This window comes from Zingiber officinale, chromosome 6A (genome assembly GCF_018446385.1).
Source record: "Zingiber officinale cultivar Zhangliang chromosome 6A, Zo_v1.1, whole genome shotgun sequence".
NCBI lineage: Eukaryota > Viridiplantae > Streptophyta > Magnoliopsida > Zingiberales > Zingiberaceae > Zingiber > Zingiber officinale.
Window position 1 is genome coordinate 6,938,720 of NC_055997.1, and position 72,089 is coordinate 7,010,808.

Sequence of the window (72,089 nt, forward strand, 5' to 3'; positions counted from 1 at the left end):
TTCAGGAGTTGCTAGATAAGGGTTTATCCGCCCTAGTGTTTCTCCTTGGGGTGCTCCAGTGCTCTTTGTTAAGAAGAAAGATGGATCCTTGAGACTCTGCATTGATTATAAGCAGTTAAACTCTGTAACTATCAAGAACAAGTATCCTCTACCTAGAATAGATGATTTGTTTGATCAGCTTAAAGGTACCTGTGTGTACTCAAGAATTAATTTAAGATCAGGATATCACCAGTTATGAGTTAGGGATACAGATATTCAAAAGACTGCCTTTCGTACTCGGTATGGACATTATGAGTTTTTGGTAATGCCGTTTGGGCTTACCAATGCTCCTGCAGCTTCTATGGATCTAATGAACCGGGTATTCTTAGAATATTTAGACCAGTTTGCTATTTTCTTTATTGATGACATTCTGGTATATTCGCGATCAGAAGAGGAGCATGAACAACATCTCAGAATAGTTCTAGAAACTTTACAGAAGGAACGCTTATATGCTAAGTTCAGTAAATGTGCTTTTTGGCTTACTTCCGTGGGATTTCTAGGGCATGTAATCTCTAGCAAAGGGATTTCAGTAGACCCCCAGAAGATTGAAGCAGTTGACCGATGGGAACAACCAAAGTCAGTACAGGAGATTCGTAGCTTTCTCGGATTAGCTTAGTACTATCGGAGATTTGTGGAAGGATTTTCCAATATTGCTGCACCTTTGACTCGGTTGACTAGAAAAGGAGTCAAGTTTACTTGGTCTGAGGCTTGTGAAGCAAGCTTCCAAGAGCTCAAGCAGAGGTTGGTGAGTGCTCTAGTCTTAGTTATTCCCTCTGGAGATGATGGATTCATTCTTTACACGGATGCATCTATTCAAGGATTAGGGGCAGTTTTGATGCAGTATGATAGAGTAGTAGCTTATGCTTCTCGTCAGCTGAAAGATCATGAGAAAAATTATCCCGTACATGATTTTGAATTAGCATCCATCATTTTTGCCCTTAAGATTTGGAGACATTATCTTTATGGTATTACTTTTGAGATATTCACTTATCACAAGAGTCTGAAATATCTTTTCACTCAGAAAGAGTTAAACCTTCGACAGAGAAGGTGGATGGAGTTTCTGAAAGACTATGACTGCACTATCAACTACCATCCTGGAAAAACTAATGTAGTTACAGATGTATTGAGCAGGAAGTCTAGAGGAGTATTGGCAACTCACAGGGTGGCAGTTATAGATCTAGTCAGACAGTTTTCAGAGTTAGATTTGTCTGAAGTAGGGCAAACACAGCGTGGTATACTGGTCTCCTTGATCGCACAGTCCCCATTGGTGAAGCGGATTAAGGAAAGTCAAATGAAAGACCAGTATCTCAGATCTATAGCTAGTGACTTGGAGTTAGGCCCCAAGCCAGAATTCACACGTGATATGGATGGATCTCTTCGGTTCCGAAGCAGATTATGTGTCCCAGAGGTACATCCTGTTAAGGAGGATCTCCTTCAAGAAGCCCACCGATCGAGATTTGTAGTTCATCCTGGTGGTACACGGATGTATTGAGACTTGAAGCGATCATATTGGTGGAAAGGTATGAAAAGAGATATTTCAAACTTTGTAGCTCGGTGTCTAGTTTGCCAACAAATTAAGGAAGAACACCAGAGACCGGTCGGGTTACTTCAGAAGATTGTAGTGTCGAAATGGAAGTGGGAGCATGTCACTATGGATTTTGTCACAGGGTTACCAAGGACCCAGAGGAGACATGATTCAATCTGGGTGATTGTCGATCAGTTAACTAAATCCGCACATTTCTTACCGATTCGTAAGACAGAATCTCTAAATCATCTAGCAGAGTTATATTGCAAAGAGATTACTAAACTCCATGGTATTCCCCTCAGTATTATTTCTGATAGAGATCGACGCTTTACTTCGAGATTTTGGCAAAGTTTTCAAAAGGCGTTGGGTACCGAGCTGCATTTTAGCACCGCTTTTTATCCTCAGACTGATGGACAGTCGGAGCGCACTATCCAGACTCTAGAGGATCTATTGCGTGCTTGTGTACTGGATTTTGGGGGTAGTTAGGAGGACCATCTACATTTGGTAGAATTTGCTTATAATAACAGTTACCACTCTGCTATTCAAATGGCACCATTTGAGGCACTCTATGGCAGAGCATGTAGATCTCCTATCTTATGGGACGAGGTCGATGAACGTCAACTCTTGGGGCCTCAGAGTGTTCAGCATGATGCTAAGCTAGTACGAACTATTAGACAAAGACTGTTGACTACTCAGAGTCGCCAAAAGAGTTACGCAGATAAAAGACGAAGAATGTTAGAATTCACAGTAGGTGATCATGTATTTCTTCGTGCTTCACCCCTAAAAGGAGTTAAGAGATTTGGGTTAAAAGGGAAGTTAGCACCCAGATTTATCGGACCTTTCCAGATTCTTGAGCGGATTGGTGCTGTTGCATATCGACTGGTGTTACCCCCAGCTTTAGCAGGAGTACATAATGTCTTTCATGTTTCTATGCTGCGGAAGTATGTTCCGGATCTGACACATGTCTTGAAGGATCTTGTAGTTCCCCTACAGTCTGATGTGACATACGAAGAATTCCCTGTTCGTATACTGGATCGCAAGGAACATCGATTGTGGAACAAATGCCTCCGTCTCGTAAAGGTTGGGTGGCAACACCACTCTGATCAAGAAGCAACTTGGGAGCGTGAGAAGGATATACGTATCGGATATCCTCATTTATTTACCTTAGGTATCAATGCGTCTCAATTACTTAAATTTGGGGACAAAATTTCTTTTAGTGGGGGAGAATGTTAAGTGTGAAAAAAAAAAAACACCCATGCCCACCCACGTGCACATGCCCTCCCCCACACCTCCTTTTTTCCTTTTCCCTTTTCTCTTCCCCACCGAAGCCTCAAACCCCCTCTCTTCTTCGTTTCTCTTCTTCTTCTTCAGCGGCGATGAACGACCGAGCTCTCCCCCTTCTCCTTCTCAAGCACCACAACCCCTGTTTCCTCTTGCCGCACCTCTTCTCCACCTCAGCAAGGGTAGAGAGCACTGTTTTCTCCTTTGCTTCCTCTTCTCTGCTTCTCGGCAGCACCGTCGGAGCTCCTCGGAGTGTGTCGGAGCCCGCCGGACCACCAGAAAAGAGGGCAAAACAAGGCTCTAGTTGCTGCCCTCTTTTCTAGCCAACCACAGTAACCATCGGAGCTAGCTGTGGCCTTCGCCGAAGCTCGCCGAGATCACCGGTGAAAAGGGGGAAAAGGTTTTTCCTTGCCTCTTCACTATCCCAGTAGCCTTCCTTGTTTTCAACTATCCCTAACTGCTCTAGTTCCCTTTTGTTTCCTCCAACAGCAGCACTAGTTGCTGTCCTTTTCTTGGCAGCACCGCCAGAGTTTGCCGGAGCTAGCTGAGGCGGCCAGCGACGAAGGGAAAACAAAACCCTAATTGTTGCCCTCAATTCCAGCAGCCACAACAATCTTTAGAAGGTTTACTTTGTGCCTTGTATTAATCAATGTGTACTTAGGAGAGCTATCTAGATTAAAATAGAGGTTTCATTTAGGAATACGAAGTGGTACGAGATAGCGCTCCGAGTCGTAAATTAAAAATTTAGATGTTGATGTCATGGTTCTTATTAGATAGTATTTTGACTATTTGAGTTATGTTGTATTATGTTTGTAGACACGAGCTCGAGTGGAGCGCGGTGACCTGCCGACACTCGAAGATTTTTGCTATACATAGTGTAGGTACATTTCTCTTTGACTCATATATCTATCCTTGTGCATGAATAAAGTAATAATGAAATTATATATATTATATTTTCAAAAGGGAATTAAAATGATACTTAAATAGTGAAATGGGTATTAACTAATTAAATCATTGGAGGGTAAATAATTGATATTATTTCTTGTTCACATGTGGGTTTATACTGGGATTTATATGGGAAGGGTTGTTTTTAAATTTAAAGAAATATTTTGAATTACTCTTCTGTTGATACTTTGTCTTTTTGACTTGCTTGATCTTTCATACTTCATGCTTTTGATACTCTATCTGTTGATACTTGTAGCTTTTTATCTGTGGACCCTATAATGATAAATTAATAGATTTGATACGAAAATATTACTTTGATTGACCATTCAATATGAAAAGAGAATAATCATGATAAATGGATGAATATAATCATAAAGGTGAAATAATAAAGATAGTAAATGAAGAATTAAAAAGTGAAGACTATGAGCCTAGCTTTATACAGAGCTCTATATTAGAGTACTGGACCGCCCACATGTTATTGTGGTAGCGCGGCGGCCGCGGTCCAGAGTACCTGACCGTACACCCGAAGCGTGTTGGCGTGATGTAACCCTCGATCAGTGTTTATTATGTCTTCCACCGGTGAGGGCTGATAGCCCGTACGTCAGATGACGTATGCGACATTCTTATACTCTGAGGAGGCTTTTAGCCTATCCATATGATATTACACTTTGATGATATTGGCTTCAGTGATTCACTTTTTAGTTAATCTATCAAATTTAGACTATGGATATACATGTTGATATTACTATGATAATTTATATACCGATTGATTAAATAATAAAATTGAAGAATTGATTTTAATTGATGATGACAAATGATGATAAGGTGAAGATCTTAAACTCTAATATAAAAATTTTACCTGATTATAGATAATGAGAAGATGATTATACATATATATGTATAAATGTAGAACTTTAAGGATAACCTAAAGTTGTAACAAAAATATTGTGAATTACTTTACTTCTTTGATTTCTTAAACAAGATTAAATAATTCATGCACATCTTTCTTGAGTATTCACTTAGCCATTTGACTAACTTTCTACATTCCTTGGTCTCTAGTTTTGCAGACACAGGGATCCTTTTGATATTATAGCTGATTTTGGACTTTCATAGAGTTGCTCAGAGATCTCGACGTGCTGATTTTCTGGTTTGTTTTACTTTTGTTTCGTTGTATTTACATTTTGGAATTTTGTTACAGATGTCGTTTATCTGTATAGTAATTGTAGTCTACGAAAACTATGACATAGATATAAAGTTGATATATTTCGTGGTTATGTTATTTTTATTTTATGTATGTTCCAGCCGTGTGGGCTGATGAATACGTTGTTTATGTATATATATTGTGATGTATGTATGTATGCTTCATATTGTCACCGGTACAGGGGAGATGTTGTCGAATTTTTGTCTGGCAGAGACTCCTCTGGGGACGTGACAGATAGCTCAGTTAAACAAGAAAATTAAAGGCACTGAATTTAAAACCTCATTATCAAGTCAATCAACTCATCTGCACCACACACAGCAAGTATATAATCAGATTCAAGACCTGAATCTTCAGCTAAAGCAGCACGCAAACGGCGGCTCTCAGGGTCAGGGTAAATATAAGGAAATTTTAGTGTTCCCAAAGCATCAGATACCTATTAATTATCAGAAAGAAGTTGGTTATGGAAAGGATGCTTGTTTCAGTTATCCTTTTTTCAAACAATTTATACAAGTCTAATGAACAATATCCTTAGGCGATACACATTGCATGTTTCCATTGAAATACTGTTTTCTGGTTTTCTGGAGTGCTTGTCTTTTTCATACAAACAGAATGGATATGTGGCTTATTTATGACAACTTGTATTCAGCACTAAGTAAGATATGCTTGTAACAGATGATATGGCAAGATACACTTGCATTCAACCATCCTGTCCTTCCAACAATAGATATACGGCGAGATCATTTTCTGTTATCGTGTTTTTTCAAACAATTGATATAAGCTTAGTGAAGACATACTAACATGACATGTAATACGTGTTTCTTCTATCATATTGTTCTCTTGAATGCTTGTCTTTTACATAGAAACAAGATGGATATGTCATCTGTGGCCTCTTTTATTATTTATACATTATTTCAATTTTGGTTTGTGTGAAAATTTATATATCAAATCTCTGTTTGGTTCAGTTTTTACATTCTTAATTGAGTCTTTTAATACTTGTAGAATTGAATTTTATTAAAAATTTACTAATTTCAATTTTTAAGTAGTATGGTACTTCACAAATTAAATAGATTTCATATAAAGAAAGACCTAGAAATGTACCTTCTTTGCACTTACTTGGAAAGGAGTCATCATGTGCTAGCTAAAAATTGGACACAACATGTTTCTAGGACAGAAACAAGTACAAGAAAACTCAAAGAAGGTTATTGTTATTTGATTCTAGGCACTCAACCTAATCAAAGTGAAAATCAGACTTGGCTCTGGAGGTGGATCGACCATATGGATTTTCATTAGCATCTAGCTTGACTATGTCCTCTGGCTTTCTCCCCAAGTGTGTAGATAATACCTGCAAATTAACTCATACAATGTCAACAATAATGACAACTGAAATGATCATCATTCCAGTAGTTATAGAGTGCACATCATCCCTAAAACGCGTAAGTTGGTGAGCGCACTTTACCTTAAAGAAAGAACTTGACTACGCATGTAAAACTGCTTATAGCGTATGGTGATTAAAATTATCCAACAACTATGACAGCCTATCATAAGGAAGTGCACCTACCATCTAATAACAATACTGATGATCCAGAGTTCAGCCTGACATTGGCCCCTTCATCACTTTCATTGTGGAATCTGACTACACAAGATCTGTACTGGGCGTGCCCATGAAGTGAATTTGCTATATATTATATCATTGTGTGCCTATATATATAGGCTAATTTTGGTTGGATATAATCTGTCTTTCTAATATAATCATGATTATATTATAATATTGATTATTTTGTTTAGTATTGTTTTAAAGTAAAATTGTAATGTAATGTAATTTAGATTATAAAAGGTAATAAAGTTTTGTAATCTAAATTACAAGGCTAACACCATATAATTCTATTATATTACGAGATTACCGTTTAATTAAAATTTAAATGTTAAATATATCTTTAGTCCATTTTCAGCATCAATCGATCATGGACGTTGCTTCTGCCACTGGCCGTCGTCTCCGAGTGCCAAGGGTCGACCGCCACCTCTGGGTGCCACCGTCGGCCGTTGCCGGCTGCCGCCACCCGCAGCCACCGCTTGCCGCCACCTCCTTGCATCGTCGGTCACCACCGCTAACCACCACCTCTAGATGCTACCATTAGCCATCGTCGCCAATAACCATCTCCAAGCACCGTCGGCCGCTGCTGCTGCAAGCCACATACCACTACCACCGGCCGACATCGCCGGTTGTCGACGTCGCTACTGCCACTACCACCACCTCCGGGCATCGTCAGTCACCGCTGCCGCTATCGGCTATCACCTCTAGTAGGAATCACAGAATATTTTTATCATTTTATAATAATACGAATTACATTCCTTATAAAAAAAATATTAGAAACCAAACAATTAAATATTACATATATTATATTATCAAATATAATAATATAATTAAGATTACATTAAATAACATTATAAATTTGATTAAATTACATTACACCATTATATAATGTCTAACCAAATGCAGCATAGTGTTTCTTTCCGTCACAATATCATTCCATTTATGGATATTTCAACGTAACAGTCAATAAAACGGTTGGAATTAAAGTAGTCGATTGATACAACCGAGTGTGCCACTCATTTATCAGGTAATTTATGTGTTTGCAGACTAGAACGTCTATGAAGTTTACTAAGACGCATGGTAAAACATTTTACTCCTACCAAATTTGTGACGCTGGGGTGTTGGATTGTTGGTTGTGAGCATTTATAAGTTTATCTGATGATCATGTAATTTGATCTTTCTTGCTGTTGACCTTTCAAATAAGACACCTAATCATAAAATACTGAGCTTTTGAACCTTCACCATAAACATTTTCTAATTTATCAGTCAATGAAAAATTTTTATATGATCAGATTAATCAGCCTAAAATTATTTATTTATTTTTCATGAATCACCCGAGCTTTCATCCGCAAAGAGAGATGACGGAGGAGGATGCCCCATGATTTTAAGGTGCCTGTTTCATCGGTTATAGTCCGAGCATTAGACCATTCCACACGTTGCATGTGCAGTCACTTTCCTTTGCAGAGTTCAACAGTCCACAAGAGCTGCAATCTGCAGATGTGCTTGTTCACGAAGAGAGCGTATGGTTTTCCTGAGCTCCTCGATCGTTTCATCAGTTATGGTCCAAACAAAACAAGATGACTTCACACATTGCGTGCGTAATCACTTTCCGAAGAGAGAAGCAAATTCCAGGACAAGCACGCAGGTCAATTCCCCATATAAAGCAATGGGCGCCTGCGAGTCCCCAGTCTGGGCGAAAGAGGATAAAAGAAAGAGACCAGGGAAAAAATGGGCGGCGCTTTTGATATGTGCAGCAAAGAGACTGGGGTCTTGTGACCATATATAATGAGAAGCTTTGATTGGAGAGAGAGGAAAGCAGCAGGCAACCCATGTGGTCGCATGGATAGGTAGAGGAGAAAGCAAATAGAGTGAAGGGAAGAGTAACAGGGAGTTGCAGAGGAGGCGACGATTGGCAAGGAGCGAAGCACCGGTAAAGATCTCATCTTTTTGGCTTTCCGCGGGTGTTGGAGTCTGCGAAGAGTCGTTGGGAGAGAGAGAGAGAGAGATGAAGGAAGGGGGCGGAGATGGGTTCGTTAGGGCGGACCAGATCGATCTCAAAAGCTTGGACGAGCAACTGGAGCGGCACCTGAGCCGGGCATGGACGATGGAGAAGGGGAAGGAGGAGGAGGAGAGGAGGGAGAGGCAGCGAGAGGAGTGGGAGATTGATACATCCAAGCTGGCGATCAAGGGAGTCATCGCCAGGGGCACCTTCGGCACCGTACACCGCGGGGTCTACGACGGCCAGGACGTCGCCGGTGAGGCCTAAACTAAAATTCTATAAGATTCTGACTCATGACTACTCCTCTTAATTAGGGTCTTTGTTTGAGGTATCCTAGCTTTTCTCGACCACGCCAACTGTTTGAGAAATTGCTTCTGTGCCTTCTTTTCCTTGAATTTCTAGTGAATTCAGCTTCTGTATGAGTAGGTAAGCTGTAGTTTCGATGGATTCGATCCCTTATCCAATTGCTGGAAAACCATTTGAACTAGATCATCATCTTCATAGTATATCTTTGTTTAGTCAAACATGTTCTTGTATAAACAAGTAATCTCCAGTGGATTCTGCATGTCCATTGTTGAAATGTCTTTAGTATCTTGATTGCACTTGCATTAGTGGTGCCATTAAATTTCTGGTTATCTATGGCCTTTGTAGTTAGTGATTCAGTTGGTTTCGTATACAAAAGAATCTTGTTCATTGCCTGTGAGTTCACTTGTAGGTGGGTGTGCTTCCCGTGACATCTGTTGGGATTTTTTGCTTCCTACTTGTACTTTCATGTGAATCTACCTAAAAAAATAAGGAGGTGTTGGTCTTGTGGAGGAAGATCAGAAAGCAACAATGAGATTTTTACTGTCACCTACTCGCTTAAGCTGTACAGCCATAAGCCATAAAACTTAAATAACCTTGATCAAATCCTTCTCAGTTCCCTTGCTGTGATTTAGCTTTGACTCTGTGTTTTTCATTTTGCTCTCGTGTTCGGTAAAAATAGCATACACACTCAATGTGGTATGTACAGATCAATTGGTAGTCACAGCTAATCGATCATTCCTTTTTATTTGCAGTAAAGTTGCTTGAATGGGGAGAAGAAGGAAATAGAACAGAATCTGAAATTGCTGCACTTCGGGCAGCATTCTCTCAGGAAGTCGCAGTTTGGCATAAACTTGATAATCCAAATGTCACTAAGGTACATATGGATATGCTATTATAAAGCTAAGATAAACCACTTTCTATTTCTATATCTTTTTTTAGAATATTCTCATAGTCACTGTTCATATGAATAATAATTTTCTTGTGCTGCTGTTGTGTTAAATATGTTGTAAATTTGGTGGCTGATGGGTTGAAATGATAACCTATCGACTTGTAGCAACCAGAAGGGCTTGTAGCTTTTTCAAAATGGTTCCCTAAGGTTTTATTAATGTCAAATGCCCCCATAACATTTTCATTAGTGTCAAAGTACTGTGCTATGGTGCTGAAATAACAATTTCACCCTTCTAAGTTACCTCCCAAATTGTTCACCTCTAAATGGACACAGGACGTTTAGATAGTAAGATGGAAATGTTAGGGAGCATTTTGATATTAATGAAACCTTGGGGGTATTTTGAAAAAGTTATTAAACATTATATGATACGAAAGCTCTCCTATGAACTCCATGAGTTCTTTTCTTCTTCAAAAATTTTAAAAATACTTTTGGAGAACTTTTTTATTTCAAAATAAAATTCCACAATCCTTCACCATGTCAAAAAGACAATTTGAAAGAGAAAAAAAATGCACTCGTCTTTTCTGCTCATGTCTTTTTTTTTGTTGACATTTGCAATTAACTTGAACTTACATGTTGTAGTTCATTGGAGCAACCATTGGAGCAACAAACTTAAACATACAAACAGAGAACGGCCATCTTGGCATGCCCAGCAATGTTTGCTGTGTCGTCGTTGAATACCTTCCTGGCGGTACACTCAAATCATTTCTTATAAAACACCATAGAAGAAAGCTCACTTTCAAGGTAGTGATCCAGATAGCTTTGGATCTTGCGAGAGGGTGAGCACTGATCTTTGAATTCTTCTATCTGAAAGCTCTTAGTTAATGCCATTTTGTTCACATTTGTACTTCTTACTGATTTCCTGCCTCTGCTAGTTGATCAAAGAGATGTATACACGCTACTTACTCTCTTTCAATTTACATTTGTTTTTGTAGATTAAGTTATCTTCATTCCAAAAAGATTGTGCACAGAGATGTCAAGACAGAAAATATGATTCTAGATAGGACGGGAACAGTAAAAATAGCCGACTTCGGTGTAGCACGTATTGAGGCTCAAAATCCCAATGATATGACTGGTGAGACAGGGACCCTCGGTTATATGGCACCAGAGGTATGGCATACTATTTGGGCATTTAAAGTTAGTTGATTTTTCTCATAAACTTCAGCAACTCCAACTGTTACAGAATTCTTGAAATGAATGCTTCTGGTTTATTCACATGCCAACTATCTTTACCATCTTCTGCTTGTGATTGAATGGCAAAAGAATGGTCTTGTAAGTCTCTCTAGTGATTGTAACTAACAGATAATACATCTACATGAACTTGGTATTGCAAATCTATGTCACCGGGCATATCAAAATTGTAAGTGTTAGTGCAAGTTTTGATGTTTGTTTGTCAAAGTTAGGCAAGGGTGAGAAGTCTACCGAATGACTAGTTCTAATTGGAGGTTAGACAAAGGAAAGAGGAGGTAACCCTAGGTAGTGAAAAGTCTTAGAGGATTTGTGTACTTGAGTTTTCAAAAAGTTTTTAAAAGGCGAAAAGAAAAGTTTTAAAAATGAGATTCACCCTCTTGTCTGTTTCGATCCTACAGTAAGCACCCTCGAAAACTTGATAAATTATTCTGCCTTCAACTGCCATCAGTTCCTTTCTTTTTTGATTTCTTTATGCTTCAATTTCTCACCCTTTCAATATAATTATTCTTTCTTGATAAACTATTCTTTCTTGAAAAAAAAATTCCTGCTTAACCAGTCATGCAAATACATAAATGGAAAAAGAATATATTGAACTTCTCACTGAGATGATAAGGTGCATAACAAGATTTAGTATGAGTATACATATAAGCTTCTACATTTTTCATACCCTTTCAAATATAATCCTGATGGCTATATATTTAGTTGACATTAGGAGGAGAAATCCTCATATATCATAGTCCTATCCTCATATATCATAACACTTCTACAATTTCACTTTCTTGCTTTGATTGTGAAATTGTAGTGACAATGGCACTAACAAATTCACAGGTGCTCAAGGGCGGCCCGTACAATCGAAAATGTGATGTCTACAGCTTTGGTGTCTGCCTGTGGGAGATTTACTGTTGCGATATGCCCTATCCTGACCTTAGCTTTTCTGAGATCACGTCTGCAGTCATGCGGCAGGTATGCACATTTCTTCATGTTGAATAGCTAAAATGACAACCAGAATTGCAGACACAAATTTCTAACTTTCTTCAAAGTGCAGAACTTGAGGCCAGACATTCCGCGCTGCTGCCCGAGCACTCTGGCAAATGTGATGAAACTCTGCTGGGATGCGAACTTTGTCAGACGGCCAGAGATGAATGAGGTGGTGAAGATGCTGGAAGCAATTGATGCCTCCAAGGGCGGGGGGATGATCCCTCCTGATCAACAACAAGGTTGTTTCGGGTGGTTCCGGAGGCACCATGGCCCTTGAGAAGTTAAATCATCTCGATCTAACGAGGGAAGATTGTTGCTCGAAGGGTGAATGAGGTTTAGAGAAAACGAGCAGGCGAATCAATCGCAGCGGGAAGATGCGGCGCTGGGCTATTTATGGCAATGCATCTAGATTGTGTTCTATGTAGTGTCTATTTTTGATGATGATGTAAAGATATTCATCTCCCCGTGCAACCCTTTCTCTCCCCCCTTGAAGTTTATGAAATGATTTATTTACCATTACGAGTTTTAGTTTCGGACATTTGGCTACAAAAATGTGGCGTGATGATAAAACATAACACTCAAAAGAATATTTAAAAATCAAAATTCAAATCTCCATAAATTGGTCAATTGACACAAACTAAATTGATCTAAGAAAAAATGGGTCTCAAACACAAAATTAGAAGAGCAGGAAACACACTGATCAAGCTTGGCATCCCGATTGACACTGCAGCTACAAAATGTGTATAAAGATATATACAATTCTGTGTTCACAAGCTACAAAGCATACAGTGAAGCAAACGAAATAGTGCAAAATTGATAGTAGAATCTGCATCTCTGGATGATAAAGACCCTCATTTCACCAATATTAGAGCTCGTTCAATGGCATGTTTAAGGCCTATTATAGAGAGAGATTTTCTACTTTAATTTGAGGTCCGATCAGTATTCTGTTTAACTTCACACTCTGCAAAGCGAACTTCTGGCAGGTTCAGCAATGTCACTAGTACATTGAGTTGGAAAGGGATCAAATCATTGCAGACAAACATCTTCAGGTGACTCATGGCAACATGCTGATTCTGCTTTATCGTTCTCAGTCATAGCAGAGCCAAATACTTCAAGAACCAGACCTTGAATCTGTTTCCTCAATCCAGAAGCTTCCTCGGATTTGAACCACTTGCTACCAAACTGAACGATGACAGAGGATAATGAAATTAGAACAGTATGTAGTACCAGCTACAAAACACTAGAAGATGTCTTGCGCACCATAGAGAGATATTTCCTTCTAAATCTTTCAGGTGTGTCTTCAATAAACTTCTTCATGAAGTAGAGCACAAAAAGACCACAGTCATATTCATTTTTCTGCTGGGGTACCTGGTACCAGGAAGATGATAAAGAATTTGCCCATGGTAATTGGTGCAGCCATCATATTATTGATGTATAACTTAATTCAAATGATCAGCTGGCCTAACCTACTCACGGTATCTGAGAGGACCTTCAGTAATATCTATTTGCAACAAACTTACACAAAAGAATATATGTAATTCAGCACGAGGGAAGGTGTTATATATATGGTGTGTGTATGATGAATCATAATCATATGCAACAATGGAACTGGAGACACTCAAGGAGGTTATTTTCAATATCACATGCATGTCCCATAAGTCTATCTATGCTACTTGATGAACCCAAGAGAATTTTCATCAATCATGGAGAAATATGGCATAAATTGTAAAGGATCTTTGAACGAAAAAAAAGGAGAATAAATGATTTGAAAATGTTCACATAAACTTACTGTTATTGTTTTGTAGTCAATTCTGCACGAAAAGTTTTTCCGTATCTTATCTGTAAAAGGAAGATCTTGGAGAGGAGAGTTTTGATTCATGTAACTCCATTCCTCTTTCAAATATCTGCAGCCAAATTAGATTTGTTGTGAATATGTAAGAATGATTTATATATTTAACAACAGATGTAAACTGATTTTCTGACGCAACTCTATTTTCGACACCAGGAAACTTAGCATAATATCATTCTGAAGCTCTAAAATACTTCAATTTGGCGCATGTAGTTTAGGCACAACCAACAAAATGAATAATGAGTCAGGAATACTTGGTCCACTAACATTTGCAAGAGCAAAATAGGTAAATAATTACTGCAAATGACGGCTTGCAGGTTGAAAAAAGTTTTTTTTTAAACAAAAGAGAGTGAAAAAAAAGCGCATGGAGGTTAGAGGCATCGTAGGTCGCCCATGGCACAGCCTATCTTGTCTCCTATCATGCCTGACATGACCCATTAAGGGCCATATTGTGTCGAGCCTGGCCCCAACATGAGTCCATGTTGAGCGGAGGACTTGTGGGCACGAGCCAACAAAGGACTAAAACAAGTCATGCTCCATCCTATACAAGACCAACACAACCCACAAATCTTATCCACCCCCACCAAATTTATATAATTTATACAATAAAAAATATAATATCAAATAATTGTAATAATATTTAATAAAAAAATATTATTTTAGTAAATATTTATTTTAATTTTTCTAATTTGTTTATCAATTTCATTTTTTTCCAAAAATATTTTTAAATTATAGATTTTAAAAATAGGGCATTAGAGCTCAGGCTGATTCCAGTCAAGCAAATCAGGCTTGCCACGATTGTGCCTAACTTCATCTCAAATTAGGTTGTGCCCTAGCACAGCCAGATGAGTTGAGGTTGTGCTGGGTCTTAGTTGTGTTTGTCACAAGTATAGTCCATTAACTCCCCTATTGGAGCTTTAGAGAAGTTGACATTTGAATTATGCATAACTATTATTAGAAACCCTTGCGCAAAATTGTCGCAGCCAATTTGAATATATGATTATTGAGAATGTTCCTCTAAATACTGACAAATTGAAAAGTTATATGAATGCAACTTAAATAAAGAAAATGGTTGACATTAATTGAGTAAATAACTTGAATTATGCATACATCATGTGCCATTAAATATATAACTTTATGTTAGGCACTTATTGATCAAATTGATTAACTTAAGCAATCAATCAATCTATATATATATAAATCCTATATCACCAAACATAATGAACTAATTAACCTGAACCATCTTAGGTCCATATAAAATGTTGAACTACAAACTGTAGCTTGTCTATTTGGCAAGAACCTAATTGAGTAACTCAACAATAACTTGGATAAAATTTGGAATTCAAAGGTAGGGCGTTGATTTACCTTGCAGAAATGCCTCAAGAAGAGGCTTTTAAAATAGTATGATTTGTCCATTCAAAATCAGAATAAAGCCAAATTGTGATTGAACAATGTTTGTCAAAACTCAAAACCAAAAATAATACAACTTACAAAAGCATATTACCTAGGATCCCTTTCTATGTTGGTGAACAACTGTTTTATCGATCATCATTATCATCAAGCAGGTTACCCACAACTATTTGGAGTTGGTTACATGATATCATCCACCATTCAGCTAATGAGCTCTTTGCAAGGCTACATCACTAAGAATATTCAAATTAATTAAATTATCTTTTATCACATTAACAAATGATTAATATTTTCTATTATCCACTCTAATAAATTAAACTCATCTACCTGTACAATTTATTGGTCATCTTGAATATGTCAATATCATCTAAAAGGCATTTTCTCTCATCATCTATTGAAGCTATACCTAACTATTCTTGAATATTATCATTTTATTCCTTCTAGTAACTTTCCAAATCCATTTTGCAGCCTTATATATGCTACACTAACTTTTTGTATGTATTACTTCCAAATATTTCTTTTATTAGTTTTTTCCCTTAATTTCTCCATATTTATTTGTTTATTAGCTAAAAACCATATTGCTTAAACTGGCAATTACTTGGATTGGACTTGGGATTTTAACAAAAAAAAGGACAGTCCGATGCACGAAACTCCCGCTATACGGAGTCCCGGGGAAGGATCCATTGTACACAGTCTTACCTTGCTTTTACAAGAGGTTGTTTCCAAGATTCGAACCCGTGACCTTTTTGTCACAAAGCAACAACTTTACTATTGCGTCAATGCTCCCCTTCGACTTGGGATTTTAACAAGCTAAAATTTATTTACCCTCATTAATCTTTTGTAGAAATAAGCATGCAATGGGGGATTATTGCATAAGCCTACATGACCGAATAAGAGGATTATGAGGAGACTTTCTAAAACAATGGATTCGTCTATCCAAATAAAAATAAATTTGAGTAAAGATACTTCACAAAAATTAAATACACATACTAAAGCTAAAAAGCATAAGACCCGCACCCTTAAATTTTTTCACAGTTGTGCCACCATGCTGGTCATAGTAGTTCTGACCAGCAATTACTTGAGAATCTCAAGCAATAGAAACTTCAGGTTAGTTTGTGCAAAGACAAAAACTTTAAATCATTTTCACCAAATATTTGGTCCGGACTTTAGGCAATTTCCAAGCAATGTGGGGACACCTCATGGTCCAGTCATGTCAGTTTTGGACCCACCTTTAGGCAAATTTTATTAAAACCAAAAGAAACAAGGCAATTTGAACAGTTCGACTGCGAATCAGACCCCTCTGGCCTAAGTTTTAGTCCATAGACAATTCAAAGCTAGTCAAACCAAGTTGAGAGTTATCTGAAAGAGTGAAAGCCAAATCATGGATGAGTTAGACAAATAAACCTGTATTTTCATTTTTTTTATTACTTTCTAAAAAAATCAAATCATTTTGGTTGGACCTGTCAACCAATGGAACAGAATAGTCAACAGCCACTGCCTTACTGGTCCAGTTTAGAAGAAATTATTGTAAGGGAAATTACCTAGAAGGGCCAAAATAATGGTTTTACCATCCCAAACTCCAAACAGCTATTTAGAAACTGATGTGGCATGGCATGTTTGAGTGATTTGGCAAAAAAAAAACAAAAACAGTTGGCATGGTCGTTAACTCTCATTTCTTGTTGTTTGACCCTTTTTCCATTTATTTTGGTCAGTTTGGTCCAAAACGACAATTGAAGTCACTGATTTGATAAGCAGGTGTCATGATTTAGAAAACTGAAATTGACAATTTTAACAAGAGACCATTAACTAGGATATGGTGGAACATTATAATAAGAGAGTAAAACTAACCCCATCTGTTGTTTTTAGCCAAAAGCCAAATCAGATCACACCAGCATGCTGAATAAGCACTCTAATAGTTATTTCCCACAGCAATGTAGGACAGGTCAAATATGTTCAGTGCAAAAGACTGTTGACGCGGTCCACGTGGCGTCAAGAAGTCAATGTAGCAAATAAGGTGGTAGTCAAAGTTAGGGTCGAGGAGAGGAGATACACCGCTCGGGTGATGATCAAGCTAATCGAGAGTGGGCAATTCATTCACCAAGAAAATCCTTATCGCTTCTAAGTCTTACTGAGCGGGTTTAGAGAGTACAGTCACCGCTCAGCGCTCGGGTACCCTTTCTTAGTTTTGAGAAATCGTGTCATAACTCGGCATCCTATTGCTCGAGCGGGTTTAGAGAGTACAGTCACCGCTCAGCGCTCGGGTACCCTTTCTTAGTTTTGAGAAATCGTGTCATAACTCGGCATCCTATTGCTCAGGAGGCAAATTATCGAGTCATCGATTGATAGAATTACTGCATTAACTCAATATGTTATTATGGCCTACATTAAATGTCCAACGCCGCTTATATTCAGTGTTCATTACAAGCTCATAGATACGTGAAAAAAGGGAACAGGCAGAAGAAGCAAATTAATAGTCATGTGCATTTACTATGTCCTCATCAATCATAGCCTCATTAAAAACTTAGAAGGAGATAAAAGATGTCTTGTAATTAATGAGCCAATAATTGGTTCATTACTTTCTTGTAACAAATGCAGCCTCATTAATGAGATGGTGAAAGGTTTGAGGGAAAAGTGTATAAAAGGATAATAAGAAGAAAGGAAGGGATGATATTTTTGGCTAATGATCATTTTCTCTTCTCTAACTAGATTAACTTAAGCATTGCTCAGTCGCATCAACTCTCTTGCCAACACACCGGCAAATCCTCCTGGAGAACCTCGGAGCAGTGGAACCGCCTCACTTATCTCGTCCTATATCGAGGCCAACCGAGCGCTCGGGATTACATCTGATTAGGCAGCAAGGAGGGGCTCGATCAACAGAATCATCCGCTGGGCATTTAATGCTTTCCAAGTAGTCGTTTCCACCTACTACCAGAAGATCAAGTTTCCAATTGACAACCGGGTAGGTGAAATAAGAGGCGATCAACTAGCATCCCGGAAATGCTATGTAGATGTTGTTGGGACCTCGACATCCGCTAGAAGGGGGATGAATAGCGTCTCACCGAAAACGTTGTTTCCTACACTCGTTAGTACGCATAGTAGAATACAAAAACAAATACTAACAAGAGAAAGACAAACCCAATGGCACATTGATTTAACGTGGTTCGGAGATAAAGCTCCTACTCCATGACTGTCCGTAAAGTAGACGATCCCGATCCGACGGTGGATGACTCCTCGAAAAACCTCCGACTAGCTCACGTAGCTCCTTGTGAGTGGAGAAACCTCACCACAACTCACACAAGCATGCTTGGGATGCTAGGGCACTTGAAAGACTATTAATAGGAATTAACCACCTTTATTTCGTCAACCTTGCCCAAGCACCCCAAGCTTTATTAAATAGAGCTCGGAAGGAAAACACCAAGCTAATTTCCCACCAACAGTCGACTGGTAAAAACACCAATCGACTGGTCCTAAGTGGAATTTCACCGTTATAAATCAACGACTCGATACCAGTCAACTGATGAAAGTATCAGTCAACTACTCCATATGAGTTGAGTGAACAGTGACATTCTGTTTGCTACTAGTCGACTGATGAAAACACCAGTCGACTGCTATAGTGATTGTTGCAGTAAAACCCTAAACCTAGGATTTTACCTGAGTACAATCTCTCATGCACTCGTCCTTGCCCGCACAACCTAGACCTAGTCTTCTAGCCTCCTCCATCAACCTCGCGTCCCTCGGATGCCTCCCCATCCATTCACGCCTTGCCTTCTGAAGCTTCCATCGATCTTGTCATTGTTATCAGGTCTTCCTTTGCCAAGAGACCACGCCTCGAGGACTTCATCCATTGCTAAGTCACACTTAGGGGTGTAATCGAGTCGAGCCGAGACGAACTCTTGAATATTTGAGCTTGACTCGTTTATAATCGAGCCGAGCTTGAGCTTTATTTAACGAATATATTCATGGCTCACGAGCTTATTCGAGCTTTTATCAAGCCTAAACGAGCTTAATAAATATAAATCATAAATTTAAATATTCATTAAAAACTAAATTATATATTTAGAGAAAATTATAATATTATTATTAAAATTTATAATTTTATTCTAATAAATAAATTTAATATATTTGTCTATATTTTTCATAAGTAGAGTGTAAAATCTATAAATTCAATATCAAAACTATTATTTTTTTAATTTAAAAGTTGTTTAATGAGCTTAACGAACGTATTCACGAGCTAACAAGTCGAATATTACGAAGCTTGAGCTTGGTTTGTTTATTTTAACGAGCCTCATTAAACGAGCTCAAACGAGCTTTTATCGAATCGAGCTTCGAATAGCTCGCGAGCGGCTTGGTTCATTTACTCCCGTAGTCACACTTGAACTTATGTTGCCAAGACTACATGCTTGGACTTACACTGCCAAGACTCACCCTTGGACATTCCTCCTTTGCCAAGATCACACTTGGACTCTCCTTGTTGTACTTATATCTTGCACACTCACAATGCATATCAAATACAACAATAAATCTAACTTAAACTTTGCCCAAATATCATAACCTAGGGTACCTAGATTGCTTTAATAGATGTTATTCAGCTCGAGTAACGAAAAGCTAGAACCATGAAGACTTTACAAATAGCTCAAGAGTTTCCATTACCTTGACCAGATAAAGAAGAAAAGCCACACCGCCCTAAAGAAAAAGAACAAGAAGAGATTTGTGTACATCCCAAGCGGGAGGAAGGGATTACAAGAATATCTGCCGATCTGGAGCTAGGATTGAAGCAGCAACTAATATGCTGTTTGAAGCAAAATTATGATGTCTTCGCCTAGTCACCAAAAGAGGTCAAAGGCATTTCTCTGGATCTAATAATGCACAAGTTAAATATATTACCAGATTTCCGACCAGTCAAACAGAGAATGAGGTATTTCAGTGGAGAACAAAATCAAATTATCGGAGCAGAGATTGATTAACTACTGGAAGCAGGATATGTAAGAGAGGTGCAATTCCCGACCTGGCTCACAAATATAGTATTACTCTCAAAGTCGGGCGGTAAGTGGCGAGTCTGTATTGATTTTCGGGATCTTAATAAAGTGTGCCCGAAAGGTTGTTATCCTCTCTCGCATAGACCAGATGGTAGATTCAACCTGCGAGTATATTTGTATGTTGGATGTCTTTCAGGGATATCATCAAGTCTCGTTGGATCCAAATGATCAAGAAAAAGTAAGTTTCATCACTGCTGACGAAACATTTTGTTATGCTATGTCGTTCGGTCTCAAAAATACAGGAGTCACTTATCAGATGATGATGGATCGGATATTTAAACACCAGATCAGGCAAAATCTTAAAGTTTGCGTGGACGACATACTTATTAAGACAATTCATGGCCAAGACTTGATCTCTGATATTCAAGAGACTTGTAACACTCTAAGGCAGCATGAACTTAAACTAAATCCAAAGAAGTATGTCTTCAGAGTGAAGAGCGGACGTTTTCTGGGATATATGGTGACCGAGTGAGGTATCAAGACCAACCTAGACAAAGTAGAGGCTTTGCAACATATGACTCCTCCCCGAAACCTTCAAGAGACTCAAAGGTTGTTGGGCCAAATAACCGCTCTATCAAGGTTCATTTCCCGAATGGCTGATCGAAGTCTGCCCTTCTTCAAAATCCTTTGTAAGGCTTTAAAATTTGAGTGGGATGCCAAATGTGATCAAACCTTCAATGAACTCAAGGAATATCTTGCTAGATTACCTATGTTATCCAAACCAGTAGCGAACGAAACACTATTTCTGTATTTATCTGCGACTGAGCAGGCAGTCGGCTAAATTCTATTACGGCAGGAAGATATTATTCAATACCCTATATATTTTCATAGTCATTTATTGAAAAATGTAGAAACAAGATATTCCGTACTACAAAAATTGGCCTTAGCATTGGTCTTTACTAAGACCATATTTTTTGGCTCATCCTATTATTGTTCTCACAAATAGCTAGCTCGGTCGGGTTCTTATTAATCCTGAAGTTTTTGGGCGGCTTGTAAAATGGACAATTGAGCTGGGAGAATATAACATTCAATATCAACCTCGCACGAGAATTAAAGCTTAGACTCTAGCAGACTTTATGGCAGAGGTATCCAATCCAAATTATGATGAGACCTGAAAGATATATGTGGATAGTTCTTCCAATCGGTTGGCTAGCGGAGTAGAAATCTTGTTAATTTCACCTCGGGGGTGATGCCATATAGTTAGCCCTTCGGTTTAATTTTCGAGCATCTAACAATAAAGTTGAATATTAAGCTCTATTATCGGGTCTTCAAGCAGTAAGAAGAGAAGGAGCCGCTCGAGTAATTAGTTATTCTGACTCAGCTCGTGTGGCACAACAGTTGGAGGGTACTTTTGAAGTCCAGAACGAGCAGCTGAAAAGATATATCGAGGCGTTTAAACAGTTTAAGATTAACTTCCAAGAAGTGAGCCTTCAAAAGATATCCCGAGTGGAGAATATGAGAGCAGATAAACTAACAAAGATGGCAACTGCTTTAGCCTCGTGGGCGTTGGATAGCTCGAGTTGTCAAGCTCTGTACATAGTTAGATAAGCAATACTACCGCGAGGGAAGAAAATTGACGAAATTCTATGATCTCCTTCCCAGAGTGGAACACTACCTGCCGACTTAGCTAAAGCTCGTATACTTAAAAGAAGAGCTGCTCGGTTTACCTTGATCGGGGAGAAATTATATCGTCATGCCTTTGTTCATCCTTTACTTAAATGCTTTGGACTTGATGACACTGATTGTGCCATGAGGAAAATTCATGAAGACATCTGCAAAAATCATATAGGAGGAAAATCGATAGCTCGAAAGGTGTTATTGGCTGGATATTATTAGCCTACATTACAGATGAACACAGTTAAATTTGTAGCCTTTTGTGAGCATTGCAAGAAGCATCAGCCTCTGTCACATTGCCTAGCTTAAAACCTCCACACTATGTCATATCCCTTTGACAATGGGAAATGGATAGTAGGCTCTTTCCTAATCGATCCAAGACAAAAAGAAATTCCTACCGGTCATCATCGACTATTTTTCCAAATAGATAGAAGTTGAGGCCCTTGCTCGGATCACAGAAAAAGTGATCATGAAAACGTTATGGCAAAACATTATTTGTCGATATGGAATACCTCACAAAATAGTATCTAATAACGGTCGACAATTTCAAGGACACAAACTTCGGCAATGGTGTGAAGGACTTGGCATTCAGCAAGTTTTCATTTCTGTAGCTTATCCTCAGAGCAATGTAAAGGTTGTCAATAAGGAAATTATTCGTGGCCTCAAGATCAATCTAAAAGGTAATTGGGTTGAAAAACTACCTGGCATCTTGCGACTTATCAAACAACTCCGAGAGAAAACATTGGTGAAACTCCTTTTCATTTAGTTTATAGAGCAGAAGCAGTGGTGTCTGTCGAGGTAGGAGAAGAGTCAATTCGTAGGCAAAACTATGATGAAGAATTTATCTCGACCATGGAGTGTCAAGCATTTGCAGCTCTACAGAAGTCATTGAATCTTATCTCCTTCATGTTGTTTGAAGATAAATGTATGCTTCTTTTTTTAAAATAAAAATTCATTACTACTCAGCCTTTCTATTGAAATGTCATAAAATCCTCTAACGAGGGTTCAACCTTCTCGAGCGAAAGCTAACAAAAAGACATCCTCTAAATGAGGGTTCAATCTTCCCAAGAGGAAACTAACTAAAGACATCCTCTAACGAGGATTCGACCTTCCCGAGCGGAAGCTAACCAAAAACATCCTCTAACGAGGATTCAACCTTCCCGAGCGGAAGCTAACCAAAAACATCCTCTAACGAGGATTCAACCTTCCCGAGCGAAAGCTAACCAAAGACATCCTCTAAATGAAGGTTCGACTTTCCCGAGCGGAAACTAACCAATGACATTCTCTAACGAGGGTTCGACCTTCCTGAACGGAAGCTAACCAAAGACATCCTCTAACGAGGGTTCAACCTGCCCGAGTGGAAGCTAGCCAAAGACATCCTCTAATGAGGGTTCAACCTTCCCAAGCGAAAGCTAGAGTTATACAAAATGCGAAATTTTCTAAGTGTTATCCTCTCAGAAAGGCAACTGCAACCTATTCAGCATTGCATTATGCTCTCCCCGATCAGATATACAACAAACATACAAAAGCTTAAAGACACAAGTCTGTATAATTAGAACATCTATAAGCAAGGCAAGGATTTATATAAGCTCTAAGGACTTCAGCAGCTCAAAAGTTGTACAAAAATTAACCAAGCTATAAATTACTTACAGAGTCTTTTCAGGCTTAGGTGACTCCTCCCATACTTTTTCTAAGTCTAGAAAATTTATGTTGGTACCTAGGGGAACCAATCCCGCTTTAAAAATTTGTTGGGAAGCTCCTGTTTCAGTCTCTTTAAAATTTGAGCGACTAGCAGATCGGAATATTCCTCAGATTTTAAAAAGTCTTCTTTGAAAGCCGCTCGGCGCTCTCCTTCTTGGGCTTTGTAAGAAGTCATCTCTGATTGAACGTCATCCAACAAAGTCACCACCTTCGCTTCACTCTGAATAGCGTTAGCCATCTACTCGCAAAGGGTGGCAACTTCTCCATCAGCCTGTGTTAGCTGGCCTTGCATATCAGCTACTTGTTTATCCGAGGTAGCAAGCCAGACCTCCTGTTCGATGAGTGGGGAAGTAAGCTCAACCCGGAGAGCTTCCAGCGAGATAACTTTGGCCTACAATGATTTTTCCCTCTGAATTGTTTCATCCAGATTGACTTGGAGGGAAAATACTTGTGCCATGGAAAGTTCGAGTTCCTTGCGAAGCCCAACAGCCGAGTTTCTCTAGAGGCATTCTTCTTTTGCCCGAGCAGCTTCTGCTTTAGCCTCTTTGGCCGCTCGAGTAGGTTCTTCAATTCACACTTCCAAATCGGTGATTTGTTGTAGCAGTTGACCGATCTGCGTGACTAGCGCGAGAATGCAACTATAGACATGCATGTGTTCTGACCATAGCTACATAAAGAATTTCATCTAACTTAATTGATCACGTCGGGAAGCAAAGGCAACAAATGTAAAACGTGAACTTTAAGCATGGTACTATTAGTGCAGCGGCTAACTTCTAGCGGGTCCATTTTTTCTAAAGACTTTGGCATAATCACCCATCTTCAACAGCTGTAGCATACTGACCTGACGTGTCATGCCTTCCGATCGGCTGGGACTGGGAGGAATCCGAGGAAAGACAAGGCTCGAGGAAGATTCTAGCTCGAATACCAAGTCACTTCTTGTCGGACCCACTAGAACAATAGGTAGTGTCTTAGATACAGAGGGCACAGAACTGGTGATTGGAAAACTAATTAAGGGTTCTCCAGAAGGCTCCCTAATAGTAATACTTGTTCTTGGTCGAGAGGAAGGTCTCTCAAGCGAGACCGCCGCTCGACTAAAAGGCTTGAGGCGCTTGCCCCTCCTAATTCTCAAAGGGGAATCTGGTGCTTCGATCTCCTCGTAGATCGGGGAAAGTGCCACTCTACAGATCTGGGGGAGCTGGATCCGCAGTTGGGTTCAGGGACCGAGTGAACAATATCTTCCACTCACTCGGTCACGAGTGATAGTGCTTAAGAATCCGCCTCAGAGGTGGTGGCCTCTCGGTTGGATGAGACAATCTCAATGCTCGTGCCAAAGGGCTCTCAAGGGGGAGGTAGGTCGGCCTCACCTGAAGCAACATCAGCGGCATCCGATGAAACTTTTGGAGTCGCCAGAGCCCAAAAGTCTACTCGGTCTTCAGGAGTTTTCCCATCAAAACGCCCAACATTGTATCCTCTGCAGGTCGACAAGAAAAGTAGGTTCTCACAGAAGATGAAGACTAGGAAACGCTTACCGAGCGACTTCTCCAGATCGGCTGCGTTAGAACTTAAACGAGCCCGATAGAGGAGGCCCTCATTTTGGATGATGGCGATGGAGTTGAAGCACATGCCGACTAGTGTCTCTAACGCCCGTTGATATTCGGGATTCTTCTTATACTTCCCGAGTGGCGGTGGTTCTAGGAGCTCTACTCTCCAGCCGGTAGGGAAGTTGAAAGGGGTCGGCGGTTTCAAATAGAAAAATTTATTCTTCCAGCCTTTGTGAGACGAAGGACTACCTTCTAAAAACTTACATCCCGATTGGGACATAAAATGAAAGGCTCCTAACTCAAGTCGCTTCGGATGAAAGAAGTAGTAGAAAAATGTAGGGGTGAGCAGGATGTTATATAACCGAAAAATCATAGCCACCCTATATGGAATTCTAATAGCATTAGGTGCCAGTTAATGAAGAGAAATTCCAAAATACGTACACACGTCTCTAAAAAACTCGGGAACAGGGAAGCAAAGGCCGCTCTCTACCTAGCTATAAAAGAATGTGGTGAAACCGAGAGGAGACATCGAGGGCACTTAGTTCCCTCTAGGTACTCGAATCACATAATTAGAAGGAATGTCATAGTCTTGCCAAGTGCCCCCCGAACTCCCGGATCATAGAGGAATGCATGGTCTTATACCATGGGATGAAAGTCATTGGAAGTTTTTTGAGAAAGAGACTCAACAAACAAAGGGAGCTAAAAGAAAGTGAAGACTTACATGAGAATAAGGGAGTATAGACGATGAAGAGAGACGTCGGAGACTCAAACAGAGGCGACAAAGAAGATGAAATGTTTAAAAACCTTAATATAGCATTGATTCCTCGATGTGCGTCGTCAGATCAAAAGTTGTTAAGGGGCGGGATTTAATTGACGTCATTGGATGTGGTGCAAACTTCGAGAAGTGTGCAAACTATACTCATCTACGTCAGCACTTTGGAACCGGTAATAGTCAATCACTTGATGTGACCATGATGCGACCTCATTTTCGTAAATGACGACTCGTAAGGTTATTGGTCGGCTGAGGATGACACGTCACCAATCATGGCACGCCTCATTAATGGGCGTCACGACTCATAAATAAACAAATCTCTCCGATTCTTCTACAATAAATAAATGCAAAAGGCTTTCTTCTCTCTCTCCACGTGGCAATGATAATCAGCTTTTAGTTAAGTCACATCCGCAGTCAATTAGCTGTACACTTCCTTCGACTGAACTAAAGGGGGAGGCTTATGATGTGGCGGTCCACAAGAGGTGTCATGTGGCGTCAAGAAGTCAACGTAGCATATGAGGTGGCAATCAAAGTCAAGGTTGAGGAGAGGAGATGCACCGCTCGGGTGATGATCAAGCTAAACGAGAGTGGGCAATTCATTCACCAGGAAAGCCCTTATCGCTTCTAAGACTTACCGAGCGGGTTTAGAGAGTAGAGTCACCGGTCGGCGCTTGAGTACCCTTTCTAGGTTTTGAGAAATCGTGTCATAACTCGGCATCCTGCTGCTTGGGAGGCAAATTACCGAATCACCGATCGGTAGAATTACTGCATTAACTCGTTATTGTGACCTACATTAAATGCTCAACACCGCTTATATTTAGTGTTCATTAAGGGCTCATTGATACATGTTTCTAGGTTTTGAGAAATTGTGTCATAACTCGGCATCCTGCTCAGGAGGTAAATTACCAAGTCAGCGATATGTAGAATTATTGTATACGCCGCTTATATTCAATGTTCATCAAGGGCTCATAGATATGTGAGAAAGGGGAATTCGCAGAAGAAGCAAATTAATAGTCATGTGCATTTACTATGTCCTCATCAATCATAGCCTCAATAAAAACTTAGAAAGAGACAAAAGATCTCTTGTAATTAATGAACAAATAATTTGCTCATTACTTTCCTATAATAAATGCAGTCTCATTAATGAGAAGGTGAAAGGTTTGAGGGAAAAATGTATAAAAGGATAGTAATAAGAACGGAGGGGGTGGTATTTTTGGCTAATGATAATTTTCTCTAATTGGATTAACTTAGGCCAGTCGCGTCAACTCTCTTACCAACACTAAGGGTGAAAATGAGTCGAGGCGAGCTTGAGCTTGGGTCGGCTCGAGCTCAAACTCGAGAAAACTAAAGAGGCTCAGCTCGAGCTCGGCTCAAAACAATGAATTTAAATGAAAAAACAAGCTGCGCAAGCTGGGATTCGAACCTTCAACCTTTGTTTACCTAATGAAACACTCTAACCACAAATACCTCCTTAACTTATTATTTAGTTTTAAAGTAGAAATTATTTTAAATATAAAAATATTAAATTAGCCTAGCTCGAGCAGGCTCGACGAGCCATCGAGCAAGTATTAAATGGGCTCAAGCTCGGTCAATTCTGAGCTCGAGTCGAATTTTGACCGAGCTATTCGCGAGCGGCTTGACTCATTTGCACCCCTAACCAACGCACCGGTGAGTCCTCTTGGAGAACCTCGGAGCAGGATCAACTGTGAATCATAAGGTAATTTTCTAAATCTTAGTTTGCAGGAAATAGTTAAAAATATGCATTTTAAAATTATTTCCTCCCCATGCCTTCTAATAGTTATTTCCTACAGTAATATAAGGCAAGTCAAATATGTCTAGTGCAAAAGATTGTTTCCTCCCCTTACCCTTCCTAGTTAGCCATCGAAGTAAACTCAGTCTAAAGGTCAAGACAAAACGCAAGTTGGAGCTAAAGCGTTTCTAGTAATTTGTAAAACATGTATGGATATGAATCCTACAAACATATACGGTATGATGTGTATAAAAGAGAATTTCTAATGCTATCCATGCTACGAAGAGCTACAGAAATGTATTTTATTAAATTTTTTCTAGAATAATTGACTATTCAGTGTTTTCTATTAAACTTTTGTAGAGAGCCAGAATCAACAACCTAAGTTGTTGCATCCAACCTCTTGATCCTGAATTTCAGGAAATTTTTAATCCCAATCCTAAAATGTAGAATGCTTTTGGCTGGCTTGAAATTACATGACTCATTCATTCACAATCACTTGATATGCTCTTTGAGTTGCGGTTTACTGAAAATAAAAGGCAGAAGCTCACACCATTGGTCTCTAAAATACGACAATAGGGCGTGTGGATATAACAAGAATAAACATGTGAAGTATATTAGAAGTAAAAAAAGTATTTCACTGACAACTCACCGGTCAATGACCTCAAATATTAAATGGCTACTGTGAATGCCTAATGAATCCAAATGAAGGACAATTGGACCCGATTCATCTTCTTTTGCAGGAATACAGATAATCACCAAACTCCAGTGCATACTGCTTACAGAAACAGCATAAATTTAGTAAACATTGATTTAAATAATTTTGCACGTTCTGTGCGCTCGGCTGGAATTATGCTATCACTTCAAAAAGAAATGCAACCTCATCGGTCACAGAAACAAGAGAGTAGATATCTCTGCAACTGCAGCCAAAAAGTATAAAACCCATTTCTACTAAGAAGCTATTAATGGACTTTTGAGAAAAATATAGGGAAAACTAGTATGACTCATCTTGTTTTCCAGTTTTGTAAGAATCACTGATCTTCCTACCGTATTAACGACAGAAGGCAGATATCGGATTTTTATCATTCCCTCAAATTTTGTAAACTTTTACTATGCCAAATAAGCAGAATATGAGTAAAGTAAAACATGGAATGTCGTTCATCAAAATTCTTTAGAGGCTAAAGCTAATACAAAAACAAATAACACCCACATAGCATATCCTTCATCATATAGGTTTTTTCAAAAAAAAAAATCAACAAAAAAATGCCAGAGGTTGGATAAATGATTCAGCTACTTCGTGAATCTGGACAAATAGATGCATCAAAACTAGCAAAAAAAATAGTAGTAGTCTCTCAACTACATCAAGAGAATGACATGGAAAATGCTTGAAATTCACATTAATACCTTTAACTAAGATCGCCAATACCATTTAATCACTGTGAGAATGGAGCACATTCAAATACATGAAAATGAAACAAAAGACTACTAAATCCGTTCACATTATTGGTATGAAATGGACAAAAGTACTCACTCTCGGTGAACAGGAATGAAGATGTAAGACTTTTGAAATATGTTAACACCTTTCCACCATCTCCTCAGTTTCTCAAATTCCTTGTTAGCCTAATAAGTAAAGTATTCTAGTTATCGCTTTGACAAAAGTGAATGAGAAATGAGTGCAAGCTCAATTCATAAATATGTAGAGCGAAACAGGTGAAATTAACTAATTGGTTTCAAATGTATATAATATGCAGGCAATGCTACACCTCTAGTCGTCCATGGAAATTAATGGTGTTTTTATGTGGTCAGAAATAGAGAAAAGAAAAAGAAAATAAAATTATAAATTTCTCTATCTTTTGTTTAGTTGGAGGGAAGTAGAGAAGGAAGAAATTTCAACAACAATTACTCTAGTTTATTTCCAATTCAACTCAGGCAAAACAAATGAAGTTTAAGCATCTAATAAATACACATACTTAAACTACTTCATTTCCTTCCTAGTAAATGCTGAAAATTCCCATCATACGTCATTACACTGAAATTTCAGAATCACTATTGCACAAAACTCTCAAGTTGAAATGCATAAATTGCTTGAAAATTTAGAACAAGCATCGACCTTTTTTCATAAAAGAATAGGCAGAGATACCAGAAATATATAATAATTCAAGAGGTCTCCCGTTTTGGTGTCATGCAACAGTGTCAACACAATGCATCACAAATATGATGATAATAAGGATAATAAGAATACGCAACCCAGCTATCAATACCTCCCCAACAAAGCTAAACAAGTAATGCAGAATAGGATAGTTTTGCACTTCCAATACAGACATGCAAGTATTCTACAAGAAAATTTAAAAAAAAAACAACACAGCATGTTAGCAATATGTGACAAACAAGTATTCAAAATAGGTAAAATTGTACAACTGCAACACTCACTGTCATTTTCAAACATCAAAATTATCCCACTTACTGAATTTTCAATTTGATTAAAAAGACATTGAACCTGCTTAAGTAATTATGAAAATTCCCTAATCAAAGGAACTTTACTTATAAAAAGTTACACAGATGATCACAATGCCGTTGGAAAAACTTTCACTAACTCTTATCTGTATTGAATTTTTGCAATATTAACCAGAGAATATAAGTCATAATCATGACATGTTACAGAAATAGCACCTTAGGCGAAATTGCTTCCTCAAGTTTCTTGTAAAAGTATGTATTGAAAAAATGATAGCGTTCTTTTGGTCTATCAACCAAGGACAGGGACATCTGCAGATACCTGAAACACAAAGGAATAGTCAATACATGCAAATATAAAGGCTAATCATTTAAAAAAAAATAGCTCTCATTTGCGCACTAAAAGGATGAAAGATATGCAGAGCAAACCAGAAGTGATTTCATATCTAGATTGCATGCAATCAAGTTCGAAGACTTGTAACTATGAACTTGGACCTAATCTTGCATTACAATTTCCAAATACTAATCCCATAGAATTTGTAATATAAAATAATAATTCTAAAATATGGGTTTAGACCAATATTGTAACTTTAACTGATTCGCCTAACTTGACCAATTCAACTAGCCTAACTAGTTTGTCTGATGCAATCAAACAACCTGAATAATTAACTCGACTCAATCAAGTTGATCGGCTCAATCAACTGGACCAACCCACCCGACTTGACCAATTCAACCGTTTAATAAATTTACCCAACTCGTACATTCATCCAACTGGATCAACTTACTCCATTCACTCCTTTTATCATCTCTATTTTATTTATCAAAGATAATTTGTTAAGTAGTATTATATTTAATAGAGGTCAATGAAATTTTCCACCTTTTATAGTAGGGAATCAATGGAATTAAATGATCCATTTTTTAGAATGAATCATGCCGTCTCAAATTATCTAATCCAGTCGCAAACATTAAAATGGAATAATATACACATTTTCCATAACCATTCTCATTAAATTCCAGCCTAATAAAAACACCCTAAATGATACCAATATGTGATAGCAAAAATATTAACTCAAGAATCAAGAAAATCCTTATAAGTTGATTTTATAAGGAAAGCTTCTGCATGTCTTGTAGTACTTACCGAATGTAAAAATTCATTATCGAAGATGTCAAGTATGATTTAGGCTCTAGACATGCTATATCTGAGTAAGAAAGCTGTACAGATTCAGGATCCTCCCTGTTTCAAGTAAAGACACTTTAGTTATGAGGCTTTGGGGATGATATTAACACCCATAATTTGTATGTTCAAATATTTGAGAAGACTGACCTTGAAGGGTAATAAACAATCGCCATCTTCCTGGAAAAAATAAAAATGCTCATTAGCAAGACAGTTTGACAAAGCAGCAGTTAACTAACATAAAGAAGGAAAAAAAGTTATACAGTATCACCATTTATCAGAGCCATCTTCTGATGTCTGTACAGGGTGAATTTCTTCTTCATCCAAAAGAACAACTTTATTAACCTATTTCCATTATGAGAAATGAAGAACTTACGGCTTATGATATAGTGCAAGATAATTACAAAGATTAAGGGAGAACTTCCAAATGCACATTTCTTTGGTTACAGTGTAGTATATCTTGTAGCAACAAATAAGTGGCAGAGAAAAGGCTACAAACTCAAATCAATCACCAATAATATTTGTCTTATCGACTACTATCTTCAGGTTATAGACTTGAATTATTTGTATCTTACTATCCAATTATATTCTTTGGTTAAGTATGCAAAGTTGAGTAGATTGATTTTGATTGGATTACTTATCTTCTTTTTCGTACTTCCTGAATTTTCATCCAGTTGTCATTATTTTTTTTTTGCTAGATTTTCATATGGTCAATTATTATGGTCATTTTGGTACTAATTTGTTTTTTTTGGAGTTATTGTTATTTCTTCCAATTTTTGGTATTCAAGATTTTGTTTTTAATATTTTGTTTTAAAACAAAATGTTAACTTATTTAATGTTAATACAGTAGCTGACAACAAGACATCATTGGTTCTAGGTAATCAATCCCATTTCTCTTTCAAGAGTGATGCAAATCTTTTTTTTTCTCCAGCATTCTGAATGTCTTCTTAATTTTGTCTGATATCATCAGATCCTCCACTTCATCTGAAAATTTTTCGCTCAAAATAACTTAACCCGAACTAGTCAGCTTTAGGAAAAGTGCACTGGATTACAGATTGTTGAAATAAAGAGTTTTTAATATTCATCATATTTCAGGAGAATTACATATGCTTATATAGCCACACAACCCTAAGCATCAACTTATTAACAAAAGATAAAAAGACTTATCTACCCTTGCTTCTCACAACACTCCCCCTCAAGTTAAACATATATATCAAACATGTTTAACTTGCTAAGAGAAGAGTCAAACACAACTTGGGGTATAGCTTTTGTAAACATATCAGCAAGTTGATCCTCAGACTTAACATAAGGCAGACATAGCTCTCCAGAATCAAGTCTCTCCCGAATAAAGTGACGGTCAATCTCAATGTGTTTAGTCCGGTCATGTTGTACTGGATTATTTGCAATATTGATTGCTGCCTTGTTGTCGCAATACAACCTGAGAGGTAATTCAACCTTTAATCCTATGTCTGTCAACAGAAAACTCAGCCACAACATCTCTGCAAGACCATGTGTCATGACTCGATATTCAGCTTCAGCACTGGACCGTGCACAAACATTTTGTTTCTTACTCCTCCAAGTTACCAAGTTTCCTCCCAAAAAAGTGCAATAACCAGAAGTGGACCTTCTATCATCTCGAGAACCAGCCAAATTCTTCCCCTTTGGGGGATCAACTAATTCCCAAGTACCATTTCTGTTAAGAGCCTCCATTTCTTCGTTCATTGCTTCCTGCCACCTTGAATCCCTTATAGCTTCATAATAGGAAGAAGGAATAGCATGGTTTGATAATTGTGAAACAAATGCATGATATGAAGGAGACAAACGAGAGTATGAAACATGGTTGGAGATAGGATGTTGAGTACATGACCTGACACCTTTTCTAACAACAACCGAAAGGTCCAGCTCGTTCATATTTAGAGGTGCGGTTGGCTCAACTGATGAGGATAACTGCTTCACAGGATCAGGAGCCAGAGCATCCGATTCAACCAGCCGATCCATAGGAGGTTCTTGCTCGTGTCTTCGTCGTTTATAAGTAATAATATCTGGTGAAGACTGTGCTCCCAGTGATGGAGCATCTTTTCCCAGTGATGGGGCATCTTTTTTATTTTCTATGACATCCAGTGGAATAGGAGAAGAAACCACTTGAGGAACGACCACTTAAGGCACAAAGGAAGAGGTAATATTCTCCCCCTGAGGATGAGACTGAGGAGAATAATAAGACTCAGACTCAAAGAAAGTAACATCCTTCAAGATATATCTCGTCCTAGTAATAGGATCAAAGCACTTGTAGCCTTTCTGGCAAGTGGAATACCCTATAAAAACTCCTCATATAGAACGAGGATCAAGTTTAGAAGATTTGGGACCAAGAACATGTATAAAACAAAGTGAACCAAAAACCCGAGGTGTAAGGGAGAACAACTCTACGCTAGGATGAAGAATAGTGAGAGGACACCGGTTCCCGAGATCTTTAGATGGCAATCGATTGATGAGATAAGCAGCGGCAAGAACAGCATCAGCCCAGAAATATTTGGGTAAGTGACGTTGAAATAAAAGTGCACGGGTTGTTTCAAGAATATGACGATTCTTTCTCTCGGCCACTCAATTTTGTTGTGGTGTGTAGGGACAAGATGACTCATGAAGAATTCCTGAGTCTTCAAGAAAAGTATTTAGAGACTGTGCAAAGTACTCACGGGCATTGTCAGAACGAAGAATCTTCACCTTTGAGTTAAATTGGGTTTCGACCATTCTACAAAAATTTTGAATGAGACGAGGAACTTCTTCCCTGGTTTTCATCAAATAAAGCCATGTACAGTGGGTGTAGTCATCAATAAAAGATAGAAAATATCGATAGCCATCCAAAGAAGTCACAGGAGAGGGCCCCCACACATCCGAATGAACAAGATCAAATGGAGACAAACTCTTCTTTAAAGACTCAGAAAAATATGTTCTACAATGTTTGGATAACTGACAGATTTCACATTGAAATGACTGAAGAGAAACAGAAAGGAATAGACTAGGGAATAAAATTTTCAAAGACTGAAAAGACAAATGTCCCAACCGAGAATGCCATAAAAGAATTTCTTGATGCTTAGTTCCCAAACACTTGGCTGCAGATTTCAGAGCAGATGTTGTTTCAAGCTGGTAATAATAAAGACCCCCTACTTCACGGCCAGTCCCAATCGTCTGCTTGGTCTCAAGATCCTGGAAGACACAATGATCAGGGAAAAAAGTTACGGAGCAGTGTGGTTGTTTAGTAATGCTACTAACAGAAAGTAAATTGATAGGGACGGAAGGAACGTGAAGTGCAGAGGATAGGAAAAAATGATCTGTAAGTTTTATGGAACCTTTGCCAGCAACAGTGGCTTTGGTTCCATCTGCAATGATCACTTTCTCCTGCCCAGAGGATAAAGAATAAGAAATAAAGGAGTTAGCAGCATTTGTCATGTGATCCGTAGCTCCTGAATCAATGACCCAGGGGCTGTAACACTTAATCCCAGGCCACGGATACCTGTGTGCGCTTGAAATGGAGTAGAATCTGCAGGAGTAGAGGCCGAAGATGAAGCCTGAAGCCGAGAGAGAAGATGCTGGAGGTTAACAATATCAGTAGAAGACAATCCCGTGATAGAGGACACAGAAGAACCAATAGTCTCTTCACTTTCTAACTTTTGGATAGCAATATTACTACTATTAGGAGTCTTCTTAGCATTGTGCTTAAATTTTTCAGGTTTCTTTTCCGGATATTTTTCCCAACAGAAATATGAATCATAATTAGTTCTCTTGCAGTGCTGACAAAATTTGTCCCCTTGTCTTTTAGTTCCCCTAGGCCGAAACTTGTTTGCAGAACCAATAAAGACAGAGGTCTCCCCAATCGGAGGACCTCCAGTGGAAATCCCCTTGTTGTTCATGGTCCTTTTTCTACCTTCTTCACTTAGAATTTTGTAGTAAACCTGTTCTAGAGAAGGAGTAGGATCAAGACCAAGAATTTGCCCTTTTAAACTCTCAAACTCTGCAGTAAGTCCATCTAAAAATTTAATAATTCTGTCTTTTTCCAGAAGCTTTAAATATCTCTGATGATCATCAGTGGAACTCCAATTTTCCATCCGGTAGTAGTCAAACTCATCCCACAGTCCCTTCAGAGTAGCAAAATAGTTGGTGACTGACTTTGAACCTTGTTCAAGTTTGAAAATTTGACTGCTGATCTGATAAGTACGCAACATATCATGTCGACGTCCATACATCTGCTCCAGTGTCTTCCACATATCGTACGCTGTTTTGTTATGAAGAATGACTTGTTTGATGCCAGAATTAACAGAGTTAAGCATCCAAGTCATTAATTGAATATTGTCACGTTGCCAAGTGCGAAAACTAGGATCCTTTTCATCTGGTTTCACTTTAGTGCCATGAAGAATATCAAGTTTATCATGGCCTTCGACATAAAGTTCAACAGCAACTGCCCAAGATGCATAATTTGTCTCAGACAATTTTTCTGATACTATCTGAAGACCGGACCCTCCTGTGCCTGCCATTGTGAAAACCGGTTGTACCTGTCCTGAAGAAGACATAGGGTTCGCAGAAATCCCCGAGGTTTCGCTAGCGTTGTCCACCATTAAAATTTTTCTGGAAGGGGCAGCGGCAGTAGACTGGGCTGAAGAAAAAGACTTCGAGAGAAGGTGAAGTGCAGGAATTCACAGTAGTTTGAAGAAGCTGCTGCTCTCCGGTGACCAGCAGATCACTGCAGCTTTGCCGATGAAGTTGGGGCGGTGGCAACCTTGTGGGCACCTTCGGGAAGATCTGCACATGGCAGAGAGAAGGGAAGAAAGCTTGCTCGGCACCAGGAGATCGCGATGAAGAAAGGAAGAGGAAAGCTTGGTCGGCGCTAGGGCAAAGAGGAAGAAGATGCACCGACGGCTAGGGTTAGGGTTAGGGATCGGAACTTTGCTCTGATACCATGTTGAAATAAAGAGTTTTTAATATTCATCATATTTCAGGAGAATTACATATGCTTATATAGTCACACAACCCTAAGCATCAACTTATTAACAAAAGATAAAAAGACTTATCTACCCTTGCTTCTCACAACACAGATCATTTGTGGTTGCAACATAGACTGAGACGTGCATTGGTGCTTGGTTTACCACCTAAAAGAAAACCATTTCCAAGTTGGCCTCTTCTATTTTGATAATGAAATAGCTTTGTCAAACTGACAGCGAGAACAACCTTCACATACACCAGTAATGTGAAGTTTTCATCTTTAAGATACATGAAGTTTGAACTTGAAAGAAACTATGATTTGCATAAAGAATTGGATATACATAAACATTTGAAAGAAACTATGATTTGCATAAAGAATTGGATATACAAAAACAAGCATACCGACCTTTTCTAAACTCGTTGACACTAAATTCCTAATCTTAGTGTCTGGGGCACTCATCCTCTTCCTAGAATGAATTACACAAAAATTAAAAATTAAAAAATACTAATTGACAAAACATACATTAGAAATACTAAAAATAAAGTCAAAACCAAGATTTTAAAAGTATATGTGGGAGATATGTGGCTGACCTATTGCATAGCGAGCGCATATGCAATATGCGGAGGCAAAAGCAGTATATAAAACACTAAAACTATTTAGATTGATAGCTAAAGTATTTATCACTTACAATACAATTGTTTTAAGTTAGCGCTTACAAATTACAAGCTCAAAGGGGAGTCATGGCGTAACGGTAAAGTTATTGTTTTGTGACCAAGTCACAGGTTTGAATCCTGGAAACAGTCACTTGCAAAAAGCAGGGTAAGGCTGCGTACAATGGATCCTTCCTTGGGACCTTGCATGGCAGGAGTTTCGTGCACCGAGCTGCCCTTTTTTTACAAATTACAAGCTACTGAATAAGGTAGCATAAGGTTTTAAGTCAATTTAGTTTAGTTTAAATACCCCAAATAGGGTTATTAACTATATACATAGGATGCATATGCCATGTACAAACATATATCGTTGCTATGCTCCCCTTTAAAACGTGCCAATGGTCACTTATGTGACAAGCTTGAGATAGAGCCTTTAAAAACCATGGTCAAGAGCAAGGTTCAAATCTTGAGTTGTGCAAGAGTCTTGGACTTCATGATTTGTCGTTTGCGTAAACAAGAAAAAAGGGCCTTGAAACCTTCTTGCCACAACCAACAATGACTCAATCAAAAAGGATAAAGAGGAGCAAAAACTAATTACAACAAGGGGGTCTAAAGATATAAATTTGATGAAAATATACAACAATAAAGAACTTGATAAGTATATCTTGAAAATAAGCTTCAAAGCTCAACATTCATAATGAATACTAAAAATGCAAAGAAAAAATAGACCATACCGTTTGTAATTGTAATAATTCTCTTTAGGACGACGGGAAGAACACGGATCCTCATGCTCATCACTAAAGGACCTCAACTTAAATCTACCAACACATTTGAAAGGTGTTTGCTTTGAAGAATGTTTAGTTTTCTGTGAAGTGATTATAAACCGATGACCTCTCTCATTCTTGTGTAGCTCATTTTCCCCATAGCCATTGGCCTTGCCTTGATTGATAACATTCAAGTCCTCATCAAATGCAGCATCTGCCTGATAGAATATTGAAATGGCTATACCAGCAATGTTATAAAATAATAGTATTGAGAAGGTCGTGCATTTACCTTTCCTTCTAACTTCTCTATAAACTTAGAGGCAAACTTCGATTGTATAGGATTTTCACTGTGATCTTTAACTGTATCAGAGACAAGGAGAATGAGAAGCAATTCTTAAAAGCAAAGCAGTGAAGAATTATTTTCTACAGTTCAACAAACTCTAGATACTATCAAACATACATTGAAATACTGGACTTTAAGATGCTCTAGAATAGTGACCCACATACTTAGGTTATTTCCCTTCCTTTAACTTGTTCTTCTAAAATCACATCAATTTTTTGTTTTACAAAAACTATAAACCTTATAGAACAGCGAGCAATCAAATCAAAGAACATGTATATTTTTCACCTCTTAATAGTAAGCATTGATATTCCTTTGGGAAAATTATTTCAATGTGTGTACTTTATTGGCAGGAAAATCAATATGAAGAGCCACGAATACAATTAGACTTCAAAGAATTCTCTTGTTCCCTTACACTAGCTGCCTTGCAAGTAACAAGGAAGAGTGATTTATCTGCTAGTTGTGACCTGTAATAAATGGAAGGATTAGTTGGAATTTGGAAATATTGTCATTACTCACTCTCCTATTTTCCCTCCCTCTCATTGTCTTTCCAAAGGTAAGAACCTCATCTTTAGATTACCATCTGTTCCAGTTTTTTCTCATGGAACAAAAAAAAACTAAAATCATAAGATTGGAACCTTGGTTTCAGTGTTTTAAGATCTTCCTGAACTGCTGCAGGAGGAAAAAAAATGGCACAGACAAAGTTATAGGATTTGACAATTTAAACAGTGAGTTAGCCAAGTGTGGACCTTCTAAACCAACCAAACAAATCCGACTAGTATCCTTCAACAGATTTGCTTGAGATGATCCAATAGAGGAAACCAAATTAGAGACCCTGTAACAGACTTACAATATCTTCAATCAATACATTTAATAATAATTCACCAAAGTAAATAGTATATCGCAAATAAGCAGGATGAAGTTAGGAAGAAATGGCCTTTAAAATGTAAGCTTTCATTGATACAGCATTTTGAAGTACAGTAAATCCAACAAATGAAGATAAGAAATATGGCACACTTTGAGAACTGCAAAGATTCTTGGCTTCTTGGTAATATATTAATCCAAAAGTAAGCAAATAGAACGTGTGATGAGAAATATCAAATATATAAAAATATCTAAAAAGAAAACTTTATCATAGCTTTGTTATGATAGGCATAAAAACATGGGCGTTAATGTGCAAAACGAGAAAGTGAAAATCAGAGGAAATATTGCATATCTTAAGTCTGCCTATTTTCATTCGGGAAATGTTTCCAAGTATGAATAAAGATTTCAAACTGTACCTGGGTACTCCATATTTTTTGACTGAGTGGTAGCATCGCAACTTCCAGTGTCCTGGAACATAACAAACCAGTAAATTTACAATCACTAGACTTCATCAACGCTAGAGGCTAATATAATAATTAAACTCAGAGGGATCTTTTAACTAAAATTTTGAATGATTTCATCCAATACATACCAATTTATTGTTGTTTGTGCAACAAAAAACGGGAAGTATGTTCCACCATGGTGATATTTTCTTCACTTCAATCTATTTAATTTCCAAATGCAAATTCAACCTTACCTCCTGCCACTACCACATGTTCGTTAACTTCATTCCCATTTGCAACCCATTTGCTCATTATTGAGCCTATTTCATCTCCTTATTTCCATTTAGGTTTTCCGATTAAACGTGAAAAGTGCCTCTTTTAAAACTAACTATTGGGCAAAACCCTTTTTTTAGGAACTCCGTATGTCGCCTCGCATTGATAGAATGTCATCCACTCTATTCCTCCTTCTTCTAAACAATCACACTAACAAATCCTTTGCTTCCTCCATCGAAGCGAATATCGATGGAGCATCCGTCAACGTACCTCGGGGTCACGAACACGATCCCTCCGATTGCGCTCCTCATCCATCTGGCACAGCAATGCCTTCAACTTGGCGCCGCCGTCACTTAGCCGACTCCTAATCTCCGACGAAAGGTGCTTCTTCAACCGCTGAATCGATTCCAGCAACGCATGATCAGCGAGATTCGCAACATCCGAAACCTCCGACGCCACCATTGCGACCACTTCGACTTCCAGAGGCGGGCCGTTGTCGCGCATCTCAGGAAGCACCGTCTCCCAATCAATCTTTATAGGCTGCTTCGCCATCTCCGGCCCAGAAGGAAAACTGAATAAACAGCAGTAAAAGAAAATTAATTAAATTAATATGCGATCTGCAGCGTTGTTTAGGGCAAAAATGCCCAATACTCCAATACGGGGTGATAGAAAATATATTAAAAGGACAAAAATGCATAAGCGAGCAATATTATAAAATAATACTTTAAGAAGGTCAGACATTTTCACAAAAACAAAAAACAAAAAAAATTCCGCCATCTCAACCGCCCAGAAAATCCGTCTCATGTGTACGAAAGAATATAAATTCAAGTCTAAGGAGCACAAGGTTGGATGAATTTCATATCATAAATTCCTATAAAATTTGACTTAGTTATTACATCAAAAATATCATACGTTCATTATTTACGTTACGTCCTAAAATAGCATTCATCTTTCCAACTTATCTAGAAACTTGGAAACATTTAAACCCTATTTACCTCGAAGCGTGGATGATATACAAAAATAATTACACCCAACTAATTCACTTTCCTTTGTTTACTCTAAAAAAAAACTATGGACAAATAGATTCTAAATTTATTCGTGGATCAAATTAACTCATTTTCTTAACGGCCTAAATTGAATGGAACAACCCTATTTTCTCATCATGTCCTCATCTTGACCTCACTATCACAACACCTCGACGACGGGCTACAAAGTAGGCACGGCCTAGCCCACCGCAGGTTCGCAGGCTCTCCCAATCTCATCTTGGCAGCACGCGACATAATCGCGAGGTCGAGCGATGTGTGACCTCCTTGCAACCCCAACAATCCTCCCCCCCCCCTCAAACAAAGGACCACAGGCTTCCCACGTCCGATCATTGACCCACCAGATCTTCATACCTCTCGGTCCATCCGACCTATTAGGATTTCCTTGCCTAGTCGCAACTAGGACTTCCTGCCTGGTGTCTGGTCGTCTTGATCCGAACATAAGAGCTCTCACTTTCTTTGTTCGAGGTCAATATTGTACCCCCACATGGCTCAATCAGACCATAGCTCTTGTGCGCAGTCGGCGATTAAACCTTCTGGCAGTCCGGGCTCTGATACTAGGACCGAAAAGAATTTAGATATCTCCACAATGACATGATATTGCCCACATTAGGTCTAAGCACTCATGGTTTTGCTCTTGGGCTCTACCCAAAAGGTCTCATGCCAATAGAGATATCTTTTCTCTTATAAACTCATGATCTTTCCCATGTGTTTCCAATATGGGACTATATTTGCAACCTTGCAACACCAACAATCCCCCCTCAAACAAAGGACCACAGGCTTCCCATATCCGATCCTTGACCCACCAGGTCTTCCTGCCCCTCGGTCCACCCGACCTACTAGGACTTCCTGCCTGGTATATGATCCTATTGATCCGAACATAAGAGCCCTCACTTTCTTTGTTCGAGGTCAATATTGTACCCCACATGGCTCAATCAGACCATAGCTCTTATGCACAGTCAGCGGTTAAACCTTCTGGCAGTCCGGGCTCTGATACCAATTGTAGAACCGAAAAGAATTTAGATATTATCTTCACAATTACATGATATTGTCCACTTTGGGCCTAAGCCCTCATGGTTTTGCTCTTGGATTCTATCCAAAAGGCCTCATGCCAATGGAGATATCTTTTCTCTTATAAACTCATGATCTTTCCTATATGTTTTCAATATGAGACTATATTTGCAACTTTACAACACCAACAATCTCTCTTGAGGCGAGGCGACTAGTTGGTGTGGACCATGTGTGGGAGTTGGAGTGTTGGGAGATGACGAAAGTGAGGCTGGTGGCGAGGCAGTACTCCAAGACTAGGCAGCCGGACTTGAAGCAGGAGTTGCAAAGCTTCTTGGGGCCATCAATCCCATTTGTCGCTGTGGCTTCTTGTTGGTCTGGAAGTGGACGCAGCGACGCTCATCCGCGGAGGTGCGACCTGGGGGGCCACCGTCGACGGAGTCCTATGCAAGCCTTCCAACAAATGTGATGATGGCCAAGGAGGAGGACGAGAAACATAGAGTTGACGCCATTTATGAGGTGAAGATTGTGCAGGTGGTAACCTGCTTGTCACCACCACTGTCTTTGTTCTCCATCTGCTTGCAGCTTATTTGGACCTTCAATGCTTCTTCCACCCTAGTTTTTTGGTACAACTTCTCCTCTTAGTTCCTAAGGAACTTGAAGGTTGACGGTGGAGATGAAGAAGCTCCTCTTTGATGGTGAAGAGAGACCTTAGGTAACTTGCAAGGCTCATCAACTTTGCGTCATCTTCTAATGGCTTCGGCTAGCCACGACCTTCGTAATGATCTGCTCCCATACAGATTCCTTCAAAATTGAGAGCTGTGGGGATTAGAAAACTAGGCTTCTTCCAACAGAAGAGGTATGGGAGCTCAGATGGAGAAGCTTCGCTCGATGTCCACATTGCTTCTTCTCTTCTTCCATCAGAAGAAAGAGTACAACCTTGCAGGGCTGCCTCGTGGCTAGTCAGTCGCCTCGCGGCTCTCCGATTTTTGTTGTTGTTGATCGTGGAGGGGCTTTCATTAAGGTGGACATATTAACCCAGTGATGACGCTCAGGTTATTCCTGGACCAGAAGATGTTGCCCTTTTTTTTTTCTTATTTGCCTCATATTTGTTTTTTCTTTCTTCCCTTTTCCTTCAGCAGGCGTTTTGCAGGCTTCGTTTCTCTCCTTTTCTTTCTCTTTTCCTTTCTCTTCCTTCATTCAAAAGATTTGTTTTCCTTGGGTATTCCTTTCCCTCCTCGATCTACACCTCAAAGGAAAAATAACATAGAGAAATATTTTCACGATGAATTCCTTTCTCTTTTAAATCAATACATTCGAGTAAACAGAGCATTAAAAATAGCATAAAGCAAAATCACCTATTGATATTATTATTTATTTTTATTTTTATTTTTATTTTATAATCCAGATATATAAGCTCAACTAATTAATCTTGAATTCCCTTAATTCTTCTGATAAATTCAAAGGCACGACCCAATTCATCCATCGAGTAAATCCAAATGCGTAAGTGGCTTCGCACCCAGTAGTCAACATCCTAAATGTTTCATCTCATTGGAGGAAAATATCTGCAATGAACACATTTGTCATTGCACCATGCTCAAGAGCCACCTATTGATATTATTAAAGTAAAAGGTGATATTGCTTTTCCCAAATAGCCCAGTATATGTTGATGGTGAGTACATGAGGGGAGGGGGTGAATCACGTAATTTTGTAAACGTTCTTTTCTTTTAAAAATACCGAATTTGCGGTGGAAATAAAACTAAGGAACAGAAGTGAGAACAAGAAAAGTCAAGCGCTAACACAAGTAATTTTTTTACTTGATTAGGAGCCTTCAACTACTCCTACTTTAAGGCTCGTACTCATTGAGTGCTTTTGTTGGGAAACCCACTAATAGTTTGAAAATGCGTTATAAAATTGAAGTACAAAAACTATAAAGACAAGTTACCGACAACAGAGAAGATAAGTAGAACTTGACTGTCGATTGTTGGAAGAGCGTTACAGCGTTGCAGGAGCTCTTTAGGAGCAACGCACAAGAATGACAATTGTAGCAAATGTTGCGTTGAAGCTGCTGGTCGAAGCCTCTTCTATAGCCCCGTCGCGGCGCTTGGATCACCTCCCGAGTGCCTGGACTATGCTGACGTGGCGAGCTCTCGTTGAAACTCAATTCTGAAGTTTATCCATTTTTAGGTGTCTGGACCACTCTTTTGCTCTTTTGCCTTTCCTACAAAAAATAGTTACTCAAAGCAAATATAATATATAAAGTAAGGTAAACTCTGACAGCCTTCGGACTGTCTGATACTGATTTTGAGTTTCACTGAAACTCTTGATCGGATTGACACTTACTGTTCCCTCAACTGGGAAAGCATCCTTCACTAGATCTCTTCTCGAGTTGCTTACCTCCACTTACCAATTTCAGACTTTCTTGATATCAGGTCCCTTGACCCACCAGGACTTCCTGGATGAATATTTTTGGTGCAAGCGCTTGGACCAGTTCCAGGCTCTCAGACTGCCCGGGTGCCTGGCCAGGCACCCACCCGCCTCATTGAGGCTAGTCCAAGAATCTGGATCAACCCTGGGCACCCAAAGTCTAGGCACCTGGATCCCTTCTAAGCGCCTAGAGTCCGAGCGCCCGAATCCTTCCAAGCATCCGGACCACTCTTTTGCTCCTTTGTCTTTCCTGCAAAAAAGAGTTAGTCAAAGCAAACATAATATATAAAGTAAGGTAAACTGTTATAGTCTTCGAAATGCCCGATCCTGACTTTGAGTTTTATTGAAACTCTTGATCAGGCTAACGCCTATTATTCCCTCAACCGGGAATGCGTCCTCACTGGGTCTCTCCTCTAGTTGCTTGCCTCCACTTACCAATTTTAGACTTTCTTGATGTCATGTCTCTTGACCCACCAAGACTTCCTGCTATATCTTAACCAATATGGACTTCATCCAATTGTCAACTCAACTCGACTTTTTTCTGCCAGATCTCAACTAATCTGGACTTCCTATCAGCTATCAATCTAGCTAGACTTCGTGTCAGCTATCAACCTAGCTGGATTTCAGCCTGTTGTTCCGGTCCTCTAGACTCATCAAGTCATGCATACTTAGTAAAAGGTTAGACAAATAAAACATCTAACTTTTAACTTATTTGTCAGATATCAAAACCTGATTATTAGTACAACTTGCAGTAATAATCTACCCCTTTTTGATGTAATGAAAATCTGGATTAAAGTTAGAAAAAAAAATATGCAAATAAGCAAATATTAAACATGTAATGCAAATTTAAGTAAAATGGGTTGAATTTTCTAACCTGACCCATTATCCTCCCCCTTTGGCATACATAAAAAAATAATGCAATACATTAAGTACAAATTTCCAATTGTTTATAAAAGTTGACAACTTAACTTTTAAAATATTTTAAAAAAATACAAATATTTCAACCAATTATTAGATTAATTTTTGGAAAATTTTGAACAACTTAAATGGAATTTTGGCAAAATAAATATATTTTGCAAAACAAGATTTTTGAACAAGTTTTCAAATGATGATTTCAAGTTTTTAAATAGTAATTTTGAAAACAAGTTTTTGAAAACAACTATTTCAAATAAACTTTACAAAGGTAAAATTTTTTTTCAGAGAAACTTGTAAGTTTATTGTAGGGAGGAGTACATGAAAAAAAAAATTGAAAGAAACTTTTCAAAATTTACAAAAGATTTTCAAAATTTTAAAAATTAAATTTTGTAAAAATAAAATATTTTGCAAAGCTAAATTTTGTAAAGTATTTCAAATAATTTTTAAAGTAAGTAAGAAAATTTTGAAAGAAATTTTTAAAATATTTTTAAGCAGTTTTCAATGCAATTTTCAAAACACTTTCATTTTATTTTTCAAAGTGTATATTATTTTCAACCATTTGCAAAGTAATTTTGTAAATATTTTCAAAAGTTTAATCTTTTCAAATTTTCAAATGTATAATTTTTAAAGGAAATTTTGAAACCTTGTAAGAATTTTGGAAAATATTTTCAAAAAATTTAAGCAAGTTAGTTTTGAAACATTTCCAAAATATTTTTCAAACAAGTTTAACAAAGCATATTACAAGAATTTTTCAAATCTATTTTTAAAGCAAATTTTAATACAATTTTTAAATATTTTCAAGAACATTTTTTAAAAAATTTTAAGTTATTTTCAAAACATAAAGATTTGCATGAATTTTGTATAATATTTTTTTAAAATATTTTTCAAAGTAAATTTTAAAACTTTTTAAAGTTGTCTAAGTAGATTCACCCCCTTAACTTGATATTATTTTGAAAAATAATATTCATCTAAAAATAGTTTCTAAATGTCCAACCTTTTGTTACTAACTAGCTATCAGAAGATAATAGTTTTCACTTGGTTAGTTAAGTTAAGTAATATTGTCTAGTTAGATGCTTGCTGAAAACATACTACTTAACTTGATCAATATACTGTCATATTTTTTGCCCAGACTTATATTGATGCACTAATATAAACATTTAAAGTCCAGGCAAAAATGTTTATGTATCTCACGTCATTTTAAGTTTTTTAATACACAATCAAGGTAGACCTAGTGTGTTTGTGAGATACTTGTTATGTAGAACTATAGGATCATGCTTTCAATAAATTTGATCTAGACTAAGGTAAAGACAAATTTTTAAATACTAAGAAGATGAAAATTTTTAGAAAATATAAGTAAAAATTAACTTAGAACTTGAAAATCATTTAAAGAAATATCCTCCCCTTAACCTAAGGTCTTAATTTTCAAGAAAGATATACTTATTTGTAGATATGATAGATTAATAAATTCAAAGAAATTAATTATTGAGATAATGACTCTTTTATATTTATTAGTGTTATGAAATAAATTATTGTTTAATTCTGAATTTGATTATTTCATTGGTATTTAAAAAATTATTTTAAATTAATCAATTATTAAATAATAAGTTTTAATCAATTATTAATTAATTAAGTTATTACTTTTTGGATTCGATTAGTAAATTGGTATTAATTATGATAGAAAAGTAGAAGTAATTGATTATTGATTAATTAAAATTAATTAGAATTTAATTTAATTTAATTGTTTTTTATTTTATTTATTTTTACATTTACTTTAATTTAATTTATTTCAATTTATTTTAATCAATCTTTATTCATTTTGTCTGATCTATATTTTCAATCAGAGAATCTTATAATTTTTTGAGATAAGTTAAGTTTGAATTTTAAGGTTTGGTTTAACTTATGTTAGATTTAAATTAGCTTTTGGTCCAATAAACAAGTATTCTTTGGATAAACGTCTAAGTTATAGTGAATTACCCGAACATCATTAGAGTAACCATGCTTTCAAAAAATTTTAAATAGTCTTGCCCATTGAACTTAGTACGAAACTTTAGTCTAACCAACTAAGATTAGTAAGAGGTAGGTTCAATTAGTTCCACTGAGCCAAATGCACCAGGTTGGAGCCATATATTCCTAGACATGTATAGATAAAGCTTCCCTAATTTACTGTCATCCAAAACTTCTCCAGTACTGATTGGTAAGTTAAACTTTTGTCTCTAATTAAACTAGTACTAATGACCTAACCAGATAAACTATTATTTCATATGTGCCAACTAATTTGATGTCTCCCCCTGAACTTGAGTTTAAGTTTTTATTTAATTAAGCTTACTCAAATTTTTAGTTAAGGTTTAAATAATTTTAAATTAATTGTAATTTAAGTTCAAGTTTTAAATTTTGAATTAATTAAATTGGTTAAATTGACTTACTTTAAAGGAGTGTACTTAAGTTTTAACTTTGAGATTATTAAATTAATTGAATTGTCTTTGTTTAAATGATTATATTTAATACTTAACTTTGTATTGATTCTTAATTTTGAATTAGTTAAATTGTTTGAATTATCTTTCTTTAAAAGTTTATCTTTAATGTTTAACTTTTTATTAATGGTTAATTTTGAATTCACTATAGATTATCTTTATTTAAGCTGTTATCTTTCAAATTTGTTAGATTTAGTTTTGATTTTATCCTTATATTTTCTGTACCTTTTAAGTTTAAATTTTTAGTTGAATTTATTATATTAGTTTCATTATTATTCTTAAGATTTAAATTTTTATTAATTAAATTATCTTGATTTTGGATAGAAACTTCTAGATTAACCGTATTTAGATTATCAAATATTCTATTAAGGTGTTTATTAATTTTATCTAGATTTATTTTTCCATTTTTAAAGTTTTAAATTCAAATTTATCTTAATGTTTGAATTAATTAATTTATTTAAATTGATTTAGTCATTGTTTTGTTTGACCAAATCAAGGTTGATGTCAATATGATCAAATTCATGATTGACTTAATCAAAATCTAAATTATTTCGTTGTTCTGAATTTTTAATTAAATTTGAATCATACACATTTAGATTGTCATGTATCATACTTGGATAATTTTATATTTATCTAAATTATCATGCAGATTATTTAACGAAAATAGGTACATATGTATAAAAACTGGTTTAAAAGGAAAAGACTCTCGAACCAAATGCCAAAAACATACAGCATTGCTAGGAATTTATCATCTACAGTCGAGGTAAACCCCTTGATCATCCCACAATTCACTTACATGATAATGCACTCAATGCAACTCACACCCTCACAAACAAAGTCAAACCAACAACCAATCACTCATTCACAGCATATCACACAACACCATGACCATAAAACAAAGTCAAACAAGCCACCAATCACTTGCCACACAATAACAAACAACTCTATGATATGCATACAATTCAAAAGGCAATCAAATAATGTGAGCAAGCATAACCAATGTGATGAGCAGGCGATGTTCGGCCATGGGAAAACAACATAACCAATGTGAAGAGCAGGTGATGTTCGACCATGGAAAACAACATAACCAATGTGATGAGCAGGTGATGTTCGGCCATGGGAAAACACGGACAAGAGCATTCACGGACATCAAATAGAAAGCATCACTTCTTAGAACGTCGTCCCACTTTTAGCAAGTGGTCAGCTATCAACGGATTTATCATGTCTTTACCGTGAGTCATTTGCTGCGGACTAGATAAATCCTTATGGTGGATCTATAAACCTTCTTTGGGTTTTTTTGGCAAAGCCCCAGCCATCAACGGATTTGACGTTGTCCTTACCGTGAGCCATTTGCTGTGGATTAGATAGATCATTTTGGTGGATCTATTCACCCTCTTGGGCTTTTTGGCAAAGCCCCAGCTATCAATGGATTTGGCACTGTCTTTACCGCGAGCCATTTGTTGCGGACTAAATAGATCAAATAGGTGAATCTATTCACCACCCCTCTCCCATGCCTCTCACCTCACACCCCACCATATACAAACCACTCTTAGCACGACACCTCACACTCCTAACCATATACAAATCACTCTTGGCATGACACCTCACAACCCCCCCCCTTATACAAATCACTCTTGGCATGACACTTCACACCCCCCACCATATACAAATCACTTTATGCATGGCACGTTCATAAGTCCACACACTCAACCCAAGCAATCCACTTACAATTTACAAAGAAACATCTTGACACGGCAAAGTGAACCATGGATGCAAGCACACCGCTTGGACGACAAGTCATCAGAACACGGACACTAATCCAACTCGAACGGATAAGTGCTAGGCCGAGGATAGATCAAAATGAACCGATGGACATGGATTTGAATTTTGTGAAATATCCTCTCAACATCAGGAGCTATCCCCTCATATCTGTTTTTTATTGCGGGCTTCCCATAGAGTATAAATCATACTGGAAATACCAAGGTATCGAGCATTCATTTTGCGATTGTCTCCTTTATAATGTTTTCCGAAAACTTGCAGCAACTCCCTTACTGATTTGAAATCATGTTGAAGCTCCAACCAAGGCTTGACCTTCCTCCACAATTCACACGTTATGGAGCATTCAAAGAACAAATAGCCAATTGATTCATCTTGTTGTCGACAAAGCATACACTCTTTGTTTGATTCATAGAGCATCCTATCCGCAGTTCGTAACTTGCCAAGTACAAGTAGCCAAACAATGAATTGATACTTTAGTAACATTTCTGACCTCCAAATCAAGGATCCCCAAGTCACTGAAGCACCCCCCGGTCTAAAGAAATCATAGGCATTTGCTACTCCTTTTTTCCTCGCTGCACACCACTCAATCAACTTCATATTTGCTGCCCCATTTCCATTCACGGCGACTTGAATCTTGTCCTGAATTTTCACAAGTTTCTTGATAAGTGGCAAGTCCGAAGCTTTTGTCTTCCATTGCAAAAAATCAACCCCTTTAATATAGTGATGATGAACCCATCTTACCCAAAGCGAGTCCGTCTTTGATTGGATTGCCCAAAGGGTTTTGCTTAATAGAGCTTCATTCCACGCACTTAGGTCTCGGAGGTCATATCCACCATCATGCTTAGGAAGACTAAAAGTGTCCCATGCAATTGGAGGGAATTTAGTAGACCATACAAACATTCGGCATATTGCTTTAATTTTTTCAATAACTCCTTCAGGTATAGGAAATAAAGAAAGCCAATAACATTCTATACCTTGTAGCACCGATCACACCAATTCAAGCCGTCCTGCATATGATAATGTATGTTTTGGCCAAAAAATTATTTTCTTTGTAATAGCCTCAAGTAGGGGGGTCATAGTTGGCAATCCGTAACTTCTCCGCCGCTAGTGGAAAACCCAAATACTGGAATGGAAAAGTACCTTCTTGAAATTCTATTATCTGTAGAAGCAAACCCTTCACCCCCACATCAACCCCAGCCATATATATGTGTGATTTCAACAGATTGACCTTGAGCCCTGCCTCACAACCAAATTGTTCCAAATAGGCCGCTAACACATTGATGGAGGTTTCATCCACCCGAGCAAACAACATCAAATCGTTGGCATAAGCTAAATGAGTGATGCCAACCTCTTTGCACATAGGATGATGGCGAAATGAGGGCGATGAACAAGCAACCTGCAGTCTTCTTGAGAACACTTCTATACATAAACCGAATAAGAGAGGAGATAAAGGATCACCTTTCCTCAAATCGCGTCGTCCGCTAAAGTATCCATAGATGCCACCATTGAGGGAGATTGAATAAGAGGTTGTAGTTACACATTCTCTAATCCATCGACAATACCGTTGGGGAAAACCAAAATCAACGTGTGCCGTCATAAGAAATTCCCAATCCACCATGTCAAATGCCTTCCTCAAATCAACCTTGATCATACACCTTGGTGATATTCTTTTTCGAGCATACTTCCGTAGGAGTTCTTGGGTCAAATTAATATTGTCTCCTATCGATCTTCCTTGCACAAATGCCACTTGAGCCGGATCCAACAAGAAGCCCAAAACCGAAGCTAATCGACTCGCCAAGATCTTGAATATTACCTTGTAGAAAATATTGCAGCATGAGATATGCCGATAATCCGACACCCCTGGGGCATGATCCGCCTTTGGTACCAAGGTGGTCAGTGTATGATTCCATTATTTAAGCAATTTTCCTTCTTGAAAGAACTCTTGAACTGCTGCCACAAAATCTGAACCTACAATGTCCCACGATGAAGTGAAAAATTTCGCCCCATAACCATCCGGACCCGGTGCCTTGTCACATCCAATGTCATGTAGGACTTCTTTGATCTCTTCCTCACCCACCGTCCTTATCAACCCTTCTGATTGAGATCCAGTTAGCTTCCTTCCAGGGATATTACTACTGTCCATAGGTCTGCATGTTTCAATTTTGCCAAGCAAGTCATGAAAAAAGCTTACAAATTCCTTCGCCGCCTCACCAATGCTGGATGTTTGCTCCCCATCCCTTTTGGTGAGTGTAATAATAGCATTCCTCTTGTTGTTCCTCTTCACCACATCATGAAAAAATTTAATGCATTTGTCAGCGCTCTTTAGGTACGTATTCTTTGCCCTTTGTTGGTAGAAATATTTTTCCGCCTCCGCAAGAAGTGTGGCTCTTTGCCGAACATGTATATACTCCGGAGCGGCAGCCCCTCCATCTAATATATCTCTTTGCATCTTCTCTAATTATGCATTTTCTCTTCTTGTCTTCTCTGAGATGTGTCCAAATTTTTCCTTGTTCAATTCTCGCAATCAACCCTTTAACCGTGTCAACTTTAACTTGAGTACAAATTGAGCATGTCCTTCGGCCGGAGCTGTCCAATAGTCCCTCACCATCGATTGAAAATCCTCATGAAGAGTCCACATATTTAGGAATTTGAAAGGTCGGTTTGAAGGCCAGTCTTTCGCCAATGTGTGCACTATACCACAAGAGTGATCCGAGAGATATCCAGGTGCCATAAACTCCGTATACACATCAAATTCTGCCATCAACCAGAAGGAATTAACCAAAATTCTATCTAATTTGGAGGAGACCGTACCATTTGTCCAAGTAAGCCGACATCCAATAGAGCGAGGGTCCACCAGTTCATTGCACAAAGTGTTGGAAATCCCGCATTTCATGATTGGTGACCGGTGATCCTCCTTTCTTGTCATGTATAGATAATATATAATTGAAATCCCACATTACCATCCAAGGTTCATAAATAGCGGCACCAGGCTCCTCTAGTGTCTCCCATAGCGGCGTCCGAGTGACAATCAAATGCAATCCATAAACCATCGTCACCAGGAAACTCCTTCTCGATATGTTGGATTTGATTCGACAATGAATGATCTGATCCGTTGTCTTAAGAACCTCCATGTCTACCTTTTGTAAATCCCAAAGAAGCAAAATACGACCATTGTTAGACATATTAAAATTATGCGCACAACCCATACCTACGAAACGTCATTGCATTATTGGAGCTAGAGATTCCTCTTTCAGCTTCGTCTCTAATAGAGAGTTTACTTGGATGTCTTTATGCCTGAGGAGGTGTTGCACTCCCCCTTGTTTTAGGGGCTTGTGGAAGCCCCTAATGTTCCATGTCGCTACCTTCATTGGTCACCTTGGCGGGTTGCTCGGGCCCGAAGTTGTCTCTCACTTCTTGGTGCTGACATCACCCTCTTTACAACTCCTTTTGTGTTTTCATTTGTGGTAGAGGTAGTAGCTGTAAGAATGGAGGAGGATGATGACTTATTAGATGTAGATGACAATATTTCACCATATGCCGTGGAGGAAGAAGAGGAGATCCCTCGGCTAGACGTTGCCCACTACAAAAAATAAGGGATTTCGGGACAAAATTGGGGACGAATTTTGAAAAAAAATTCGTTGCAAAAATTTTTGCGACAAATTTTGGGACGAAAATTTTTTCGTCCCAAAATGGTTGATGCCAACTTTTGGAACGAATTATGGATTGTTGCAAATTTGGGGACGAATTTGGGGACGAATTTGGCGACGAAAAAAATTTTCGTCCCCAAATTCGTTGCAAAAAAGTATAGAAATTTGCAACGAAAACTGTTTTTGTTGCAAACCTAGGAACAAATTTAGGGACGAATTTATATAAATTATCCGCCAAAATTGTCTTGATTTTTGCAACAAATTTGGGGACGAATTCGGTGACAAATTATATTTTGTTGCCAAGTTTGTCCCTAATATTGCAACGAATTTGGGGACAAATTCGGGGACAAAATTATTTTTGTTGCCATCTTTGTTCCTAATTTTGCAACGAATAATAAATTTGTTGCAAAACTGGCAACGAATTTCGCAACAAAAACTTGCCAAGCTCATTACACACCAGATAATTTTTCGTCCCAGAATTCGTCCCAAATTCTGGGACGAAATTTGGGACGAAATTTGTGGATTCGTCCCAAAATTCGTCCCAGAATCTGGGACGAATTTTGGGACGAATCCACAATTCGTCCCAGATTCTGGGACGAAATTTGGGACGAATTTTGTGGATTCGTCCCAAAATTCGTCCCAAAATCTGGAACGAATTCTGGGACGAAAATAATTTTGTCCCAAATTACGATAGAATGGGGACAAATAATTTTCGTTGCCAAATTCGTCCCTATTTCAAATATTTTTTTCCAGCTTCAATCTCTTTCTGCAATACAATCCAAATACATACAAACCAAATTCAAATAACAAATAATATGCATTCAACACAATTTAATTTAACATTCAACACATCCTAATTTAACATTCAACACATACAAATTTAACATTCAACACATCGATCAACTCATAATTCAAGAAGTATAAAGTTTGCAACAAAGTTTACAATATCCATCTTGTTCAAGCTACTAGAAAATATGATACAAAGTTCAACAACCCAATGTTTTATAAATCCATCATCCAACCAACAACACTAAGAATACATATAGTCATCTTCATGAGCCACAAAATCTTTGATCCCCATCAAATCTCTTTTGCCTACATAACAACAAACAAATAAACTAGATCATGTCTAACAAGAAAGATTGTAAATATTATACGATATGACCATGTAAAAAGAATAATTGGAAACAAAACATAAATATGAAATTCCTTAAACATTCTAATAAAAGGCCTAAATATAATAAAAGTCATATTTACCAACGATATGAATCATCTATGTCATAACAACGGTAAAGAAAATTATAAGAATTATTTTGAAGCTAAGTACATGTATCGTAACTACGATACAACCTAATATAATTGACACATCATATAGAGAAAAAGAGAGAGATATTGTGAAGTATGATATTAGGGTTTAAATTTTCTCACTTAGTTAACTTTATTTTTCATTTTAATTTGCTGAATTTATAGGTTTGTCTTTGGTTGATATTTAATGTAAACTAAAGGATGTTTAAAATAATTGTTCATTTCATTGTGTTAACTAGTTGACAATTTCATATGAATAAGTTTAGCACATTTTTAACAACTCTTTACAAAATATTAAGGTAGGAGGATGCATCGTTATCTAGTAAAGAATTTTAGAATAGTGTAATGTAATTCTAGATGAAATATAAAACTTTTATGTATCTATATAGTTTTGAAACTATACATAGATCAAATTCAGAACTTTTATGCATCATTATCATTGAAGATAAAACAAGAAAGAGTAACTTATCAAAAAGAATGAACACAATTAAACAACTATTTAAAGTTAATTTTAACATAATTATTTAAAGTTAACTTTATATAATTAAACAACTATAACATAATTATTTAAAGCTAACTTTATATATAGATCAGTCAATGCATATTAAAGAACTTAGGAATACCGAAAAGAGGTGAACAATAATCTTCAACTACACCGAGATCGGACCAACTTGAGACTGCACAAACAACATTATCAAATCAGGAAAAAATAAAGTCAGAGTATTAGAGACTTCATTCATATTGCCTAATTATGCTTTAATTTTGTTACTGGTACACAACTAAGAATCATATAGATTAGTCTACGTCAAAGATAAGTCATCTCATACATTGACAGTGGAACAGTGCAAGAAGACAACAGACTTAACCTACAAATGGCAGAGTTGAAAAGTTAAAAAACCATTGATTAATGTGTAAAGCAGTAAACATAAGAAAAAAAAATCATCATACATTATTAAAATTATCAAAAATCATCACCGCCATCATCGTTATCATCGTAGGCATCATCATCGTCATCATTGGGAGGATTCTGACATTGAGCGGAGCTCAACTGAAGGTGTTGCATGATAAATTCTTGTTGTCGACGCATTTCTCTAATATCTTTCTCCAAATTAGCCCGTTCTAGGTCTCTTTGCACCCTTTCTTGGTCTCTTTGCGAAATTATTTCCTTCAGATGGCTAACCTCATCAGTCAAGGTATTTACTTGGGTCGTAAGTGCTGATGTGGAGGAAGAAGTTCCAACTAATCTTTGGGTTCTACTCAAGGAACCCATCCCCAATATCCTTCCCCCTTTTGGTCCTCCACTGGCCTCTAACCATAAACTCAAATTATTGCCAACAGACTCCTCAGACCCCTGACTATCGATGCCAGCTTGTGAGCATGTTTGAGCTAGCTCGAGTTGATCATATTTTTCCTGTTTTGTAAAACACATACGATATTGATTAGATATAATAGAAACACATATAATATTAAGACAATAATGGTAGGTAAATAATTAAATTTAAACCATATATTAAGGTAAAATAAAAATTAATTCCAACCTTGACGCTTTTGCTCTCGCCCCACTCCATGTGTTATCTTTTTTTAAAGTGCGAGTGAAAGCATCAATGAAAGAAGGCTCCTTCCCTGTCTCCTTGGTCTAAAAAAACATTATTTCAAATAACGAAATAATTTGATATATATTAAAAATTTGTGAAAGAGTGAAACTATTACCATTCTCCGTCTATGCTCATCTATGTTAATGGAGCCTCCCGCATATATAGCACTTGAGTCACCAGAATTGTGAGATTGATTCATTCTATTCAGGTCACTCCTTTGTTTACTTTCCTCCGTTGCCCAAAATAGAGTGATCCTCTCCCAATTTTCTTCAGTGATGAAGTTTGGTTTTCTCCGCCGACTCTTTGCGTGACTTAATACATGTCTAATGTGATCGCCACATTTCTTTTTAAATATTCTTCGTATCTCCATTTCGTCATTCGGGTCCCAATTATTTAAGCGCTGAAATAAAAATTTATTTTATTATATAATCACTGTAAAATTGAAGTAAAGTTAAGAAAATTTACTTTGAACTCGCTCCACCAAAGTTGTTTTGTGGCTGGTGGAGTGCTTGAATATGTCAAAGAATCCCCTCCCCAATGGTTGTTCACGATCCTATTTATTTCTCGAACAACTTGTACCGGATTTTCAAAGCTGCATTAAATTACAAAATAATGATATTATATAATTAAGATAGATCTAACAAATAAAATATTTTATAGTACATACGAATCACCGATGGGGACTAAAGGGGCTCTATCATTCCTAAACTCAGCAAATGAATTTCTTGCTGAGTCAGGAGGATCTGAGTGGACAGGTAACTGTTCTGGGTAAGGTACTTGTGGCGGCGAATATGAAACCGGTGCAGAAGGTACATGAGAAGGGCCCGGCTGATGAAGGGGTGACATAGGTACACTGGCAGGAGAATATGATGCCGGTGGAGAAGACACATGGGATGGGCCTGCTTGAGTAGGGGGTGGATTAGGTTCACTGGCAGGTGATGGATGTGTCTGGTCCTGTGGTCGCCGTCTACGTCCACCACGTCGAAATATATGCTGGAAATTTCAACAATTTAATAAAGTTAATTACAGATCTAATACATAACAAAGGATAATTAAAAACATACCATTTTTATGTAAAGATTATGGAAAAGGATGGAGGGGAAATTTATGAAATGTGACCTCTGATGACCTGTAGGAATAAATACAATGTGTTAACAGATAAAGTAAATCAAATTATAAAAGAGACAGTATATACAATAAAATATGGGAAATTTCTTTAAATAAGCTAACAAAACTTACCCATCATCAAAAATCAAAGTCATCATTGTCATTATCATCCTCATCCTCCTCTTCCTCCTCCTCTTCCTCTTCCTCTTCCTCTTCCTCTTCCTCCTCCTCCTCCTCCTCCTCCTCCTCCTCATCATCATCATCATCATCAATTTCACTTCTATCTACGTTGATTACTACACCGTTGGGATCTCGTAAAGTTGGAATAATATATTCCTCAGTCTGAAAGGTATTTGAAACTTCCTCTTGTTGATATGCAATGTTTTCCCAACGTGCCTCAATTTTTTTTCGTGCTTTAGTTTTACAAACAGCCCACCAATCAATCTTATCGCGTTTCAAACTCGGATATGAAGAATAGAATACTTGAATTGCTTGTTGTGCCAACACAAATGGTTCATATCTCTTATAAAATCTCTTATGATTTATTTCAACTAAATTATAATGTGGATGCACTTTCATCCCTCTAACAGGGTCAAACCAGCGACACATAAATAATATAACTTGCATTTGTGGTCCTGGGTATTCTACTTCTATAATTTCATCCAACAAACCATAAAAATCATTACTTGGACCTCCTTCATTGGATGACGATACGCACACCCCACTATTCATGGTATTCTTGCCCATTCCATAGTCTTGAGTATGAAAATTATATCCATTTATGAAATATGCTGGCCAAGTGCGTACGCATGAATTTGGACCCCATGACAGATGGATTAGCCATTCTTGTTCAAGGTGAGATTGATTAGCTTGAACCTAAGGTCAAAACACAAATTGTTAAAAGTATGCATATGTATCACACAAATATAGATTTTTTACTTACATATGATTTGAACCATGCAGCAAATTCTTCTTCACAAAATCGATCGAACTCTTGTGCCGATAATTCAGAATATAAGTTGGTAAATATCCTACTCAAAAAAACATATTGTTACACAAATAATTGAAAAAATAAAGAAATAAAAATAAAAATATATACTTACTCGTAATATGATGATACTTCTGGACAATTTAGTAAAATATATGTTTGGGCTGCTCGCCATTCTTTACCAGTTAAGTATCTTTGTTTACATGGTCCACTTGGTCGACCAAGGTAGTTAAAAATTGAAAATGAGGTAACATTTGGATCAATAGGACCCTCATCATTTCTGCCCGCTCTTCGCCTTTTGCATTGAACATGAGGTTCAAAATAATATGATGCAAAAGTGGTGACTTCCTCCACAATGTATGCATTAACAATAGAGGCTTCAACTCGTGCTTTATTTTTCACCTTTTTCTTCAAATGATATAAGAATCTGTTGAAGATATATAAAATTATATTAAATATATATATATATATATAAATAATCCAGGAGTAGAAATATTTTTTTTTCATTCAAACATTCGAATTATACAAATAACACACTCTACCTCTCAAATGGATACATCCACCGAAAATGAACGGGTCCTCCAACTTTGGCCTCATATGGCAAGTGAACCAAAAGATGCTCCATGGAGTCAAAAAAAGAGGGTGGAAATATTCTTTCCAAATTGCACAAAATGATTGGAATATCTCTCTCTAACTTCTCCATGTGTGAACGTTTCAAAACTGTTGAGCAAATATCATGTAGGAAAATACTTAACTCCGTAATCGCTCCCCATACAAATTGTGGTAAGAGTTCCTTAAAAGCAATAGGAATCAGTCTTTGCATTATGATATGACAATCATGACTTTTCATACCAATTAACTTCCATTCTTTCATATCAACACATCTTCCAAGATTAGAGACATACCCATCTGGAAATTTCAAAGATTTCAACCATTCACATAGGACACGTCTTTGATCCTTATTTAATGTATAAATTGCCTTTGGCTTTGGTCCTCTACTATTTTCATCGACATCAAGAGTGGGTCTTTTACATATGAGTCGCATATCTTTTCTTGCATTGAGATTGTCTTTTGTTTTTCCGGTGATATCCATCACAGTATTTATCAGATTATCAAAAACATTCTTCTCAATATGCATTACATCGAGATTATGATGTATCAAATGACTAAACCAATACGGTAAATCCCAAAATATACTTCGTTTAGTCCATTTATGTGTACTCCCATATTCATAATTTGTACCATATGGTTGTTCAATAACAGAGGAAAAGTGATGCACTCTGTACCAAACCTGTCAATCTCAATGGCGGAAGTGTTCTTTCGATCCTATTTTTAGTGAATTCATCTTTATTCTTTCTGAACTTATGATTTGTTGGTAAGAATTGCCTATGACAATCAAAATAACTTGGTTTCTTTCCGTGTTTCAATCTGAATGACTTTGATCTCTCCATACATATTGGGCATCCCAAGATCCCAGCAGTACTCCAACATGATAGCATACCATAAGCTGGAAAGTCATTTATGGTCCAAAGAAGAGCAACCTTCAGTATAAACATCTGGTTAGAATGAACATCGTATGTAGGAACACCTTCATCCCATAGTTGTTTAAGTTACGCTATCGGAGGTTGCATATAAATATCTATTAACTTTTTGGATTTTGCGGACTGGTACAACCAATGTTAAAACATATAAGGTGTTTTCATGCACATCCAGGAAGATTATACGGCGTTAAAATAATGGCCAACAAGAATAATTTCTTCTGATTTACCAAACGGAGCAAATCCATCAACATAGACATAATCTAATATTTCTAGTCTCCTTTGCAAAATCGGATATGTTCTATCAAAATTTTCCAAGCATCCGCATCGATGGATGACACATTAAACCCTCTTACATTTGATGAGTTGCATGCCAAGTCATGTGTTCATCATTGCCTTTGATGCATACAATCTTTGTAACCTAGGAGTTAAAGGTAAATAAAACAATGGCTGTGTGCTTTACGTCGTTGTTGACTCTGGTTGTCTTATACCTATCTTGATTACTGAATTTCAAACCTCTACTTCTGCATCATCTCCCCAATATAACATACAACCATCTCTGCAAACATCAATTCTTTCAACCGGAAGACCTAAATCTTTCACCAGTTTTTTCATACTGTAAAAATCAAGAGGCAAATTGTGATCACGTGGCAATGTATCGTCAAACGCTAGAACAATATCATTAAAACAATCTTCCGACATATTATGATTTGCCTTTATATTTAATAGTCTGGAGGTGAGAGATAATTTAGTTTGACTGTCACAATTGGAATATAATGGTTCATTTGCGACACTCAATACTTCTTGAAATTTGTAATATATTTCATCCAGACCTGGTACATCAGGCTCCTCCAACGGCAATGTATTAGTGGCAAACATTTGTTCACTTGTTGGAGGAAAACTAGAACTTGCACCAAGCGTCTCGGGAATATAATTCTGACAACTTGCATCAATTACCATCCTCTGATATGGATTGAATTGTTCATAATAACTCTGATCCCCACTAGCAGAGGCTTGAAAATTCCGTCCATAATCCTCATCAGATATGAACGGTTCGCCATGACTTGTCCAATTATAATAATTCGGAGTAAAACCAAATCTACAAAGATGTTCTTCAACTTTATCGGTGGATAAAAATTTCCCATTGTGACATTTTCTACACGCGCACCTTATCTTCTTGCCATCCATATACATAACTTGAGTAGATGCAAAATTTAAAAATTGCCTCAGTCCAGTGATAAACTCAGGAGTTAACCCCTGACGATTAGGCAAATTTTTGTTATACATCCAACTTCGCTCATTCTGCATTTTACCTGAATTCAACTGTTTAGTTAAACATTATTAAAAGTAACTATACATAAATCTTATCATTGAAGACAAAACAAAAACAACAACTAATTAAAAAGCAGGAACGCAATTAATCAACTATAATAAAATTATTTAAAGCTAACTTTATATACAAAGTAAATGCATAATAACGAACTTAAGAATACCGAAAAGAAGTCAACAAATACAGGTCTTCAACTACACTGAGATCACGCCAAAATGAGATCTGCACAAAAGAACATTATCAATTCAGACAATAATTTTTGAATATTAACTTAAACAACTGATAAAATGGTGCACGGCGACAGGCATAAACAGTCCAGCCAACTGCCAAAATGGTGCACAGCGGCTGCCATACGCCGTCCAGCCATCGCCTAGCAGCGGGGAGCCGGCCAGGCAGCGCCTGGCCGCGGCCAGCCCACGCCTGCAGGCAGCCCCGCGACGCCGAGAGAGAGAGATCCGAGAGCGTTTTGCTTACCAAACGAAAACCTTCCACCGCCGATCGTCGTAGATCACGCCGTCGTCGGTCGGAGATGTGGCCGAAACCAGGAAATCGCAGATGGGAAGAAGGGGGAACGGGGGAGAGAGAGGAAAGAAAAGAGAGAAGGGAAAAAGAATCGGGTTGGGAATTAGATCTAGGGTTTTTAGGAACAAATATTTTTTGTTCCCAATTTCGTCCCTAAATTTGGGACAAATTTATGGATTCGTCCCAAATTTTGGGACGAATCCAGGATTCGTCCCAAACTTTGGGACGAATCCAGGATTCGTCCCAAAACTTAAATTAATTTAAAATAAATTAAATCAAAGACCGAAAGCTTATATCTTGACCTAGATACATCGGAATTTGATGAAAAAAGTTTCTATGCGTTCGTATCGTTGCCTTGATCGTAAATATGTCACCATCCATATTTTTTAAATATTATTTTAAGTGATTCAAATTTTTAATACCAAATTAGGTCAAATTGGAATTAAAAAATTCCAAAAATAAATATATTTGGTAAAAAATATTTTTTTGGATATATTTACGATCAGGACAATGATACGAACGCATAGAAATTTATTTCATCAAATTCTGATGTCTCTAGGTCCGTATATAAGGCGTCCCATTTTGTTTTTTTTTAAAGATATTTAAATTTTTGGGACGAATCTCTGGATTCGTCCCAAATTTTGGGACGAATCCAGAGATTCGTCCCAAACTTTGGGACGAATTCCTGGATTCGTCCCAAATTTTGGGACGAATCCAGGATTCGTCCCAAAACTTAAATTAATTTAAAATAAATTAAATCAAAGACCGAAAGCTTATATCTTGACCTAAAGACATCGGAATTTGATGAAACAAGTTTCTATGCGTTCGTATCGTTGCCCTGATCCTAAATATGTCACCAAACATATTTTTAATTAATAATTTAATTTATTTAAATTTTCATACCAAATTAGGTCAAATTTGAATAAAAATTCCAAAAATAAATATATTTGTTAAAAATATTTTTATGTATATATTTACGATAAGGACTATGATACGAATGCATAGAAATTTATTTCATCAAATTCCGATGTCTCTAGGTAGATATTTTTTAATACATATATAGGTTGCTATTAACTAAAAAGGTGTTGTGCAGTGAACGGTTGTAAATTAGTTTCTGAAAACTTAAATATGGACCTAGAGACATCGGAATTTGATGAAAAAAGTTTCTATGCGTTCGTATCGTTGCCTTGATCGTAAATATGTCACCATCCATATTTTTTAAATATTATTTTAAGTGATTCAAATTTTTAATACCAAATTAGGTCAAATTGGAATTAAAAAATTCCAAAAATAAATATATTTGGTAAAAAATATTTTTTTGGATATATTTACGATCAGGACAACGATACGAACACATAGAAATTTATTTCATCAAATTCTGATGTCTCTAGGTCCGTATATGACGCGTCCCATTTTGTTTTTTTTTTTAAGATAATTAAATTTTTGGGACGAATCTCTGGATTCGTCCCAAAATTTGGGACGAATCCAGAAATTCGTCCCAAACTTTGGGACGAATTCCTGGATTCGTCCCAAATTTTGGGACGAATCCAGGATTCGTCCCAAAACTTAAATTAATTTAAAATAAATTAAATCAAAGACCGAAAGCTTATATCTTGACCTAGAGACATCGGAATTTGATGAAACAAGTTTCTATGCGTTCGTATCATTGCCTTGATCGTAAATATGTCACTATCCATATTTTTTAATTAATAATTTAATTTATTTAAATTTTTCATACCAAATTAGGTCAAATTTGAATAAAAAATTCCAAAAATAAATATATTTGTTAAAAAATATTTTTATGTATATATTTACGATAAGGACTATGATACGAATGCATAGAAATTTATTTCATCAAATTCCGATGTCTCTAGGTAGATATTTTTTAATACATATATAGGTTGCTATTAACTAAAAAGGTGTTGTGCAGTGAACGGTTGTAAATTAATGTCTGAAAACTTAAATATGGACCTACAGACATCGGAATTTGATGAAAAAAGTTTCTATGCGTTCGTATCGTTGCCTTGATCGTAAATATGTCACCATCCATATTTTTTAAATATTATTTTAAGTGATTCAAATTTTTAATACCAAATTAGGTCAAATTGGAATTAAAAAATTCCAAAAATAAATATATTTGGTAAAAAATATTTTTTTGGATATATTTACGATCAGGACAATGATACGAACGCATAGAAATTTATTTCATCAAATTCTGATGTCTCTAGGTCCGTATATGACGCGTCCCATTTTGTTTTTTTTTTAAGATAATTAAATTTTTGGGACGAATCTCTGGATTCGTCCCAAAATTTGGGACGAATCCAGAAATTCGTCCCAAACTTTGGGACGAATTCCTGGATTCGTCCCAAATTTTGGGACGAATCCAGGATTCGTCCCAAAACTTAAATTAATTTAAAATAAATTAAATTAAAGACCGAAAGCTTATATCTTGACCTAGAGACATCGGAATTTGATGAAACAAGTTTCTATGCGTTCGTATCGTTGCCCTGATCGTAAATATGTCACCATCCATATTTTTTAATTAATAATTTAATTTATTTAAATTTTTCATACCAAATTAGGTCAAATTTGAATAAAAAATTCCAAAAATAAATATATTTGTTAAAAAATATTTTTATGTATATATTTACGATAAGGACTATGATACGAATGCATAGAAATTTATTTCATCAAATTCCGATGTCTCTAGGTAGATATTTTTTAATACATATATAGGTTGCTATTAACTAAAAAGGTGTTGTGTAGTGAACGGTTGTAAATTAATGTCTGAAAACTTAAATATGGACCTACAGACATCGAAATTTGATGAAAAAAGTTTCTATGCGTTCGTATCGTTGCCTTGATCGTAAATATGTCACCATCCATATTTTTTAAATATTATTTTAAGTGATTCAAATTTTTAATACCAAATTAGGTCAAATTGGAATTAAAAAATTCCAAAAATAAATTTATTTGGTAAAAAATATTTTTTTGGATATATTTACGATCAGGACAACGATACGAACGCATAGAAATTTATTTCATCAAATTCTGATGTCTCTAGGTCCGTATATGACGCGTCCCATTTTGTTTTTTTTTTTTAAGATAATTAAATTTTTGGGACGAATCTCTGGATTCGTCCCAAAATTTGGGACGAATCTAGAAATTCATCCCAAACTTTGGGACGAATTCCTGGATTCGTCCCAAATTTTGGGACGAATCCAGGATTCGTCCCAAAACTTAAATTAATTTAAAATAAATTAAATCAAAGACCGAAAGCTTATATCTTGACCTAGAGACATCGGAATTTGATGAAACAAGTTTCTATGCGTTCGTATCGTTGCCCTGATCGTAAATATGTCACCATCCATATTTTTTAATTAATAATTTAATTTATTTAAATTTTTCATACCAAATTAGGTCAAATTTGAATAAAAAATTCCAAAAATAAATATATTTGTTAAAAATATTTTTATGTATATATTTACGATAAGGACTATGATACGAATGCATGGAAATTTATTTCATCAAATTCCGATGTCTCTAGGTAGATATTTTTTAATACATATATAGGTTGCTATTAACTAAAAAGGTGTTGTGCAGTGAACGGTTGTAAATTAATGTCTGAAAACTTAAATATGGACCTATAGACATCGGAATTTGATGAAAAAAGTTTCTATGCGTTCGTATCGTTGCCTTGATCGTAAATATGTCACCATCCATATTTTTTAAATATTATTTTAAGTGATTCAAATTTTTAATACCAAATTAGGTCAAATTGGAATTAAAAAATTCCAAAAATAAATATATTTGGTAAAAAATATTTTTTTGGATATATTTACGATCAGGACAACGATACGAACGCATAGAAATTTATTTCATCAAATTCTGATGTCTCTAGGTCCATATATGACGCGTCCCATTTTGTTTTTTTTTTTAAGATAATTAAATTTTTGGGACGAATCCAGAAATTCGTCCCAAACTTTGGGACGAATTCCTGGATTCGTCCCAAATTTTGGGACGAATCCAGGATTCGTCCCAAATTTTGGGACGAATCCAGGATTCGTCCCAAAACTTAAATTAATTTAAAATAAATTAAATCAAAGACCGAAAGCTTATATCTTGACCTAGAGACATCGGAATTTGATGAAACAAGTTTCTATGCGTTCGTATCGTTGCCCTGATCGTAAATATGTCACCATCCATATTTTTTAATTAATAATTTAATTTATTTAAATTTTTCATATCAAATTAGGTCAAATTAGAATTAAAAATTCCAAAAATAAATATATTTGTTAAAAATTATTTTTATGTATATATTTACGATCAGGACTATGATACGAATGCATAGAAATTTATTTCATCAAATTCCGATGTCTCTAGGTCCGTATATGAGGCGTCCCATTTTTTTTTTTTAAGATAATTAAATTTTTGGGACGAATCCTGGATTCGTCCCAAAACTTAAATTAATTTAAAATAAATTAAATCAAAGACCGAAAGCTTATATCTTGACCTAGAGACATCAGAATTTGATGAAACAAATTTCTATGCGTTCGTATCATTGCCCTGATCATAAATATGTCACCATCCATTATTTTTAATTAATAATTTAATTTATTTAAATTTTGTATACCAAATTAGGTAAAATTAGAATTAAAAATTCCAAAAATAAATATATTTTTTAAAAAATATTTTTATGTATATATTTACGATCAGGACAATGATACGAACGCATAGAAATTTATTTCATTAAATTCCGATGTCTCTAGGTCCGTATATGAGGCGTCCCATTTTTTTTTTTTTTTTAAGATAATTAAATTTTTGGGACGAATCCAGGATTCGTCCCAAAACTTAAATTAATTTAAAATAAATTAAATCAAAGACCGAAAGCTTATATCTTGACCTAGAGACATCGGAATTTGATGAAACAAATTTCTATGCGTTCGTATCATTGCCCTGATCATAAATATGTCACCATCCATAATTTTTAATTAATAATTTAATTTATTTAAATTTTTTATACCTAATTAGGTAAAATTAGAATTAAAAATTCCAAAAATAAATATATTTGTTAAAAAATATTTTATGTATATATTTACGATCAGGACAATAATATGAACGCATAGAAATTTATTTCATCAAATTCCGATGTCTCTAGGTCCGTATATGAGACGTCCCATTTTGTTTTTTTTTAAGATAATTAAATTTTTGGGACGAATCCTGGATTCGTCCCAAATTTTGGGACGAATCCAGGATTCGTCCCAAAACTAAATTTAATTTAAATTACATTAAATCAAAGACCGAAAGCTTATATCTTGACCTAGAGACATCGGAATTTGATGAAATAAATTTCTATGTGTTCGTATCATTGTCCTAATCGTAAATATATCCATAAAAATATTTATTACCAAATATATTTATTTTTGGTATTTTTTAATTGCAATTTGACCTAATTTGGTATTATAAATTTGAATCACTTAAAATATTATTTAAAAAATATTCATGGTGACATATTTACGATCAAATTAATGATACGAATGCATAGAAACTTGTTTTATCAAATTTCGATGTCTCTAGGTCAAGATATAAGCCTTCGATATTTGATTGTCTTTTTTTAAAAATAATGTCATTTTTGGAACAAATCCTGGATTCGTCCCAGATTTTGGGACGAATCCAGTATTTGTCCCAAAATCTGGGACGAATTCTGAATTCGTTCCAGATTTGGCGACGAATTTAGCAACGAAATGTTCTATTGTTGCAAATTTGAAACAAAACTTTTTTGTTGCAATTTTCGTTGGTTATTTGGGTCGAAATTTTTTTTCGACCCAAAATTTGTCGCAATTTTGGGACGAATAATTTTCGTTCCAAATATTTGTCCCCAAATATATGTTTTTTTGTAGTGGCCGCTTGTTGCTGAACTCCTTTTGTACTTGTGTTTACAAACGGTGGTGGTTTGGCAACGTGGACTTCTCCTAGAATGGCAACGTGATCAGCTAGGACACCATCTTGATCTCCTTGACGTTGGACTTCCACGGATTGGTCAACTTGGAATTCATTTTGAACTTTTTGATTTTGGACTTCTACGGATTGGTCAACTTGGACTCCATTTTGAGCTTTTTGAATTTGGACTTCCATAGATTGGTCAACTTGGACTCCATTTTGAGTTATTTGATTTTGGAAATCCACGTATTGGTCAACACCAACATGAGTTTCAAAATTTTTACCTTCCACGCTGTTATCAATTTATACTTGGACAACGTCTTCAAAATTGTGGAACACCACTTGGTCAACAATATGGTCACCAACGACCTCAATATGTTGGACAACTTCTTGTTGAGCATTATGATCAGCATCAACAACATCTTGGACTCCAATGGCTTGAACATCAACAACAACTTTTACACTCTTCGCAAAAATTTGGTAAGCTTTCATAAACGATACGAAGGTCAATTTGAACTCCAGTAGGAAAAGTGATGGGAACCTCATACACCCTCTCTCCAATGGCTGGAATTTCCACCAAGAGTCTAGCATACTCCAAACAGTCCCTTGTACGCATCAAGTTATCAGTGTACAACGATTTTCCAACCTCCGATCCAATCATGCTTAGCACCTTTTGTGTCCAACAATCCGGCGGCAGCCCGTGGATTTGAATCCAAGCAGGAACAAAGCGACAATCTTCATTAAAGAGAAAATACCTTGGCATGATCTTTAAGAAAATAGGAATACCAAATACAAAATATGGCCTACCCTTCAACACCTTTTCACGATCTTCATTTGTGCCAAAACGATAGACCACCCACCCATTTCTGTGCAAGAAGTATTTGTGATTAATCTTCCATCGAGCACCAATAAGTCTTACGCCATCTATCCCAGGGTGTCGACCCATGAAGCAGCCGACAAGACAGAATCCCATTGCATCATCAATGTCATCATAGACAAAAGTAAGTCTTTCGCCCTTAGCTTGATATTGGTCTAGTGACATGGCGAGCTTTGTCTTCTGATTATCTTTGAAAAGACCGACCCAAGACTTCTTTTGCTGAGGTTGTTTGTCTCCTCCATTTCCTCCAGCCTTGGTGCATTCTTTGATTAGATTGATTTTTACCGGTGGTTGCTGTTCTGGTGAGGTCTCCTCCACCACACCCGGCGATGGTGAACTTGGTACTCCTCGGGTTCATGTAGATTATTCAAACTACTACTAATATGGGTATTTTGGTAAATTATATTATCCTTAAGCGCACCTCCTGATTTAGTAGGCTTCTTTGTTGAATTTGACTCGAGTCTGGATTCACTTTTATCTTGTTCCTCCAACTTCAACGACTCCTCATGAAGCTTGATCATGCAAGTCCAAAACTCGTGGGCATCTTTGATCTTTTCTATCCTGCATGTAACTTTGTTAGGTAATAAATCTGAAATTAACTTTATTACCTTTTGGTTTGCTTCGGAGTTCTGAGAAGATTGCTTCAGCGCTATGCCACAATTGAAGTCGTTCATCATGACGAATCTTTTCATTTGCATCCTGTATAGATTGAATTTCTCCTTGTATATCTCATATGTAGGTGGTTTGTTGACATTTCGCCATAGCATTTCTTTGTTCACCATTTTCAACACTAAAAAAGAACTCACGTAGATTTCTAGACTATGTCGTGGGGTAAGTAATGTGAGAGATAAGAAAATAAAAGTATTTTATCATTTTTGAGAATAATAATAATAATAAATATTATGACAAATTATGTCAAACGAGATATTTTACCAATTCTGACTAATGGTAAAAAATAGAAATGAAAAAAAGACGTAAGAATATTTTTTAATTATAAATGATATATTTTTTTTAAAAAAAGGAACCCATTTCTTGATCGATGGTTTCATCAATTTAGAGTGGCATTGTTCTGATACCACTTGTTAGATCGTGAGCACGTGAGGAGGAGGGGGTGAATCATGTGATTTTGAAAATGTTCTTTTCTTTTAAAAATATCGGGGTTGTAGCGAAAATAAAACTAAAGAACAGAAGTGAGAAAAAGAAAAGTCAAGAGCTAACACAAGTAATTTTTTACTTGGTTCGGAGCCTTCAACAACTCCTATATCAAGGCCTATACTCATTGAGTTCTTTCATTAGGTAATCCATTAATAGTTTGAAAATGAGTTACAAAATTGAAGTACAAGAATTATAAAGACAAGTTATTGACAACAGAGAAGATAAGTAGAACTTGACTGTCGGTTGTCGGAGGGGTGTTACAGTATCGTAAGAGCTTTTTCGAAGCAGCGTGCAAGAACGAAAGACCCGCCATATTTAAATATATTTATTTCAATATTAAAAAATTATAAAAATAAAATTTTAATTAAAATATTAATTATTAAATATAAGAAAAATTATAATTATATATATATGGGTCCGGGCGGGTCCGGTTAAACCCAGGACCCGCCCCGGACCCGCCTTAAACCTGTTTAGGCGAGTCTAAACCCGCCCCGCCGGGGCGGGTTTATTATGGGGCCGGGTTTGAACCTGCCCCATTGCCATCCTTAGCTCTCGTCGAAACTTCATCTCTGAAGTTTATCCACCTCCAGGCACCCGGATCCCCTCCGGACATCTGGACTGTTAACGTGGGGCAATCACTCATCTCACTTTATCTCAACTTCTGGATGAACTTTTCTGGTCCGAGCACTTGGACCAGTTCCAGACGCTCGGTCTGCTAGGGTGCCTAGCCAGACACCCACCCATCTCATCGAGGCTGGTCCAGGCACCCAGATCAACCCCGGGCAGCCCGGAGTCCGAGCGCCTGAATCCATTCCGAGCACCCGAACAACTCTTTTGCTCCTTTGTATTTCCTGCAAAAAAGAGTTAGTCCAAACAAACATAATATATAAATTAAGGTAAACTCTGACAGTTTTCGGACTGCCCGATCCTGACTTTGAATTTCACCAAAACTCTTGGTTATACCAATGCCTACTGTTCCCTCAACCGGGAACGTGTCCTCACTGGATCTTTTCTCTAGTTGCTTACCTCCATTTACTAATTTTATACTTTCTTGATGTTAGGTCCCTTGACCCACCAGGACTTCCTGTTAGATCTCAACCAATCTGAACTTCAGCCAATTGTCAACCCAACTGGACTTCCTTCTGCTAGATCTCAACCAATCTGAAGTTCCTGCCAGCTATCAATCTAGCTGGACTTCGTGCCAGTTATCAACCTAGCTAGACTTCGTGTCAGTTATCAACCTAGCTAGACTTCGTGTCAGTTATCAACCTAGCTAGACTTTAGTCTGGTGTTCCAGTCCTCTAGACCCATCAAGTCCTCCTCATTTAGTAAAAATATTAGATAAACAACACATCTAACTTTTAACTTATTTATCATAAATCAAAACTTGATTATTAGTGCAACCTACACTAATAGTATCGTCAGCCCCACGATAAAATATAGATAGATAAATCAAAAATTTTTTTTTATCATAGCACAATGACTGACTCTGTGCACAAGGAATATTATTACATGTATTAGAGATAGCAATTGGGTTGTTGCAACCAAGTTTGACCCTTTTTTTTTTGTCATGCAAGATAGGGATTGAACCACTCAGGTCTAGTTAAAGTTTATAGAATGTATGATTCCACCAAATCTATAAACAAACCAAATTAAGTTAAACTTTATGTTATTAAAATTTATTTGGGCAAAGTCGAATGTGCATCTTTTTCAAATCAAGGGCATCTCATTTTAATTTTCTTTTTATCAAAAGGTACTACATCTCACTATTTAGTCATATATAATTATTCAACTGTTCTACAATACTATTCATATTATTTACTTTCGCCTAAATTTCTCATTTAAATCCTGAGTCGGTCGGACATGTTGTAACAGATATGACTTCGTAGCTGCTACAACGTTTACTTAACATATTAAAAAATATTAATACTGTAGTAGTTATGATTTTGTAGTCGCTACAACATAGATTCATCCTTGTTCATCTATCATTGATGGTGTAGTATTTACGAAATTATAGCTGCTATAACTATTATAACAACTATAATACAAATTCGACTCACTCATTTAACATTCACGTTGTAACAATTGCAGATTTTGATTGTAGCAACTACAAACTCGTAGTTGTTATAACATATGTAGTAGCTATGATTTTAATGTTGTTATAACACTTTTGACCGACTCAAAATTAAGATGAGAAATAATAATAGAAATAATAGTAGTACTAGAAGATAATTATATAATTGCACATGGTTAAATAGTGGGATGAGACACCTTCTTAATTAAAAAAAATTAAAGCAAGAGACCCTTGTGATGATTTGGAAAAAAAACAAAAAACCTTCTCATTTTTGTCCAACTTTTTTGATAAATTAGTCAAACCTAAAATGAATAAGTCATTGAAATAGTTCTTCTACGAGCTTACTCAGTTACTCAGTTGTTGATTCGTTTAGATATTAATAAAATCTTAATTTAAACTTATTCTTATTCGATTGTTTATTCTAAACTTATTTAATTAGTTTATTACGAGCTTATTTATTTTTTAGAGAGTTTATTTATCTATCATAAATTTAATATAAATTTTATGGATGAACATAATTTATAAATTTTACCAGTGAACATTATTCATAAATCGTTCATAATTTTATTCATGAAAAAAAAAATAAAACGAGGGGTATCATTAAATAAATCATCTTAATTTGGTTTATTTTTATTATTATTATTTAAAAGATGAAATATAAAATCGATAGGAGGCCTTTATTTAATTTGAATTTCCATTTAAGTGCGTGACAAGTCAACTCTGGTCTCCGCCATCAACTTTTAACTGCATGGCCCAATAACACCA

The 72,089-nt window shown here is 36.8% G+C and overlaps 2 protein-coding genes across 3 annotated transcripts; one reads left to right on the forward strand and one right to left on the reverse strand.

Annotated features, from left to right (window-relative positions):
• The first annotated feature begins 8,087 nt into the window (after positions 1 to 8,087).
• On the forward strand, positions 8,088 to 12,533 carry LOC121995689 (serine/threonine-protein kinase STY13-like). Its single transcript, XM_042549430.1, has 6 exons — positions 8,088 to 8,837; positions 9,640 to 9,761; positions 10,416 to 10,612; positions 10,769 to 10,943; positions 11,853 to 11,987; positions 12,070 to 12,533. Exons 1-6 carry the CDS (start codon positions 8,588 to 8,590, stop codon positions 12,277 to 12,279), a joined length of 1,089 nt encoding a protein of 362 aa, XP_042405364.1. The 5' UTR covers positions 8,088 to 8,587; the 3' UTR covers positions 12,280 to 12,533.
• Positions 12,534 to 12,591: 58 nt separating this feature from the next.
• Positions 12,592 to 40,255, reverse strand: LOC121995690 (ubiquitin-like-specific protease 1D). Of its 2 annotated transcripts, XM_042549431.1 has the most exons (14): positions 39,874 to 40,251; positions 39,304 to 39,355; positions 37,973 to 38,043; positions 37,654 to 37,901; positions 36,675 to 36,735; positions 31,569 to 31,642; positions 31,448 to 31,477; positions 31,262 to 31,357; positions 30,343 to 30,445; positions 29,204 to 29,292; positions 28,325 to 28,447; positions 13,792 to 13,906; positions 13,263 to 13,370; positions 12,592 to 13,184 (listed from the first exon to the last, which is right to left on the reverse strand). In XM_042549431.1, exons 1-14 carry the CDS (start codon positions 40,153 to 40,155, stop codon positions 13,029 to 13,031), a joined length of 1,608 nt encoding a protein of 535 aa, XP_042405365.1. In that variant the 5' UTR covers positions 40,156 to 40,251; the 3' UTR covers positions 12,592 to 13,028. The 2 variants fall into 2 exon arrangements, with proteins under 2 accessions (XP_042405365.1, XP_042405366.1); XM_042549432.1 differs by lacking the exon at positions 28,325 to 28,447 and having other exon boundaries at positions 39,874 to 40,255.
• Positions 40,256 to 72,089: the final 31,834 nt, after the last annotated feature.

What these genes read in the sequence shown, in the direction of transcription:
- LOC121995689 (XM_042549430.1), top strand. Translation starts at nt 8,588, where the DNA reads ATGAAGGAAGGGGGCGGAGATGGGTTCGTTAGGGCGGACCAGATCGAT. An exon ending in ATAATCCAAATGTCACTAAG is followed by an intron (nt 9,762 to 10,415) that starts GTACATATGGAT and finishes TACATGTTGTAG; the next exon opens with TTCATTGGAGCAACCATTGG. An exon ending in TCGGTTATATGGCACCAGAG is followed by an intron (nt 10,944 to 11,852) that starts GTATGGCATACT and finishes ACAAATTCACAG; the next exon opens with GTGCTCAAGGGCGGCCCGTA.
- LOC121995690 (XM_042549431.1), bottom strand. Translation starts at nt 40,155, where the DNA reads ATGGCGAAGCAGCCTATAAAGATTGATTGGGAGACGGTGCTTCCTGAG. An exon ending in GAAGATGGCTCTGATAAATG is followed by an intron (nt 31,478 to 31,568) that starts GTGATACTGTAT and finishes TATTTTTTCCAG; the next exon opens with GAAGATGGCGATTGTTTATT. An exon ending in TTCATTCCTGTTCACCGAGA is followed by an intron (nt 28,448 to 29,203) that starts GTGAGTACTTTT and finishes TTCTGTAAGCAG; the next exon opens with TATGCACTGGAGTTTGGTGA.